The sequence below is a fragment of the Melospiza melodia genome, chromosome 26 (genome assembly GCF_035770615.1).
Source record: "Melospiza melodia melodia isolate bMelMel2 chromosome 26, bMelMel2.pri, whole genome shotgun sequence".
Lineage (NCBI taxonomy): Eukaryota > Metazoa > Chordata > Aves > Passeriformes > Passerellidae > Melospiza > Melospiza melodia.
The window spans coordinates 8,683,256-8,753,306 of record NC_086219.1 but is presented as its reverse complement, the minus strand read 5'-3'; the positions used below and the strand labels follow the sequence as shown (position 1 = coordinate 8,753,306).

The following is a 70,051-nucleotide window of genomic DNA, read 5'->3' as shown; positions in this document are numbered from 1 at the left end:
CAGATGTTGGAGAAGATGTCATACTTAGACATCACCATTCTGACAGGTCAATTTCCAGGATGTTTATTAACATAGCTTGGAATGTCACAGAAAGGTTTGTCAGATAAACTAGCCAACTGAAGTTCTTACATGAGACTTCCTTGGTTTTGTTGAGGTGCTTTGAACTCTTCATTCAATCTCTCAATAATTCATCTCATTCAGGCCTTTCTGGAAGAGCCTCTGCAAGGTCTGTGGCTGGGGGATCAGGCCCTGCCTGCTCCCTGTGTGTCTGGGTGTGGAATCCTTTGAATCCCTCAGGGCAATCCCCAGGGCTGTGCCCTGGAAGAATATGCTATAGAGTCTCCACCTAGGCTGAAAGGGAAAACTTCCCCATGGAGCCTTGCACAACACTATGAACCACCCCAGTTCCTTTCCCCATATGTCCCAAACTCTGGTAGTTTCTCCTTTTCCTGTTCCCTCATTGGTTGTGGTATCCCTGGTGCTGGCTCTGTGTCTCCCCTGTAGGGCAGTGCCCTTTGCCCTGCCCTTTGTGCCACCCCAGTGCCTTTGGACCATTGGCCACTGACCCCTAATTAACCCTGTGCACACCACATGGCCAGCTCTTTTGTCTCTGATTCCCCTTTGGCCTGCTGGAATAAACCTTTGCAGGAATTTATCATACAAAAAGCCCTTCTTGCCTCTCATGGCTGAACTGGCCATGGTGAGTGTGGTGTATGGACTTGGCTGCTCTCCCTGAAGTTCACCCAAGCAGCTTTTCCACAGGAGATGCTTATTGGGAAATAGGCAGCAGCACCCACCATCTAAACCCCTGTGTTGCTCCATCTGGGTGCCCTGGGAGGCAGAAGGAAGCAGCAGTGCCAATTGTTTGCTCATGCTGTAAGGACAGAACTCCTCTCTGAGGGTTTCCACTGCAACCCCAGGAAGAGAAGGACATCTCTGTCCTTGTCAGCCCTCTGGGCAATGATCAGACAGAACAGTGATGAAACCAGGCTGGCAGCACCAGGGCTGGTCACTCGCAGGCAGAGGCAGCCCAGCTCCTCCAGCCCGAGCTGGGCAGCGCCTGGGAGAGGTGGCACCGTGGCACTGGGCATGGTGCATCACCCCAGGGGTTCCTGCTGCATCCCATCCCCTGCAGAGCCCCTGCTGTCCCTGGTTACCTGAGCAGTGGAGAGGCAGTGCCCAGGCTGGTGCTGCTCTGAGGAGATGCTGCACTCAGCAGGCAGCTCTGGCTCCCCAGCAGTACCGTGGGAGGAGGAGCTGCCCAGGGAGTGCATTTGTAAAGCATTTCTTCCCCAGGAAGAGGAGTTTGTCACAGGAGTATGTACTTGGGATGTGCACACAGGTGTCTGAGCTTCCTCCCTGCCTGAGGTGGGGAATGCTGGGAGTGCTGGGGCAGCTGCTGGGGGAGCTTCCAGGCCTGGTGCTGTGAAACCTCTCCACCATCTATCAGGAGGAGGTGACACAGAGCATATTAGTGACATTTTCCAGTGGCACTTAATTGGGAGGAGCAGTGAGTGTCAGACTGTGAACTAATGCAAAAGGCTATAGCTGAGTGAAGAAGGGAAAGAAAAAGAAAGGAAAGAAAGAAAAGATAGGAAAGAAAGGGAAGAAAGGAAGAAAGGAAGAAAGAGAAAGAAAGAGAGAGAGAAAGAAAGAGAGAAAGAGAGAAAGAGAGAAAGAGAGAGAGAAAGAGAGAAAGAGAGAAAGAGAGAAAGAGAGAAAGAGAGAAAGAGAGAAAGAAAGAAAGAAAGAAAGAAAGAAAGAAAGAAAGAAAGAAAGAAAGAAAGAAAGAAAGAAAGAAAGAAAGAAAGAAAGAAAGAAAGAAAGAAAGAAAGAAAGAAAGAAAGAAAGAAAGAAAGAAAGAAAGAAAGAAAGAAAGAAAGAAAGAAAGAAAGAAAGAAAGAAAGAAAGAAAGAAAGAAAAGTGTCCTGGTTTAGGACAAATTAGGGGAAATCTCCAAAAGGGAGCCCCCCAAAACAAAACAACCCTCCAACCACCCCTCCCCCAACACCGGGTTCGGGAAGGAATTTCTCGGAGGAGCAAAGTGGAAAACAAAACCTATTTATTTACAAGTAACAAAAGAACACTCCCCAACACAAGAAAAGGAAAGAAACAGACTGTGTATGGTGAGGGCTTCAAGCTTCTCTTGCAAGCTCCAGGTGTCCTGGACGTCTCAGGTCAGGTCCGGAACCGGTCCAGTATCTTCAGGGGAGGGTAAGAAAGAGGGAACAAAAGAAAAGAAAAAAAAACAGCGCAAAAAGCAGAAAGCAAGCAAGCAAAGCGGCTAGCCAAGCCAAGCAGCAAAAAGCCAAAAGCCAAAAAGGCCTGGTCAAACACTCCCCCCCTCTCTTCCCCGCCCCGCCACAGCAAGACGGCCGGGGGGGGGGAAGAGAGAAAAGGCACAGCTGCCAGACACAACACACGATATTGGGATAAAGGCTGTCAACCCACGACACTCCACCCCTTATTCCATATCGTGAATATACAATAAAACTTTCATTTCACTTACTCACACCTTTGACACTTACGCATTCCTCTCATCTTACTTGCTCAGACCTTTGACACTTACAGTTTCCTTCTGTCTCACATTCAACAAACAATGACATTCATATATGAGTCTCATCCCACAATCAGGTCTCCCTGAGGTACACACCGTGTTGTTCCATCTTTCTGCATTATCCACCATGTATAACCTGGTCCTTGAGCAAAGACAATCCCACGGATGGGTTTGTCTGTACTCGAGGCAGGGTTGATCCATACTGTCTTTCCCAACAAACCTCTGACATGGGCCACTGGGGCTTTATCCCCATCTACTATATTAAGGAGCTCAGACTGAGCAGGACCTGCTCGGTTGGTGGAACCTCGAGTGTTAACTAACCAGGTAGCCTTTGCTAAATGCTGCTCCCAGTTTTTAAAAGACCCCCCACCCAATGCTTTTAAGGTGGTTTTTAACAATCCATTATACCTTTCCACCTTCCCTGCAGCTGGTGCATGATAGGGGATATGGTATATCCACTCGATGCCATGTTCCCTAGCCCAAGTATTAATAAGATTGTTTTTAAAATGAGTCCCATTATCCGACTCAATTCTCTCGGGAGTACCGTGCCTCCAAAGGACCTGCTTTTCAAGGCCCAAGATAGTGTTACGGGCTGTGGCATGAGACACAGGGTAGGTTTCCAACCATCCCGTGGTGGCTTCTACCATGGTCAGTACATAGCGCTTGCCCTGGCGGGTTTGAGGCAGTGTGATGTAATCAATCTGCCAGGCCTCCCCGTATTTGTACTTAGACCACCGCCCCCCATACCAGAGGGGCTTCACCCGCTTGGCCTGCTTAATGGCAGCACACGTCTCACAGTCACGAATAACCTGAGAGATACTGTCCATGGTTAGATCCACCCCTCGGTCTCGTGCCCACTTATAGGTGGCATCTCTACCCTGTTGGCCTGAGGCATCATGGGCCCATCGTGCTAAGAATAACTCTCCCTTATGCTCCCAGTCGAGATCTATCTTCAACTCCCCTATCTTTGCAGCCTGATGTACTTGCTGGTTGTTTTGCTGCTCTTCATTAGCTCTACTTCTGGGGACATGGGCATCTACATGGCGAACCTTCACAGGTAACTTCTCTAACCAGTAGCGATATCTTTCCACTCTTCCGCAGCCCAAATTGGTTTTCCTCTGCGCTGCCAGTTCGCCTCTTTCCATCTCTTCAGCCATCCCCATAGAGCGTTGGCTACCATCCAAGAATCGGTATACAAATAGAGCCTTGGCCACTTCTCTCTCTCTGCAATACCTAGGGCCAGTTGAATAGCTTTGATTTCAGCAAATTGACTGGATTCGCCTTCTCCTTCAGTAGCCTCTGCAACCCGTCGAGTGGGACTCCATACAGCTGCTTTCCACCTCCGTTTCATCCCTATGACGCGACAAGAACCATCGGTGAATAGAGCGTAACGCGTTTCTTCTGCTGGTAACTGATTGTATGGCGGAGCTTCCTCAACCCAGGTCACTGGCTCTTGTTCCTCATCCGCGACACTAAAGCTTTCACCTTTGGGCCAATTTGTAATTATTTCCAGGATCCCAGGGTGATTTAACTTCCCAATTCGAGCGCGCTGCGTAATGAGGGCAATCCACTTACTCCAAGTAGCATTGGTGGCATGGTGGGTAGAGGGAACCTTTCCTCTGAACATCCATCCCAGCACCGGTAGTCGGGGTGCCAGAAGGAGTTGTGCCTCTGTACCAATCACCTCTGAGGCGGCTTGGACTCCTTCATAGGCGGCCAAGATTTCCTTTTCTGTTGGAGTATAGTTATCTTCAGACCCCCTGTAGCTCCGACTCCAAAATCCCAATGGTCGGCCTCGGGTCTCGCCAGGCACCTTCTGCCAAAGGCTCCAGGACAGACCATGGCTCCCGGCTGCAGAGTAGAGCACGTTCTTCACATCTGGTCCCGTCCTGACTGGACCAAGGGCTACAGCATGAGCGATCTCCTGCTTGATCTGGATGAAAGCTTGCTGCTGCTCAGGGCCCCAATGGAAGTTGTTCTTCTTGCGGGTAACCAGATAAAGGGGTCTCACAATCTGACTATACTCAGGGATGTGCATCCTCCAGAAACCTATAGCACCTAAGAAAGCTTGTGTTTCCTTCTTATCAGTTGGTGGGGACATAGCAGTGATTTTGTTAATAACATCTGCAGGAATCTGACGCCGTCCATCTTGCCACTTCACTCCCAAAAACTGAATTTCTCGGGCAGGTCCCTTGACTTTGCTCTTCTTAATGGCAAATCCGGCTTCCAAGAGAATATGAATTATCTTCTCTCCTTTCTCGAACACTTCTATTGCCGTGTTCCCCCAAACAATGATATCATCAATATATTGTAAATGTTCTGGAGCCTCACCCTCTTCTAGTGCAGCCTGGATCAGTCCATGACAGATGGTAGGACTGTGTTTCCACCCCTGGGACAGTCGGTTCCAGGTATACTGCACTCCCCTCCATGTAAAAGCAAACTGGGGCCTGCATTCTGCTGCCAGAGGGATGGAGAAAAACGCGTTAGCAATATCGATGGTCGCATACCACTTTGCTGCCTTGGACTCCAGCTCGTACTGCAGTTCCAGTATGTCCGGTACAGCCGCACTCAGTGGTGGAGTCACTTCATTCAAGGCACGATAGTCCACAGTCAATCTCCATTCTCCATCAGATTTTCGCACGGGCCAGATAGGGCTGTTGAAGGGTGAGTGGGTTTTACTGACCACCCCTTGGCTCTCCAGCTCTCGGATCATTTTGTGGATGGGGATCACGGCATCTCGATTCGTCCGGTACTGCCTGCGGTGCACTGTTGAGGTGGCAATTGGCACTCGTTGCTCCTCTACCTTCAAGAGTCCTACTGCAGATGGGTTCTCTGATAGTCCAGACAAGGTATTCAATTGTTTAATACCCTCTATCTCCACTGCAGCTATTCCAAAAGCCCACCTGAATCCCTTAGGATCTTTGTAATAGCCATTCCGGAGGAAGTCTATGCCCAAAATACACGGAGCCTCTGGACCAGTCACAATCGGATGTTCCTGCCACTCCTTCCCAGTCAAGCTCACCTCAGCTTCCAACAAAGTCAACTGTTGTGATCCCCCTGTCACTCCAGCAATGGAAACAGGTTCTGTCTCCACGTGTTCCGATGGCATTAAGGTACACTGTGATCCAGTGTCAACCAATGCTTCATAGTCTTGTGGCTCTGATGTGCCAGGCCATCTGATCCACACCTTCCAGAAAACCCGGTTCTCCCGTGCCTCTTCCTGGCTGGAGGCAGGGCCCCTCTAAGCCAGATTGTCCTTCTTTCCTTGGGCATATGCCTTAGAAGTTCCTTCAAGGGGATCGGACATGTCATCGTCATCAGCATACTTAACATCTCGGCTACGAGCGACCGGAGCTGCTATCCTTTTGGTGATACTTTCTCTTTTCTTCAAATCATGCACCCGTTGTGCCAAAGCAGCGGTGGGTTTTCTGTCCCATCTCCTCATGTCTTCTCCAGACTCACGCAGAAAAGCCCATAACTCAGCCCGTGGGATGTACCTTCTCTCCCCATCAAAGGAGCGCCAGCGTTGGATACCAGGGCCTCTAATTTGTACAGCTGAGATTTGAATAAGGTCCTCCTTAATCTCTTCCCGGAGTTTCCTATGATTCTCCTCTATTTTGTCCTCTAGTTTCTGCAGTCGGGTTTCCACTGCTGCAATTCTGGCATGAGTTGGGCCATGCACAGCATCTGCATAAGCTCGAAGCTTCTTTGCCATATCGAGCACAGTCTCATATGTATCATCCCGCTTCATTATTGCTAGGGCAGAAGCGTATTCAGGTGGCCCAAGTCGCACAAGTTTCCTCCACATTATAGGTGTGCATGGTACCAGGTCTGGATTCCTAGTTGTTGTATCATCTGAGAAAATGAGCTCTGCCACCGCCATCTCTCTCAGGCGTTGGATCCCCTGTTCTATGGTCTTCCACCGTGTCTGCTGCATATAGAGATCATCCGTACACAGGTATCGTTCTGCTACGCTTCTTAGGACCCGTTCCCAGAGGCTGTGAGGGTTAGCCCCCCTCATCATACCTTGATCAATGACAGGATCATGTGACAGGGATCCCAAATGCCTCGCTTCAGTACCATCCAAAATTGTAACCTCCCCTGCAGCATCCCAAAGGCGGACTAACCAACTAATTATAGATTCGTCAGGTTGTCGTCTGTAATCCTTTCTTAGGCCTCTGAGGTCCTTCAGAGAAAAGGAGTCAATATTAGCTCCAGATTCTGTGCCCCTTGATGTGGCCTCTGATTTTGGTGAGGGTCCTTCTCCTGCATCATCATCATCATCCTCCACCTTTCGATCAGTCTTGCCTTTACACTTTCCACCTCTTGTATTAGCTGCAACAGCCATGGGTTGGGGCCTATTGTCTGATTCAGCTGCTAGCCTGGAGCCTGGGATGTTAGCTGCAGCCTGGGTCACTGGGATAGTAACTAACTTATCTCCCTGTTCCCTTTCTGCTATCTGCTGCTCCACAGTATCTAGCAGAGTACGGTAAACAAACACCAAGGCCCAGCTCACTGCAGTAACCCTTTCCTCCTTAGTATTACCATGGCACTTCTCCCTCAAATACTTTTCCACCTCGACTGGATCCTGAATTTGATCAGATGGAAAGTCCCAATCTATAGGATCGGAAAATTCCTTTAAAGTCTGGCCCATGTCCTCCCATTTCCCACTCCAGTCAAGATTTTTCCTGCTTTGTTTTACTCCTAAGTCAGGAGTGTCTCTAATCCCTCTAGAAATCTCAGTCTTCATTTTATACACACTCCAGACAGTATAGAAAAGGCTTAATAAATTAAATGCCAGAAAGATGGTTTCTTTCAAACTCAGGGGAAATTCAGTATTTTCTAATAGAGATGTCAACAATTTGGACGACAAGAAGGAGGACAAAGGCTGAAAAGCCCCTTCCCCTTCTTCTCCCCAAACAAACTGAGTAAACAACCATAACAGCAACCCATACATTCCTGAAATAAAGTCCAGCATTTTTATCCGACACATCATCACACATAAGACCAGCACAATGACTATTCTGGTTAGTGCCCCCCGCTTACAAAAGCTACTTATTAGGGACAACATCAGAGCTATTTTTGGGTAAGGAAATAACCCCAGGGACCACAAAAGTATTAAAACTTCAAAAACCCCTAGGGACCAGAAATACCGGCAAGCTTCCACTCCAAATGACATTATGAATCACCAATATGCCCACCAAAATAGCCAAAACCAAAATATTATTGTTATAGGGTTTTTTTTCCACTGTTTTTTTTTTGGCCTCCGTTTCCCGGCCAACGCACCAAAAAGTATATTGTCCTGGTTTAGGACAAATTAGGGGAAATCTCCAAAAGGGAGCCCCCCAAAACAAAACAACCCTCCAACCACCCCTCCCCCAACACTGGGTTCGGGAAGGAATTTCTCGGAGGAGCAAAGTGGAAAACAAAACCTATTTATTTACAAGTAACAAAAGAACACTCCCCAACACAAGAAAAGGAAAGAAACAGACTGTGTATGGTGAGGGCTTCAAGCTTCTCTTGCAAGCTCCAGGTGTCCTGGACGTCTCAGGTCAGGTCCGGAACCGGTCCAGTATCTTCAGGGGAGGGTAAGAAAGAGGGAACAAAAGAAAATTAAAAAAACAGCGCAAAAAGCAGAAAGCAAGCAAGCAAAGCGGCTAGCCAAGCCAAGCAGCAGCAAAAAAAGCCAAAAGCAAAAAGGCCTGGTCAAACACTCCCCCCCTCTCTTCCCCGCCCCGCCACAGCAAGACGGCCGGGGGGGGGGGAAGAGAGAAAAGGCACAACTGCCAGACACAACACACGATATTGGGATAAAGGCTGTCAACCCACGAAAGAAAGAAAGAAAGAAAGAAAGAAAGAAAGAAAGAAAGAAAGAAAGAAAGAAAGAAAGAAAGAAAGAAAGAAAGAAAGAAAGAAAGAAAGAAAGAAAGAAAGAAAGAAAGAAAGAAAGAAAGAAAGAAAGAAAGAAAGAAAGAAAGAAAGAAAGAAAGAAAGAAAGAAAGAAAGAAAGAAAGAAAGAAAGAAAGAAAGAAAGAAAGAAAGAAAGAAAGAAAGAAAGAAAGAAAGAAAGAAAGAAAGAAGAATAAGATATAAATGAGATTCAGAGATTCAGGCTCTGGGCCTCTTCTTCCCATCAGTAATCCATCTCATCCTTACCTGTGTCTGTTACATGTCTTCCTTTTGTGTGTAAAAATGGTCTGTTTTGAAGTAACAAACAATCTGGAGAGTGGTAGATTTGCCTTTGTAGGAAAGAAAGGAAAGAAAAACGGAGGCAGGCTTTGCTGCTTCCTTGCTCAGCAGCTCTAACCAGAGTCTGGGGTCAGGGTGTGAACTGAGCCCCCAGACTGGGTCTGGCTCCTCTGCTTTCCTCTGAGCACGCTGGTGTGGGACATCCCATCCACCCAGGCACAGCTGGAGTCAGGCACAGTGTCCCCATGTGTCACCAGCACGGGATGCCCCAGCCTCAGCCGGGTCCCCAGCCCTGGCACTGGTGGCTCCTGGAGCGGGGGACGCAGCTGTGGGGAGCTCTGCTGCTCGCTGGGATTTGTCTCCTGGTGGTTTTTAATCATTATTTTATTAAGGGAGAAGGTGTGGTGCCATCAGATAACTTATTATGGATGCTCTGGCAGTGTGATTATTTCAGTACTGCGGCACTGCCGGTGTGTTTTGCTGGAACATTCACATATTGATTCCAGATTCCTTTGTTGCCTGTACTAGAAAGAAAGTCGCTTTTCCCTCACTCCCTGCGTGGAGAGAAAAAAAGAGTAAAGGAAGGTAGATGTTATCTGAGGCTTGCTCACACACCGAGGTAATTTTTGAGAGCTGCAGAGCCACTTACTGATTCATAACTGGGGCTTGTTTTCAAACCCTTGATAGATTTTGAATTCTCTTACAATGGCAAACACGGATGCTGACTTGGGGACTAGCCAGGGATCTGCCTCAGTGAGCTGGATCACCTTTGTTCTGCTTGCTCCAGCCTTCCCAGGGGACATTCCTGTGCCAAGGGGGCAGGGTGGTGCTGCAGGGGGAGAGTCTCCTGTCCTTGGGCTCCTCTTGATGGGCAGTCAGTGGCTGTCAGCTTTGTCCAAGGGGTGGGGATGGGATGGGATGGGATGGGATGGGATGGGATGGGATGGGATGGGATGGGATGGGATGGGATGGGATGGGATGGGATGGGATGGGATGGGATGGGATGGGATGGGATGGGATGGGATGGGGTGGGATGGGGTGGGATGGGATGGGATGGGGTGGGATGGGATGGGATGGGATGGGATGGGATGGGATGGGATGGGATGGGATGGGATGGGATGGGATGGGATGGGATGGGATGGGATGGGATGGGAAGCCACTCTCAGGAGTGCAGTGAGTTACTGCACAACCTTGGTGGGAGGTTTGCAGGTCAGTGTGTGATGTACCACTTGCCAGCCTGTAGCTGTGCAGTGAGTTGGGGCTCAGCCCTGTCCCCATGCTGGAACACATTCCACCTGTGGAATGTGGAATGATGTGCTGGAAAGGAGCCCAGGATGAGACCTTTCTCCTTTAGTGAGGAAACACAGCTGATCATTTGGTTGCTCTAGAAGAAGAGAGATGGGGTTCTTTGGTTATCACTGCGTGCTGCATATTCCACCAGCAGCCCTCTGCTTTTACTAATGTGGTGGACAACGTGCCTGATCCTCCCTCAGTTGTGAGCCTGTGGAAGCATGTCCTGTTTTCCATTTGTTTATTAATTTATCATCTTGTTTTTAGCCTCTGCAAAGCTTGATATTGGTATAGAGCCTGGGAAACGTGCACAGAGCAGAGTAACAGATAGTTGTGATTTGGTTACAAGGCAATAATTTAAGTGGACAGGTTTAGCTGATAACATAAAGCACATGAGAGAAATCGCTTTGGTTTATAAATACCAGCAGAGCCCCTGCGAGGGAGCTGCTGCCTGATGCTGCTGCTCCAGCCAGTATATTAGAGGGAGATATAAACAGATATCTGAAAAAATCTGGCTGACCGAGATTAAAAGAATGGGGCTATAAATTAAAGTCTTCCTCGGCGTCTCTTTAAGCATCTTTATGGACAGAGTGCATCCAAATGGAGGAGTGCCAGTGCTCAGAGGGACCTCCAGGTGCTTTGGGCTGCAGAGGCAGCACCCAGGGGTGGGGACAGCTCGTGGGGACAGCAGTGTCCGTCAGAGCTGGCATGGGAGACCAAAGTCTGTCCTGGTGCTTCTGCAGCTGATAAAGGGATTAAATCAGGAGTAGGAATAACACCTTCCCTGCAGTGTCGCCACAGGATCAGTGTCTCCTGCCTGGAAAATAAATGCTGTCGCTCTGCTTTGACATTTTTTTCCAAAAAAGACCTGTCATTTGTGCAGTGACAAGGGTTTTATCCTCTGGGAGTACTTTATCTGTTGGACACTGTCCTTTTGGCTGTGAGGCAGCTGAGTGACTGAGGGGCAGGTGGGTGGCACGTCCCCAGCAGCGGCATTGGGAGCTCTGCTCACACCCTGGGGCTTTCTCCTGATCCATCATCCCAAGGCAATGCAATAACACCTATTCCAACTGAGAGCAGGTTCAGACTGGATATTGGGGAGGAATTCTTCCCTGTGAGGGTGAGCAGGCCCTGGCACAGGGTGCCCAGAGCAGCTGTGGCTGCCCCTGGATCCCTGGCAGTGCCCAAGGCCAGGCTGGACATTGGGACAGTGGGAGGTGTCCCTGCCATGGCAGGGGATGGCACTGGATGAGCTTTAATGTTCCTTTCCACCCAAGCCATTCTGTGAGTCTGTGATCTTATTTTTAATTGATTTTAATTTATTTTAGTTGTGGTTAAAAAAATCCCAAGAGTGGGATATTTTTTAATTGGTAAGGGTTCCAAACCAATTGTGGGAGCAGGAATTTGCTGCTTCCCTCTCCACAGCTGGAACCCTTCTGGCAGGTTTGTGGAGGGGATTTCACAGCTATTTCTGCTCACTGGGTAGTTGATTTAGAGCTGGGAAATTAACTAGAATGGAAACTCTTCTTTCCCTTTATGAGGAGCAAGGGATGAGGTCTGGCAGCTGTAGGATTTGCAGCTCTCAGGGAAGAGTGACGATTCAGTAACACATCTATGCAGTGCCTACCTGTGGATACACATATTTTATTTGTCTGAGGTGTCAAGGAGAAAAAATGTTATGAAATGGCTTAAATGAAAGCGTGGTTTTGTATTTTTTAAATTGAGTTTCATTTCCCAAATGCAACTTAATGCAAACAATAAGTAAAAATTATTTTCTCTCAGGAAAAGCTATAAACAGAATGGTTCTGTTTTAGCAGCATGTGAAGCTGTGTAATTGCTTACACATGTATTGCTCCAGTGTGTGCTCCCAGTTGTTAAATAGCATCAAATTATAGGAATCAAAGAGAATCAACTATTTTTAAGAGAAATGTCTAGAAGCTACATACTGAAACATGATTAAAATTCAGTATTTCCAACTTACTTGTCTAAATCAGCAATTTTAATCACATTATTCAAGCCAACCCACCCTCAAACACACTTTTGACTTCAAAATGCCCCAAACTTAATAAGACAGAAGACCTTCTTTGAGCAGCTGTAACATTTTTATGTGTCAGTGTCAATCCTTTTGTTGAAAACAGAGATGTTTTTCATGGTTTCTTTATTAAAGCAGCGCATTTGTCCTGCTGTGCCATGAACCTGGGCTGCTGTGCTGGGTGGGGAGGGGAAATCTCTGGAGCACCAAGAGCTGCTTAAACACATCAGGGCTGTGAGTTTTGCTCTGGGGTTTGGATGCTCCTGGTTAAATCCCATTTAGTGTGCAAAGGAGGAGCAGGAAGGGTTTGTGCCTTGGCTGATGCAGCCTCGGGGATTTGGCTGTGCTGGGGGTGCAGCTCATGAGCACCAGGCCTGGGTTTGGTTTTGTTTTCTGCTTGCTGATGAGACAGATGAGTAATGCCATGGTTGACTCTCACAATTAAAAAGAAAATGTTCAGAGAAGTTTTATAGTTGTGTTTTACCCCCTTGTGTTGTTATCAGGGATGCCCTGGGTTTGGGACATTTGGGAGGGTCATTCATTCCTGTGGCATCACCTGAGCCCCACTCAAGGTGTCAGGAAGGGATCTCCATCCCTGGGCAGGGAAGGAGGAGTTGATGGACAGAACTTTGGGGAGCTAAAGGGTTAAAAGATGAAACCTCCCTGGTGTGGGTGAGCACATGGTGGGGAAATCCTCTGCTCCCAGCGCTGTAATCTTTTCTCTATTCCGTCTGCTGTTGTATTTCTGATAAGGTTTTAATAAACCTTTTAAATTTTTTGGAAGTGAGTAGCATTTCTCACACTGAGAACAGAAACAGGAGGGCTGGGCCCCCCAGCCCCCCACCCTTCTGGAGCCTGCTCCTGTGCTTTCCCTTTGGGTGATTCCCTTGATGGGATTCCATCCACCTCCTTCCCCTCCCTGGCAGGCTGCTGTGGCTGGATGCAGCTGGAGCTGTGCTGTGCTCCCTGTCAGGGGCCATTCCTGGCTGTGTGACAGCCCAGAGCTGCCACAGCCACTGCTGGGGCTGTGACCTGGCCTGCCCAGCGCTGGTGGCACGGTCAGGAACGCTTTGGGCTTTGGGGGGAGGCAGCCGGGCCCTGGCTGTGTCTGCGGAGGAGGGGATCGTCCTCCCGCCTCCCGTTCAGCCCGCGATGGCATTTCATCCTTCAGAGCCTGGCCTGGAAGGGACCTCACAGCTCACCTTGTTCCACCTCCCTGCCGTGGGCAGAGACGTCTCCCACTAGAGCAGGTTTGACATTGGCTGTGTTTTCCTTGCTGGCAGAGCCCTGTCCTGGTGTTGCCCGAGCCAGGGACAGGAGATGTGATGTTGGCCTTTTCATGGAGATCTACAAACTCCTTTCTGACCAGCACTCCACCGCCAGCAAGGGGCACACATTGGTAAGAGCACCAAATTCCTGCAGAGCCCGATTTCTCAGCCTGGAAGGATGCTCCCATAGATAGACAGAGATTAAAGGTCCTGTGTATCACAAATTTAAGGAGCAGGAGAAGGTTGGGATCTGTCCATGGAAAGCATTCCAAGTGTGGAGGAGGAACATGTAGCCTATCCTCCCCTAAAACGGGGAGATAATCACACCTGTCCTCTCACATATGCAACCAATGCAGCTTCCAGTGGACAGGACTGATGGAGAGAAAGAGAGTCTACCAGAAATACAAACCTTGTTTTAATAGGAAATCCTCCAAGGTGGATTTTCCTGCATTTTCTACAAGCATTTATACCTATTAAATGACTACAGACTTTGAAATGTTTCTGTCTGAATTGTGACAAACATCCCAGTCTTACACAGGAGGGACCAGGTCCTTTGATCAGGGAAATGTCTCTTTGGTCTTGAACAGGGAGAGATCAATCCAGTTGTTCCCAAGACCAGAGCTTTTTGTCTGTGAGTACATGCATTTATTCTACAAAATAATTACCCTTGCCTTCACTTCCCTTTGGTAGGAGATGCTCCCTGTCTCCTGCAAGCTGTTACTCTATCCCAGGTATCTTTTTAGGTAAAAGGAAGAGAGAAAGGAAAGGTTGAATAAGAAATCCTCCTCAGAAGGGGGAAGATGAGCAGCTTTGGTCTGTCTGTCCATCTGTGAGCAGCTCTGTGGCTGTTCACCTGCATCCTTGCTGTCCTGGGCAGGCAGAATTCCTGCATTAGGAGAAGAAGAAATGCCATCAAGAGGTAGCAACAAAATATTGCCTCCCCTTCACCCCAGTGCTGGGCTGGCCATTGAGATGTGTTTGTGATGAACTGATGAAAACCACTCTGGATTTTGTATCTTTTCTGCATTTAAAACCGAAGCTTAATGTATTCTGTGTATTTTTGTTGGCAGATAGTAGTGATCATAAATTCCTTTTAATACAGTATTTCTACACCAGCACAGCCTTGATGTGCAGAGTACCTGGCTGTACTCTGCGGGATGCTTTGATTTCCCTTTGGCAGCTGCATTTTATTCTGTCTGCCCCAATCAGACACAATTCCCCTTTCTCCATGTAGCCTCCAAATCCCTCCTGGTGTGGAGTTTTAGTGCTCCGCTAGGACCTGGGCTAGAAGGGAAGGAATCAGTGTCTGCTGGGCTCAGGGTTCCACCTCCACTGTGGATCAGAGCCAGCCTGGCAGCGGAGGGACACCTTGGGTGGCTCAGGGTGGCAATTCTGGGAGGGAAAAGCAGCACTTCAGGGGTGCTGCTGCATGGGAGGAGGTCAGTGGTAGATATCCCACTCCTCACTGTGGGATGGGGAGGAGCTGCTCCCAAGGAGGAGCACATGTCTTCAGTTCCCAGTTCCTCCCTAAGCTGGAGCAGTGCAGTGCTCTGAAATAACATGACCTTTGCTTGCAGGTCAGGCTGTTCCTGCAGAGTCACACGTGTGGCTGAACCTGCAGACAGGAGAGAGAGAAGCCAAACTCCCCGACAGAGAATATGGGGAAGGTGACACAGAGAAGAGAGAAGAAGAAAAAGGTACAGATATACAAGGCTTTGGGTTGGGTGGGCTGTGGGATTCATGCCTTTTATTAGAGGCCAGGTTCCCTGGTGAACAAAATTCCTGCATCTTCCTGAGACTCCATTGCTGGGTGAGGACCTCACCAGTGCTGAAAGCAGAGGTCTGTCCTTTGTGTTCCATTTGGGATGGCAGTGGAAGTGCCCTGAGTACACTTTCAGAGCACTTCATGGCTTCTCATGCCACGACATGAAAACAGCTTCCACACAGCCTGTAGAGTTCTGGCAAAGTCTTTGGGTAGTCCTTGATTTGCTGTGTTTGGAGTGTGATGGTTCTCCCTGCGCTTTTTAGGCCGAGCTAGTTCCAGGAGTCTGTCTTTTTGAATTTATCTGCTGCAATCTGAAAACCTTTCTCCTGTACTGCGGTGATGACATCTTGTACTGCAACATGCAAAATGATTTGAGCTTCTGCTCAAACTAATGTTGCCTTAGCTAGGCTGGCATCATGGTGTAAGGATATCCTAATGGTTCATGCTTCGGCCATTTGTGCAATGGTAGGTTTTGGGGAAAATGACATGAGAGATGAGAGAAAGAGGAAAAAGAGACAGGCAGGTCATTGGGTTAGATAGCCTGTGGAATTTATGCCATTTATTGGAGTCCAGAATCTTTGGAGCACATAATTCCTGCCTCTTCCTGAGATTTCATTGCTGGGTGAGGAGCTCAGCAGTGCTGAAAGGAGAGGCCTGTCCTTTGTGTTCCCTTTGGGATGGCAGTGGAAGTGCCCTGAGTGCACATTGAGAGGCACCTTCATGGCTGCTCATGCCATGACACCAAAACTAAATGTGCAAGGTGACTTCCTAGAAAGACATCAAGTCCTTTGAAATATCTGCAGGCAGTGGTCTGAAACTGCTTTCTGAGCCTGCTCCTTGGGATCAGCTGTGAGGGGCTGAGGGCTGGCCTGAGCCCGGTGCTGTGTCCCACTGGGAGCAGCCCCACAGGCTTAAGTGCAGAGCAGGCACTGCCAGACACCCTGGAGATCTCACCTGCTCTGCAGCCACCTTTGTCAAGGTGCAGTAAACATCAGTTGGTGCTGACTTTCCCCTTGGACCCTTTGGTTTAGTCACTATGGGGAATTTCTTTCCTGAATCCCGTGGTATTTCCCCCTGGCAGTTGTGATGAGGATGCTCGGGGAGTGTGGGGCTTGGGGGGCAGCTGCCCGGGCAGGGACTGAGCTCGGGGCCCTGTTGGGGCCATGACCCCCAGCAGCAGCAGCAGCAGCAGCAGCAGCAGCAGCAGCAGCAGCAGCAGCAGCCCCAGGGCCCAAAGCCCCGTGCCCCCTGCCCAGCACAGGCTGCCCTGTCCCTGCAGCTGTCACCCGAGTGGGGCCCAGGGCCCAGTGGCCGCTGGCAGCAGCAGGAATGCGGGCAGGGTGAGGATGCCCTGGCTTGGCTTTTGTCTCTGGAACAATGCGGGCTCAGGGCAGTGCAGAGCAGGCTGGGAAGCAGAGCCCAGGGCCTTTGGAGGCGCCAAGAGTTAAAGATCAGCCCCTGCAGTGGTCCAGATGCAGGTGGCCCAGTTGCCAAGGCTGTGGTAGCCTTGAGAGCGTGCAGGTGGATTTTGCATGGCTGTGGCCTGCTGGTGGCTCTGGGCCCAGAAATCCCTGTGGCTGCAGCAGGAAGGGTGGCTGAAGATTTGCGGGCTGCTTTGGTAGCATGGCTGCAGAGGCCAGTGCTGGGAGAGCCCCCTGTGTGAGAGCTGGTGAGAGCTGAGCTCTTGGGGACAGCGCTGTGCCCCAGGCCAGGAAGAGCAGCAGTGCCCAGTGCCAGGAGTGGTGTCAGTGGGAGCCCCTGTGCACAGGGACCCCCCGCCCTGGGGTGGCCGTGCCAGCAACCCCAGGGACCTCCAGCCCTGGCAACATGGAACAAGTGGAACCCACAAGTGTGCAAAGGCTGCCTTTGCCCAAAGGAAAGGCCAAGAGAAGTCAGGTTATAAAAAGAAACAGTATTTATTTGCTGAAGATCGGCAAATCTAGGATTTTCAGAACATTTGTCTTTATAACAATTGTTATAACAACAACAACAACAAGGTACAGAACATATTTACATGGGATCCGATGGACTAAGAATCTTCAAAACATATTTACATAAAACTTCGAACGAAGGGAACGTATTTACAGGAATCTTCTAAACTCTCAAACGTATTTACAAAGGCATCAGATCTGTGCCGTGACGTGCATGAGCCCTGGAAGAAAGGAAGCAGCAGAGCTGGGCTCAGCTGGCAGCACTGGGCCCTGCAGGGCTGGCAGCTGGGCCCCAGGGGAAGGGCCAGGGCTGGCAGGGCTGGCATGGCCCCAGGCAAGCGCAGGGCAGGCCGGGGCTGGTGCTTGTGGCAGCACAATCCAGGCCCCCTGCGGGCACCGTGTCCCAGAGCAGGGCCATCCAGCCCAGCCCCAGCCTGGCGTCAGGGGACCCAGTGTGTGTGTGGGCAAGGCGTGGGAAGCATCTGCCTGTCTTACTTGTGGGGCCCCATCTTCATCCAAGGACCATGGGCTCCTCCTCATCCTCCTCATCCACCTCCATCTCTTCGGTGTTGTCTTCCACCTCTACTTCCATGTCCTCAACAGGGGAGGACATGGAAGTGGAGGAGGAGTCCACCTCCATCATCTCTTCCTGATCCAGCGCCAGGTCCACTTCCATCTCCTCCACAGTGTCTCTGTCAGTCTGCAAGGGGCAGCACAATCTCCCAGTGGGCTTCCTGTCCCACACCATCCATTCCCATATGGCTGCAGCCTGCCCAATCCAGGTGCCCCCTTCCTGGCATGGCACTGTACCTCCATTGGCACAGCAGAGCACATCCTGCTGGGATTGGCGCGCCAGAGCAGGCAGCGGGAAAAGCCCAGGCAGCAGCAGCACCTCAGCGCTGAGGGTCAGAGCGCAGAGCGAGTGGCAACTGACCCTTGGAAGCCAGTGAAGTGTCTGCTGTGCTTGTTTCCAGGTCCTGGATGTTCCACCTGGAACCCTCTGGGAGCTGTGATGTCACTGAAGTTTCAGGGCTGCTGTGCAGTCAGAGATGGGGATGGCAGAATGATGAAATCCTTGAATGGTTTGGCTTGGGAGGAAACCTCAAGATGATCTGGTTCCAAGCTGAGCAACGTCTCAGGTTGCTGCGGCCCCTGTCCCACCTGGCCTTGGATGTTGCTGGGGATGGGACATCCACAGCCTCTCTGCCCTGGTCCCTGTGTCAGGGACAAGCACCCTGAGCGTAAAGAACTTCTTGCCATCATCAAATCTCCTCTACCTCTTGCAGTTTGATCCCATTCCCCCTTGTCCTGTCACTACAGTTTCTGACCAAGAGTCCTCTCCCACTTCCCTGTGTTTCAGGCTGTTCCTGCAGGGTCGCACGTGTGGCTGGACCTGCAGGCAGGACAGGGAAGCCAAGTTCCCAGTCAGAGAAAATGGGGAAAATGACACGTGAGATGAGAGAAGATGGAAAATGCAGAAAACTGCAAGGCATTGGTTGGGGTGGGCAACGGGATTCATGCCTTGTATTAGAGGCCATGTTCCCTTGTGCACTCAGTTTGTGTGTTTCAGCTTGCCCACACCCAGCCTCTGTGAGTGACCTGCACTCCTAGAGCTGGGAGCAGGCTTGCTTAAACTGCTGCTGAACGAGGTGAGAGAAGGATCTTTGTGTGGAACCGCAAACACTGTGGATTGCCCTGAAGAGGGTCTAGGAAGGTGACAAATTGGGGCTGGGCACACAGATGGAAAATGGGAGAAAAATCAGGGTAGCATTGCAGTGAGCCAGGACCAAAACAGTAGAAGAGGGGGGAGAACCTTCCAGGGGGTGTACATATAAGGAAAACACAGCAGTTCAAGTCGGTGATACGAACAAACGAGCTGTATCATCCGGAGCCTGCAAATGCCCATGGGCGGCACCATTGCATTCAGAGCGGTGTCTCTCTTTTTCCTTGGTCACTTAGCCCTGAGGTATTACAGTTCCAGCGGTAGGCCCCTGGGCCCTCACAACTCCCCCCTTTTTGTTGTCTATAAAGAAGGCTTCTGCCATAGAATTTTGCAGGCATTTAGCAAAATAGGACAAAATAACCAACGCAATGAATAAAATAAACAAAGTCCACACAAGAGTCTTAACTAAAGATGAAAGCCAGCCTTTCATCCCCCCTTTGTTTGGAAAGTCCAGTGAACCAGTCGTTGTTGCCTTCTATCTGGATCTTGTTTCCTTGATTTTTAGCAGCTGGATGCCCTGGTATACTGACTCCCTATGTGACAACAGGTAGAAAAAACACATGCCTTGTAGTGCCTGACAGGCATGGCCATGGACAAGAAATAGTGGCTTGTCTGTGGAAGCACCCAGCTGAAGGCATGCGGTTCAGTGAGGAGCATCCAGATTCCAGCTGCAGCAGCAACCAACGGCAGCATCCTCTAACTTTAGCTAATTTATTATCTGGAGGCTTTGGTGGCCGAAAATTAAACAGATAAAGAGATTAGATGATGAAACTTAATTTGTGGTCCCACTAAACTTTCTCTTCTGTACGCCAAGGGTGTGAACACAGCTTATTAGAAGAATCATGTATCAATGCTAAAATATAATTTTTACAAATGTTAAGACATAGATCCTGGTTAGTGGTGTCTGAGTTATCTTGGTCTTGGTGTGTGTGTTCAACGCTGCTTAGGAGATCTTCTTCTGTCCTTCTCCTTGTTCTTTCTCAGGCTGCTGCTCTCTCTCTTAAGCTTTCATTCTGTTCTTCTGATGGTGGTTTTGGTGTTTGCCTCACTGTTTCCAGAAAGAGTTTTTATGTATTTTGCTGGGATCGATCTTAGGAGTGTTGCTGTAAAGACAAGGGCATCTTTTCTTTCCCAAGTAATTAATGGGAAGGTGCCTACAATTTGTTTAGATTCGGGGTCTTTGCTCAACACAGGTTGCTGGTATTGTAATTGGGCTGCAGTTGAATTTGTAAAATTCCTGATGACTGAGGGAGTTGGCTCCATAAATGGGTTGTCCAAAAAGTTGAATACGTAAAAGGCCTTGGCCAGTGTTTCAATGGAAGATAATATCTGGACTCCCCAGCTCAGTTGATCAAGGATCCTTTTGATGGATCAGTGGGCCCTCTCGGCTATGGACTGTCCTATGGCGGAGTGTGGTATGCCTGTGACATGTTTTATACACCAGTGGTCGGAAACTTGTTTGAATCAGTGCAAGGTATAAGCAAGAGCATTATCAGTTTTAATTTCCTATGGAAGTGCTAAGGTGGAAAAAACTAAAAAGTAATGTTTTATAGCATCTTCTGATTTCTCAACAGCATGGGCAGAGGCGAAAACTACACAGTAAAAGGTGTCGATTGAGACGTGGATGTATTTTAGTCTGGCGAAAGGGGCTTAGTGTGTGATGTCTGATTGCCAGATGTGGAGACTCTCTAGAGCTCTTGGACTGACTCCTGCTCTGAATGAAGCAAGGGCATGCTCCTGACAATTTGGGCAGGTGGCTACAATGGACCTTGCCTGGTCTCAGGTAATTTTTAACATCCTGAGCAGCGCAGGAATGTTTTGATGGTAGAATTGATGGCTGATCGTAATATGTGTAAAAAAGATCTAAGGCGTATTGCAGTGGTTCATATGTTTGAAGTAGGCAGTTGAGGTGCTCTGGAGTGAGAAGTAAGTAAATATTCACAAGGTCTATTCCTGCAAGGGAGCACAGACGCTCTCTAGGTTTCCTGCAATAGTTCTGCAATAACTCTCTGTTGGGTTGTTATCATTTCAGTAGGTTGGTGTGCTCTGAAAACGCATTCAATTATTATCAGGATATGAGATACTATAGTCCCACTGAAACAATAATGCATGGAATTTTGGACTTACACCAAGGATTGCCAGGGAGAAAGGAAAATTAGGGTGGTATCTGTGTGCCTGTTTAGTTTGAATCACCCAGGATACCTTTTGTACAGCTACTTCGGCCTCCGGTGTCAGTGATCACAGGAATCGAGTCCTTCACTGCCTTTAAGGAGGAGCAGGAACAGTGGCATGAGATCTTCTGTTGAGATTCCCAGCAGTGAACGTACACAACTGATGCTTCCACAGAGCTGGTGGAGTCTCTGCAGAGTCTTTGGGTTGTCCTTGATGTGCAGTGTTTGGGGTGTGATGATTTTCTCCGTGCTTTTTAGGCCTTGCTACTTCCAGGGCGCTGTCTTTGGACTTTATCTGCTGTAATCTTAAAACCTTTCTCCTGTACCACCGTGATGACATCTTGTGCTGCAACATCCAAAACTATCTGAGCTTCTGCACAAACGACTGTATCGTCCATGTAATGAAAAATTATAGCATTAGGCTGTCTTTTCCAGCTGAGCAAGAGAATTTGGGCTCCGAGGTATTGATCAGTATTTGGCTTCTTCATTCTTTGAGGCAATACGGTCCACTGGTACCTCTGTAAAAGGTGCTTGTCAATTTACGGATGGAAAAGGCGAACAAGGGGCTTTCATTGGGGTGCAAGGGGATGTCAAAAAAGCAGTCATTTAGATGTATAACAACCATCTGCCAAACTCGCGGTAACATGGAGGCTGAGGGCAGGCCAGTCACAAGGGCACCCATGTCCTCAATGACCTCGTTCATTTTCCTGAGGTCCTGCAGTAGCTGTCTCTGGTCTTTGCCAGGCTTTCGTATGTCAAGCAAAGATGCACTGCAGGGGCTAGTAGATGGTACAATGTGGCCCACAGACAGCTGCTCCTGCACATGGGACTGCAGGGCCTTTAACTTTCTGCCTGGGAGGGGCCACTGATCCACCCATATGGGGTCGTTGGTCTTCCAAGTTGACTGAAGTGTGGCGCGCTACTCAGTGGCCCCGTCTAGAAATCCTGATGTGTTGATAGGATCTCTGGCCCTGTCCCCCTTTGGGACAAGAGGTCTTCTTCTCAAATTGTTATTGGTGCCCAGGTGACGAATGATCTTACTGTAGCAACTGTGCTCTCAGGACCTTCCATGCAGATGGTGCCTTGACTCCAGAAGCTGGTAGTGGCTCTCCCAATGGCTAAAATTACCCCAGCAGCTGGAACCAGGGGCCATTGTTTTAGCCAATCAGAGCAGGAAATTATGGTGGTGTCAGCTCTTGTATCTAATAGTCCTGAAAGACATCTCTTTCTCCCTTTACATGACAAATCACACTTTAGAACGGGTCTATTTCTGCATGTTGTCTGTGCCCACATCACCCTTGGAGGAGATGGTGTGGTGATCATGTCCAGTGGGAGGATGGCTCTGGCTGTAACTGTTCCTTTTGGAATGAAAAGTGGAGAGTCTAAGCATAGAGCCTGGACAGTTATCTCCTGCAAAGATTTGAAGGTGACTACCTCAGGTAGTAGAGTGAGTGTCTCCATCTCTTCCCTGCTGTTGGTTTAAATCAAAATATCTCTGGGCCGTTTTTCACGCCTGTATTTGCCTGTTGGTATATGGTGAACATAAATATCATGGATTGGAAATGAAAAGGCCCCTACTAGCTGCCTTTGGGTTTCAGGGCAGAACTGTCTTCTGTCGAGTTTTCTGCAGCAATCAAGCTGTCCTGCTGGATCTGAGAAGGTCTCTGTGCTGGTTCTTCATGATGTTGGGGAGAGTAGGGCGGAACAGCCTCACGTTTGGCGTCATGGCGCAGAGCCTTTCTGTGTCTGTGTGGGTTTTCCCGCAGGCCACCGGTTTTGCTGGTGTTGGAAAGCGTGTGGATGAGGGAGCCAGTGAGGACAGTGGCTGTGACAGCGAGAAGGTCCCTGGTAGTAGCCTTTATTTTTATAATTTTGTTGAAAATACCCCATCTCTCTACACTTAAAGCAAGGTCCTTTTTCATGTGTATGTCAGGGAGTAACTTGGGAGGCTACTAGCACCTCTACCACACCCTGACTGGTAGCCTTAGCTTGGCTGGCATCACAGCGTAAGGAAGCTCTAAGTGTGCATGCCTCGACCATTTGTGCAATGCTAGGCTTTGGGTTAAGGGGTAGCGAAGGAAAAATATCTTTACAGGTGTTGTTAGCATTTGTTTCAGCAAGTTCTGTAAGGAGTAACATCCTGGCTTTTGGATGTTCACCTTGCTTCTCTATTGCTTGTGGAAGGTGGTCAATAAATTTTAGAAAGCATTCCACAGGTCCCTGGAGAATGTCTGTGAAATCTAGAGTAGGTGTTTCTCCACTGGGTGTCTGCATGAGAGCTGTCTTTGCAGCACTTTTATCTCTTCTAACAGAGCTCAGGGAAGGTCTATTGAATGAGTCTAAGTGAAATCTTCCTCACTGGCTAGATGGACTAGTGTTAGGTGTGCGCACCTGTCTTCCCTAGTATAGTCTTTTAATAATTGTTTGACTAGTTTTTTCAAAATTCCTTCCCAGAGAATAACTTCAGTGGGAGAAAGTAGGATGTGCATAAAATGGAGCAGATCGTGAGGCACCATAACATGTGCAGTGAAGGTGGCATTTAACAAATTATTAAGGTACGGTGAGCCCCTCCCATAGTCTCTCGCTGCTTTACAAAGATCTTTCATCTCCCGTGTGGGACAGCTTCCCATCAGGGGTTAGCCCCACTCTGGTACTGCACCGGTGCTGCTTGTATTTTAGCTACTAATTCCCAATCCCCCTTTTCTGCTGCCAGCTTCTGCATTGTCATCCAAGAATCCTTAGGCTCATGCTGAAGGTGGGATGAACCTTCCCTCTCCTCTCCAGAAGAGGCAACTTGGTCTCTGGCAGAGGAGCGGGGCCTTGGGGTGACTGGCCAGGCCCGGTGTCGTGGGCCTTTGGTAGCCAAGATGGCGGCCTTCCAGTTACCGTCCCTCACACTTCCGGCTCCGACAGTGTGGGATCTGCAAGGGGCTGAGTTGGAGCGGGTAGGACAGAGGGAGTAGGCAAGGAAGCGCTGGATCCCAATGCAGAGGTGGTACCTGACACATAGCTGAGACCCAACACATGGGCATGACCCGATTAGAGAGCTGAGGGCGGGAGGGAATTTGACAGTGACGATCCCCTCCAGAGGAGGGACTCCATTTTGTGAGCTATCTGAGGTGGATCCAGTGAGGACAGGTACTGGAGAATGGGTTAGGGTAGAATCCAGGCCTGTGTGACCAGTACAGACCAGGGCAGGGGGTAGAGAAGATGTCAGGGAGATGTCAGACAGCAGGTGGCTTGTCTGTGCTATACAGCAGTTTCTGTCTCTCATCCTATTGGTGTCAGTGGGTTCAGGAATGCGGGGGGAAGGACTCAAAGTCTGGATTGAATATTAGAACTTTTAATCCTTGAGAAAACTCCATAAATCTTATGAAATTTTGGGAAAAAATTTTGCGACTCTTATCACTCCCTGAGTTTTCTAAAAATAGAGACTTTCTCTGACTCAGTCTCAGAATGCTATAAGACAAAAAGAATACACAGAAATGTCTGGGAACTTCGTAAACAGCCAATGAACAAATGACTTCCAACTTCCCTTAGTAAAAGTCTTCCACTCGGCTCGGAGAACCTCCCTAACTCCAACTTATATGTCCCTCTCAGCTTTGGATAATTTTTTACCCAGAGCTGCCCCTGATGTAAAGGGTGGCCCACCCACAGGACTAAAAAATCACCCAAGGATCCTGCACTGCAGGTGGCTGTCCCCCCATTCACTGCTCTGGTGGTAATACATGCAGATGTTTCAAAATATCCTCAGGGCTTCACCTGCTGAGCCGGACCTGTTGCTGCTTCAGGGTGCCAACGCTGCATTCAGTAAGCCCTGGTAAAACTGATAAAACGTTGCATTCCATGGGCTGCCTCACTTTATTGTAATTTCTCATTTTTGTCGTGCGGTATCATAAATCCTCTAATAGGCCCCTGGGCCTCCACAGCCTTGCATCCTATTGAGATATCATTGTAGTGAAGAGCTCAGCAGTGCTGAAAGGAGAGGCCTGTCTTTTTGTTCCCTTTGGGATGGCAGTGAGAGTGCCCTGATTGTACATTCAGAGACACCTTCATGGCTTCTCATGCCATGACACCAAAACTAAATGTGCAAGGTGACTTCCTTGAATGACATGTAGTCCATTGAAATATCTAAAGGAAGTGGTCTGGAAATGCTTTCTGAGCCTGCTCCTTGGGATCAGCTGTGAGGGGCTGAGGGCTGGCCTGAGCCCGGTGCTGTGTCCCACTGGGAGCAGCCCCACAGGCTTAAGTGCAGAGCAGGCACTGCCAGAGGCGTTGGAGATCTCACCTGCCCTGCAGCCACCATTGTCAAGGTGCTGTAAACATCAGCTGGTGTTGACTTTCCCCTTGGACCCTTGGGTTTAGTCACTATGGGGAATTTCTTTCCTGAATCCCGTGGTATTTCCCCCTGGCAGCCGTGATAGGAATGTTCGGGGAGTGTGGGGCTTTGGGGGCCACTGCCCAGGCAGGGGCTGAGCTCGGGGCCCTGTTGGGCCCTGGCCCCCAGCAGCAGCAGCAGCAGCAGCAGCAGCAGCAGCAGCAGCCCCAGGGCCCAAAGCCCCGTGCCCCCTGCCCAGCACAGGCTGCCCTGTCCCCGCAGCTGTCACCCGAGTGGGGCCCAGGGGCCAGTGGCCGCTGGCAGCAGCAGGAATGCGGGCAGGGTGAGGATGCCCTGGCTTGGCTTTTGTCTCTGGAACAATGCGGGCTCAGGGCAGTGCAGAGCAGGCTGGGAAGCAGAGCCCAGGGCCTTTGGAGGCGCCAAGAGTTAAAGATCAGCCCCTGCAGCAGCCCAGATGCAGGTGGCCCAAAAGCCAAGGCTGTGGTAGCCTTGAGAGCGTGCAGGTGGATTTTGCAGGGCTGTGGCCTGCTGGTGGCTCTGGGCCCAGGAGTCCCTGTGGCTGCAGCAGGAAGGGTGGCTGAAGGTTTGCTGGCTGCTTGGATGGCAAGGCTGCAGGGGCCAGTGCTGTGAGAGCCCCCTGTGTGAGAGCTGGTGAGAGCTGAGCTCTCGGGGACAGCGCTGTGCCCCAGGCCAGGAAGAGCAGCAGTGCCCAGTGCCAGAAGTGGTGTCAGTGGGAGCCCCTGTGCACAGGGAGCCCCAGCCCTGGGGTGGCCATGCCAGCACCCCCAGGAACCTCCAGCCCTGGCAACGTGTAAAAAGTGGAACCCACAAGTGTGCAAAGGCTGCCTGTGCCCAAAGGAAAGGCCAAGAGAACTCAGGTTTTAAAATGAAACAGGATTTATTTGCCGAAGTTTGGCAAATCTAGGATTTACAGAACATGTTTCTTTATAACAATCGTTATAACAACATCAACAGTAATATGCAGAACATATTTACATGGGATCTGAGGGGCTAACAATCTTCAAAACGTATTTACAGGAAACTACAAACGTAGTGAACGTATTTACAGAAATCTTCAAAACTTTCAAACGTATTTACAACGGCCTGGCATCTGTGCGATCATGTGCATGAGTCCTGGAAGAAAGGAAGCAGAAGAGCTGGGCTCAGCTGGCAGCACTGGGACCAGCAGGGCTGGGAGCTGGGCCCCAGGGGCAGGGCCAGGGCTGGCAGGGCTCGCGAGGCCCCAGGCAAGTGCAGGGCAGGCCGGGGCTGGTGCTTGTGGCAGCACAATCCAGGCCCCCTGCGGGCACCGTGTCCCTGAGCGGGGCCATCCAGCCCAGCCCCAGCCTGGCGTCAGGGGACCCAGTGTGTGTGTGGGCAAGGCGTGGGAAGCATCTGCCTCTCTTACCTGTGGGGCTGCATCTTTATCCAAGGACCATGGGCTCCTCCTCATCCTTCTCGTCAACTTCCATGTCCTCGATGTTGTCCTCGTCATCCACCTCCATCTCCTCGATGGTGTCCTTGTCATCTACTTCCATGTCCTCAACCGGGTTGGACATGGAAGTAGAGGAGGAGTCCACCTCCATCATCTCTTCCTGATCCAGCGCCAGGTCCACTTCCATCTCCTCCACGGTGTCTCTGTCAGTCTGCAAGGGGCAGCACATCTCCCAGTGGGCTTCCTGTCCCACACCATCCATTCCCATATGGCTGCAGCCTGCCCAATCCAGGTGCCCCCTGCCTGGCATGGCACTGTACCTCCATTGGCACAGCAGAGCACATCGTGCTGGGATTGGCGCGCCAGAGCAGGCAGCGGGAAAAGCCCAGGCAGCAGCAGCACCTCAGCGCTGAGGGTCAGAGCGCAGAGCGAGTGGCAACTGACCCTTGGAAGCCAGTGAAGTGTCTGCTGTGCTTGTTTCCAGGTCCTGGATGTTCCACCTGGAACCCTCTGGGAGCTGTGATGTCACTGAAGTTTCAGGGCTGCTGTGCAGTCAGAGATGGGGATGGCAGAATGATGAAATCCTTGAATGGTTTGGCTTGGGAGGAAACCTCAAGATGATCTGGTTCCAAGCTGAACAAAGTCTCAGGTTGCTGCGGCCCCTGTCCCACCTGGCCTTGGATGTTGCTGGGGATGGGGCATCCACAGCCTCTCTGCCCTGGTCCCTGTGTCAGGGACAAGCACCCTGAGAGTAAAGAACTTCTTCCCATCATCAAATCTCCTCTACCTCTTGCAGTTTGATCCCATTCCCCCTTGTCCTGTCACTATAGTTCCTGAACAAGAGTCCTCTCCCAGTTCCTTGTGGGTCAGGCTGTTCCTGCAGGGTCACACGTGTGGCTGGACCTGCAGACAGGAGAGGGAAGCCAAGTTCCCAGTAAGAGAAAATTGGGAAAGTGACACGAGAGATGAGAGAAGACGGGAAATGTAGAAAAATGCAAGGCATTGGTTGGGGTGGGCAACGGGATTCATGCCTTTTATTAAAGGCCAGGTTCTCTGGTGCACTCAGTTCCTGCATCTTCCTGAGATTTTTTTCCTGGGTCAGGAACACAGCAGTGGAGAAAGCAGAAGCCTGTCCTTTGTGTTCCCTTTGGGATGGCAGTGAGAGTGCCCTGATTGTACATTCAGAGACACCTTCATGGCTTCTCATGCCATGACACCAAAACTAAATGTGCAAGGTGACTTCCTTGAATGACATGTAGTCCATTGAAATATCTAAAGGAAGTGGTCTGGAAATGCTTTCTGAGCCTGCTCCTTGGGATCAGCTGTGAGGGGCTGAGGGCTGGCCTGAGCCCGGTGCTGTGTCCCACTGGGAGCAGCCCCACAGGCTTAAGTGCAGAGCAGGCACTGCCAGAGGCGTTGGAGATCTCACCTGCCCTGCAGCCACCATTGTCAAGGTGCTGTAAACATCAGCTGGTGTTGACTTTCCCCTTGGACCCTTGGGTTTAGTCACTATGGGGAATTTCTTTCCTGAATCCCGTGGTATTTCCCCCTGGCAGCCGTGATAGGAATGTTCGGGGAGTGTGGGGCTTTGGGGGCCACTGCCCAGGCAGGGGCTGAGCTCGGGGCCCTGTTGGGCCCTGGCCCCCAGCAGCAGCAGCAGCAGCAGCAGCAGCAGCAGCAGCAGCCCCAGGGCCCAAAGCCCCGTGCCCCCTGCCCAGCACAGGCTGCCCTGTCCCCGCAGCTGTCACCCGAGTGGGGCCCAGGGGCCAGTGGCCGCTGGCAGCAGCAGGAATGCGGGCAGGGTGAGGATGCCCTGGCTTGGCTTTTGTCTCTGGAACAATGCGGGCTCAGGGCAGTGCAGAGCAGGCTGGGAAGCAGAGCCCAGGGCCTTTGGAGGCGCCAAGAGTTAAAGATCAGCCCCTGCAGCAGCCCAGATGCAGGTGGCCCAAAAGCCAAGGCTGTGGTAGCCTTGAGAGCGTGCAGGTGGATTTTGCAGGGCTGTGGCCTGCTGGTGGCTCTGGGCCCAGGAGTCCCTGTGGCTGCAGCAGGAAGGGTGGCTGAAGGTTTGCTGGCTGCTTGGATGGCAAGGCTGCAGGGGCCAGTGCTGGGAGAGCCCCCTGTGTGAGAGCTGGTGAGAGCTGAGCTCTCGGGGACAGCGCTGTGCCCCAGGCCAGGAAGAGCAGCAGTGCCCAGTGCCAGAAGTGGTGTCAGTGGGAGCCCCTGTGCACAGGGAGCCCCAGCCCTGGGGTGGCCATGCCAGCACCCCCAGGAACCTCCAGCCCTGGCAACGTGTAAAAAGTGGAACCCACAAGTGTGCAAAGGCTGCCTGTGCCCAAAGGAAAGGCCAAGAGAACTCAGGTTTTAAAATGAAACAGGATTTATTTGCCGAAGTTTGGCAAATCTAGGATTTACAGAACATGTTTCTTTATAACAATCGTTATAACAACATCAACAGTAATATGCAGAACATATTTACATGGGATCTGAGGGGCTAACAATCTTCAAAACGTATTTACAGGAAACTACAAACGTAGTAAACGTATTTACAGAAATCTTCAAAACTTTCAAACGTTTTTACAACGGCCTGGCATCTGTGCGATCATGTGCATGAGTCCTGGAAGAAAGGAAGCAGAAGAGCTGGGCTCAGCTGGCAGCACTGGGACCAGCAGGGCTGGGAGCTGGGCCCCAGGGGCAGGGCCAGGGCTGGCAGGGCTCGCGAGGCCCCAGGCAAGTGCAGGGCAGGCCGGGGCTGGTGCTTGTGGCAGCACAATCCAGGCCCCCTGCGGGCACCGTGTCCCTGAGCGGGGCCATCCAGCCCAGCCCCAGCCTGGCGTCAGGGGACCCAGTGTGTGTGTGGGCAAGGCGTGGGAAGCATCTGCCTCTCTTACCTGTGGGGCTGCATCTTTATCCAAGGACCATGGGCTCCTCCTCATCCTTCTCGTCAACTTCCATGTCCTCGATGTTGTCCTCGTCATCCACCTCCATCTCCTCGATGGTGTCCTTGTCATCTACTTCCATGTCCTCAACCGGGTTGGACATGGAAGTAGAGGAGGAGTCCACCTCCATCATCTCTTCCTGATCCAGCGCCAGGTCCACTTCCATCTCCTCCACGGTGTCTCTGTCAGTCTGCAAGGGGCAGCACATCTCCCAGTGGGCTTCCTGTCCCACACCATCCATTCCCATATGGCTGCAGCCTGCCCAATCCAGGTGCCCCCTGCCTGGCATGGCACTGTACCTCCATTGGCACAGCAGAGCACATCGTGCTGGGATTGGCGCGCCAGAGCAGGCAGCGGGAAAAGCCCAGGCAGCAGCAGCACCTCAGCGCTGAGGGTCAGAGCGCAGAGCGAGTGGCAACTGACCCTTGGAAGCCAGTGAAGTGTCTGCTGTGCTTGTTTCCAGGTCCTGGATGTTCCACCTGGAACCGTCTGGGAGCTGTGATGTCACTGAAGTTTCAGGGCTGCTGTGCAGTCAGAGATGGGGATGGCAGAATGATGAAATCCTTGAATGGTTTGGCTTGGGAGGAAACCTCAAGATGATCTGGTTCCAAGCTGAACAAAGTCTCAGGTTGCTGCGGCCCCTGTCCCACCTGGCCTTGGATGTTGCTGGGGATGGGGCATCCACAGCCTCTCTGCCCTGGTCCCTGTGTCAGGGACAAGCACCCTGAGAGTAAAGAACTTCTTCCCATCATCAAATCTCCTCTACCTCTTGCAGTTTGATCCCATTCCCCCTTGTCCTGTCACTATAGTTCCTGAACAAGAGTCCTCTCCCAGTTCCTTGTGGGTCAGGCTGTTCCTGCAGGGTCACACGTGTGGCTGGACCTGCAGACAGGAGAGGGAAGCCAAGTTCCCAGTAAGAGAAAATTGGGAAAGTGACACGAGAGATGAGAGAAGACGGGAAATGTAGAAAAATGCAAGGCATTGGTTGGGGTGGGCAACGGGATTCATGCCTTTTATTAAAGGCCAGGTTCTCTGGTGCACTCAGTTCCTGCATCTTCCTGAGATTTTTTTCCTGGGTCAGGAACACAGCAGTGGAGAAAGCAGAAGCCTGTCCTTTGTGTTCCCTTTGGGATGGCAGTGAGAGTGCCCTGATTGTACATTCAGAGACACCTTCATGGCTTCTCATGCCATGACACCAAAACTAAATGTGCAAGGTGACTTCCTTGAATGACATGTAGTCCATTGAAATATCTAAAGGAAGTGGTCTGGAAATGCTTTCTGAGCCTGCTCCTTGGGATCAGCTGTGAGGGGCTGAGGGCTGGCCTGAGCCCGGTGCTGTGTCCCACTGGGAGCAGCCCCACAGGCTTAAGTGCAGAGCAGGCACTGCCAGAGGCCCTGGAGATCTCACCTGCCCTGCAGCCACCATTGTCAAGGTGCTGTAAACATCAGCTGGTGTTGACTTTCCCCTTGGACCCTTGGGTTTAGTCACTATGGGGAATTTCTTTCCTGAATCCCGTGGTATTTCCCCCTGGCAGCCGTGATAGGAATGTTCGGGGAGTGTGGGGCTTTGGGGGCCACTGCCCAGGCAGGGGCTGAGCTCGGGGCCCTGTTGGGCCCTGGCCCCCAGCAGCAGCAGCAGCAGCAGCAGCAGCAGCAGCCCCAGGGCCCAAAGCCCCGTGCCCCCTGCCCAGCACAGGCTGCCCTGTCCCCGCAGCTGTCACCCGAGTGGGGCCCAGGGGCCAGTGGCCGCTGGCAGCAGCAGGAATGCGGGCAGGGTGAGGATGCCCTGGCTTGGCTTTTGTCTCTGGAACAATGCGGGCTCAGGGCAGTGCAGAGCAGGCTGGGAAGCAGAGCCCAGGGCCTTTGGAGGCGCCAAGAGTTAAAGATCAGCCCCTGCAGCAGCCCAGATGCAGGTGGCCCAAAAGCCAAGGCTGTGGTAGCCTTGAGAGCGTGCAGGTGGATTTTGCAGGGCTGTGGCCTGCTGGTGGCTCTGGGCCCAGGAGTCCCTGTGGCTGCAGCAGGAAGGGTGGCTGAAGGTTTGCTGGCTGCTTGGATGGCAAGGCTGCAGGGGCCAGTGCTGTGAGAGCCCCCTGTGTGAGAGCTGGTGAGAGCTGAGCTCTCGGGGACAGCGCTGTGCCCCAGGCCAGGAAGAGCAGCAGTGCCCAGTGCCAGAAGTGGTGTCAGTGGGAGCCCCTGTGCACAGGGAGCCCCAGCCCTGGGGTGGCCATGCCAGCACCCCCAGGAACCTCCAGCCCTGGCAACGTGTAAAAAGTGGAACCCACAAGTGTGCAAAGGCTGCCTGTGCCCAAAGGAAAGGCCAAGAGAACTCAGGTTTTAAAATGAAACAGGATTTATTTGCCGAAGTTTGGCAAATCTAGGATTTACAGAACATGTTTCTTTATAACAATCGTTATAACAACATCAACAGTAATATGCAGAACATATTTACATGGGATCTGAGGGGCTAACAATCTTCAAAACGTATTTACAGGAAACTACAAACGTAGTGAACGTATTTACAGAAATCTTCAAAACTTTCAAACGTATTTACAACGGCCTGGCATCTGTGCGATCATGTGCATGAGTCCTGGAAGAAAGGAAGCAGAAGAGCTGGGCTCAGCTGGCAGCACTGGGACCAGCAGGGCTGGGAGCTGGGCCCCAGGGGCAGGGCCAGGGCTGGCAGGGCTCGCGAGGCCCCAGGCAAGTGCAGGGCAGGCCGGGGCTGGTGCTTGTGGCAGCACAATCCAGGCCCCCTGCGGGCACCGTGTCCCTGAGCGGAGCCATCCAGCCCAGCCCCAGCCTGGCGTCAGGGGACCCAGTGTGTGTGTGGGCAAGGCGTGGGAAGCATCTTCCTCTCTTACCTGTGGGGCTGCATCTTTATCCAAGGACCATGGGCTCCTCCTCATCCTTCTCGTCAACTTCCATGTCCTCGATGTTGTCCTCGTCATCCACCTCCATCTCCTCGATGGTGTCCTTGTCATCTACTTCCATGTCCTCAACCGGGTTGGACATGGAAGTAGAGGAGGAGTCCACCTCCATCATCTCTTCCTGATCCAGCGCCAGGTCCACTTCCATCTCCTCCACGGTGTCTCTGTCAGTCTGCAAGGGGCAGCACATCTCCCAGTGGGCTTCCTGTCCCACACCATCCATTCCCATATGGCTGCAGCCTGCCCAATCCAGGTGCCCCCTGCCTGGCATGGCACTGTACCTCCATTGGCACAGCAGAGCACATCGTGCTGGGATTGGCGCGCCAGAGCAGGCAGCGGGAAAAGCCCAGGCAGCAGCAGCACCTCAGCGCTGAGGGTCAGAGCGCAGAGCGAGTGGCAACTGACCCTTGGAAGCCAGTGAAGTGTCTGCTGTGCTTGTTTCCAGGTCCTGGATGTTCCACCTGGAACCCTCTGGGAGCTGTGATGTCACTGAAGTTTCAGGGCTGCTGTGCAGTCAGAGATGGGGATGGCAGAATGATGAAATCCTTGAATGGTTTGGCTTGGGAGGAAACCTCAAGATGATCTGGTTCCAAGCTGAACAAAGTCTCAGGTTGCTGCGGCCCCTGTCCCACCTGGCCTTGGATGTTGCTGGGGATGGGGCATCCACAGCCTCTCTGCCCTGGTCCCTGTGTCAGGGACAAGCACCCTGAGAGTAAAGAACTTCTTCCCATCATCAAATCTCCTCTACCTCTTGCAGTTTGATCCCATTCCCCCTTGTCCTGTCACTATAGTTCCTGAACAAGAGTCCTCTCCCAGTTCCTTGTGGGTCAGGCTGTTCCTGCAGGGTCACACGTGTGGCTGGACCTGCAGACAGGAGAGGGAAGCCAAGTTCCCAGTAAGAGAAAATTGGGAAAGTGACACGAGAGATGAGAGAAGACGGGAAATGTAGAAAAATGCAAGGCATTGGTTGGGGTGGGCAACGGGATTCATGCCTTTTATTAAAGGCCAGGTTCTCTGGTGCACTCAGTTCCTGCATCTTCCTGAGATTTTTTTCCTGGGTCAGGAACACAGCAGTGGAGAAAGCAGAAGCCTGTCCTTTGTGTTCCCTTTGGGATGGCAGTGAGAGTGCCCTGATTGTACATTCAGAGACACCTTCATGGCTTCTCATGCCATGACACCAAAACTAAATGTGCAAGGTGACTTCCTTGAATGACATGTAGTCCATTGAAATATCTAAAGGAAGTGGTCTGGAAATGCTTTCTGAGCCTGCTCCTTGGGATCAGCTGTGAGGGGCTGAGGGCTGGCCTGAGCCCGGTGCTGTGTCCCACTGGGAGCAGCCCCACAGGCTTAAGTGCAGAGCAGGCACTGCCAGAGGCGTTGGAGATCTCACCTGCCCTGCAGCCACCATTGTCAAGGTGCTGTAAACATCAGCTGGTGTTGACTTTCCCCTTGGACCCTTGGGTTTAGTCACTATGGGGAATTTCTTTCCTGAATCCCGTGGTATTTCCCCCTGGCAGCCGTGATAGGAATGTTCGGGGAGTGTGGGGCTTTGGGGGCCACTGCCCAGGCAGGGGCTGAGCTCGGGGCCCTGTTGGGCCCTGGCCCCCAGCAGCAGCAGCAGCAGCAGCAGCAGCAGCCCCAGGGCCCAAAGCCCCGTGCCCCCTGCCCAGCACAGGCTGCCCTGTCCCTGCAGCTGTCCCCCGAGTGGGGCCCAGGGGCCAGTGGCCGCTGGCAGCAGCAGGAATGCGGGCAGGGTGAGGATGCCCTGGCTTGGCTTTTGTCTCTGGAACAATGCGGGCTCAGGGCAGTGCAGAGCAGGCTGGGAAGCAGAGCCCAGGGCCTTTGGAGGCGCCAAGAGTTAAAGATCAGCCCCTGCAGCAGCCCAGATGCAGGTGGCCCAGTTGCCAAGGCTGTGGTAGCCTTGAGAGCGTGCAGGTGGATTTTGCAGGGCTGTGGCCTGCTGGTGGCTCTGGGCCCAGGAGTGCCAGTGGCTGCAGCAGGAAGGGTGGCTGAAGGTTTGCTGGCTGCTTGGATGGCAAGGCTGCAGGGGCCAGTGCTGGGAGAGCCCCCTGTGTGAGAGCTGGTGAGAGCTGAGCTCTCGGGGACAGCGCTGTGCCCCAGGCCAGGAAGAGCAGCAGTGCCCAGTGCCAGAAGTGGTGTCAGTGGGAGCCCCTGTGCACAGGGAGCCCCAGCCCTGGGGTGGCCATGCCAGCACCCCCAGGAACCTCCAGCCCTGGCAACGTGTAAAAAGTGGAACCCACAAGTGTGCAAAGGCTGCCTGTGCCCAAAGGAAAGGCCAAGAGAACTCAGGTTTTAAAATGAAACAGGATTTATTTGCCGAAGTTTGGCAAATCTAGGATTTACAGAACATGTTTCTTTATAACAATCGTTATAACAACATCAACAGTAATATGCAGAACATATTTACATGGGATCTGAGGGGCTAACAATCTTCAAAACGTATTTACAGGAAACTACAAACGTAGTGAACGTATTTACAGAAATCTTCAAAACTTTCAAACGTATTTACAACAGCCTGGCATCTGTGCGATCATGTGCATGAGTCCTGGAAGAAAGGAAGCAGAAGAGCTGGGCTCAGCTGGCAGCACTGGGACCAGCAGGGCTGGGAGCTGGGCCCCAGGGGCAGGGCCAGGGCTGGCAGGGCTCGCGAGGCCCCAGGCAAGTGCAGGGCAGGCCGGGGCTGGTGCTTGTGGCAGCACAATCCAGGCCCCCTGCGGGCACCGTGTCCCTGAGCGGAGCCATCCAGCCCAGCCCCAGCCTGGCGTCAGGGGACCCAGTGTGTGTGTGGGCAGGGCGTGGGAAGCATCCGCCTGTCTTACCTGTGGGGCTGCATCTTTATCCAAGGACCATGGGCTCCTCCTCATCCTTCTCGTCAACTTCCATGTCCTCGATGTTGTCCTCGTCATCCACCTCCATCTCCTCGATGGTGTCCTTGTCATCTACTTCCATGTCCTCAACCGGGTTGGACATGGAAGTAGAGGAGGAGTCCACCTCCATCATCTCTTCCTGATCCAGCGCCAGGTCCACTTCCATCTCCTCCACGGTGTCTCTGGCAGTCTGCAAGGGGCAGCACATCTCCCAGTGGGCTTCCTGTCCCACACCATCCATTCCCATATGGCTGCAGCCTGCCCAATCCAGGTGCCCCCTGCCTGGCATGGCACTGTACCTCCATTGGCACAGCAGAGCACATCGTGCTGGGATTGGCGCGCCAGAGCAGGCAGCGGGAAAAGCCCAGGCAGCAGCAGCACCTCAGCGCTGAGGGTCAGAGCGCAGAGCGAGTGGCAACTGACCCTTGGAAGCCAGTGAAGTGTCTGCTGTGCTTGTTTCCAGGTCCTGGATGTTCCACCTGGAACCCTCTGGGAGCTGTGATGTCACTGAAGTTTCAGGGCTGCTGTGCAGTCAGAGATGGGGATGGCAGAATGATGAAATCCTTGAATGGTTTGGCTTGGGAGGAAACCTCAAGATGATCTGGTTCCAAGCTGAGCAACGTCTCAGGTTGCTGCGGCCCCTGTCCCACCTGGCCTTGGATGTTGCTGGGGATGGGGCATCCACAGCCTCTCTGCCCTGGTCCCTGTGTCAGGGACAAGCACCCTGAGAGTAAAGAACTTCTTCCCATCATCAAATCTCCTCTACCTCTTGCAGTTTGATCCCATTCCCCCTTGTCCTGTCACTATAGTTCCTGAACAAGAGTCCTCTCCCAGTTCCTTGTGGGTCAGGCTGTTCCTGCAGGGTCACACGTGTGGCTGGACCTGCAGACAGGAGAGGGAAGCCAAGTTCCCAGTAAGAGAAAATTGGGAAAGTGACACGAGAGATGAGAGAAGACGGGAAATGTAGAAAAATGCAAGGCATTGGTTGGAGTGGGCAACGGGATTCATGCCTTTTATTAAAGGCCAGGTTCTCTGGTGCACTCAGTTCCTGCATCTTCCTGAGATTTTTTTCCTGGGTCAGGAACACAGCAGTGGAGAAAGCAGAAGCCTGTCCTTTGTGTTCCCTTTGGGATGGCAGTGAGAGTGCCCTGATTGTACATTCAGAGACACCTTCATGGCTTCTCATGCCATGACACCAAAACTAAATGTGCAAGGTGACTTCCTTGAATGACATGTAGTCCATTGAAATATCTAAAGGAAGTGGTCTGGAAATGCTTTCTGAGCCTGCTCCTTGGGATCAGCTGTGAGGGGCTGAGGGCTGGCCTGAGCCCGGTGCTGTGTCCCACTGGGAGCAGCCCCACAGGCTTAAGTGCAGAGCAGGCACTGCCAGAGGCGTTGGAGATCTCACCTGCCCTGCAGCCACCATTGTCAAGGTGCTGTAAACATCAGCTGGTGTTGACTTTCCCCTTGGACCCTTGGGTTTAGTCACTATGGGGAATTTCTTTCCTGAATCCCGTGGTATTTCCCCCTGGCAGCCGTGATAGGAATGTTCGGGGAGTGTGGGGCTTTGGGGGCCACTGCCCAGGCAGGGGCTGAGCTCGGGGCCCTGTTGGGCCCTGGCCCCCAGCAGCAGCAGCAGCAGCAGCAGCAGCAGCCCCAGGGCCCAAAGCCCCGTGCCCCCTGCCCAGCACAGGCTGCCCTGTCCCCGCAGCTGTCACCCGAGTGGGGCCCAGGGGCCAGTGGCCGCTGGCAGCAGCAGGAATGCGGGCAGGGTGAGGATGCCCTGGCTTGGCTTTTGTCTCTGGAACAATGCGGGCTCAGGGCAGTGCAGAGCAGGCTGGGAAGCAGAGCCCAGGGCCTTTGGAGGCGCCAAGAGTTAAAGATCAGCCCCTGCAGCAGCCCAGATGCAGGTGGCCCAGTTGCCAAGGCTGTGGTAGCCTTGAGAGCGTGCAGGTGGATTTTGCAGGGCTGTGGCCTGCTGGTGGCTCTGGGCCCAGGAGTCCCTGTGGCTGCAGCAGGAAGGGTGGCTGAAGGTTTGCTGGCTGCTTGGATGGCAAGGCTGCAGGGGCCAGTGCTGGGAGAGCCCCCTGTGTGAGAGCTGGTGAGAGCTGAGCTCTCGGGGACAGCGCTGTGCCCCAGGCCAGGAAGAGCAGCAGTGCCCAGTGCCAGAAGTGGTGTCAGTGGGAGCCCCTGTGCACAGGGAGCCCCAGCCCTGGGGTGGCCATGCCAGCACCCCCAGGAACCTCCAGCCCTGGCAACGTGTAAAAAGTGGAACCCACAAGTGTGCAAAGGCTGCCTGTGCCCAAAGGAAAGGCCAAGAGAACTCAGGTTTTAAAATGAAACAGGATTTATTTGCCGAAGTTTGGCAAATCTAGGATTTACAGAACATGTTTCTTTATAACAATCGTTATAACAACATCAACAGTAATATGCAGAACATATTTACATGGGATCTGAGGGGCTAACAATCTTCAAAACGTATTTACAGGAAACTACAAACGTAGTGAACGTATTTACAGAAATCTTCAAAACTTTCAAACGTATTTACAACAGCCTGGCATCTGTGCGATCATGTGCATGAGTCCTGGAAGAAAGGAAGCAGAAGAGCTGGGCTCAGCTGGCAGCACTGGGACCAGCAGGGCTGGGAGCTGGGCCCCAGGGGCAGGGCCAGGGCTGGCAGGGCTCGCGAGGCCCCAGGCAAGTGCAGGGCAGGCCGGGGCTGGTGCTTGTGGCAGCACAATCCAGGCCCCCTGCGGGCACCGTGTCCCTGAGCGGAGCCATCCAGCCCAGCCCCAGCCTGGCGTCAGGGGACCCAGTGTGTGTGTGGGCAGGGCGTGGGAAGCATCCGCCTGTCTTACCTGTGGGGCTGCATCTTTATCCAAGGACCATGGGCTCCTCCTCATCCTTCTCGTCAACTTCCATGTCCTCGATGTTGTCCTCGTCATCCACCTCCATCTCCTCGATGGTGTCCTTGTCATCTACTTCCATGTCCTCAACCGGGTTGGACATGGAAGTAGAGGAGGAGTCCACCTCCATCATCTCTTCCTGATCCAGCGCCAGGTCCACTTCCATCTCCTCCACGGTGTCTCTGGCAGTCTGCAAGGGGCAGCACATCTCCCAGTGGGCTTCCTGTCCCACACCATCCATTCCCATATGGCTGCAGCCTGCCCAATCCAGGTGCCCCCTGCCTGGCATGGCACTGTACCTCCATTGGCACAGCAGAGCACATCGTGCTGGGATTGGCGCGCCAGAGCAGGCAGCGGGAAAAGCCCAGGCAGCAGCAGCACCTCAGCGCTGAGGGTCAGAGCACAGAGCGAGTGGCAACTGACCCTTGGAAGCCAGTGAAGTGTCTGCTGTGCTTGTTTCCAGGTCCTGGATGTTCCACCTGGAACCCTCTGGGAGCTGTGATGTCACTGAAGTTTCAGGGCTGCTGTGCAGTCAGAGATGGGGATGGCAGAATGATGAAATCCTTGAATGGTTTGGCTTGGGAGGAAACCTCAAGATGATCTGGTTCCAAGCTGAGCAACGTCTCAGGTTGCTGCGGCCCCTGTCCCACCTGGCCTTGGATGTTGCTGGGGATGGGGCATCCACAGCCTCTCTGCCCTGGTCCCTGTGTCAGGGACAAGCACCCTGAGAGTAAAGAACTTCTTCCCATCATCAAATCTCCTCTACCTCTTGCAGTTTGATCCCATTCCCCCTTGTCCTGTCACTATAGTTCCTGAACAAGAGTCCTCTCCCAGTTCCTTGTGGGTCAGGCTGTTCCTGCAGGGTCACACGTGTGGCTGGACCTGCAGACAGGAGAGGGAAGCCAAGTTCCCAGTAAGAGAAAATTGGGAAAGTGACACGAGAGATGAGAGAAGACGGGAAATGTAGAAAAATGCAAGGCATTGGTTGGGGTGGGCAACGGGATTCATGCCTTTTATTAAAGGCCAGGTTCTCTGGTGCACTCAGTTCCTGCATCTTCCTGAGATTTTTTTCCTGGGTCAGGAACACAGCAGTGGAGAAAGCAGAAGCCTGTCCTTTGTGTTCCCTTTGGGATGGCAGTGAGAGTGCCCTGATTGTACATTCAGAGACACCTTCATGGCTTCTCATGCCATGACACCAAAACTAAATGTGCAAGGTGACTTCCTTGAATGACATGTAGTCCATTGAAATATCTAAAGGAAGTGGTCTGGAAATGCTTTCTGAGCCTGCTCCTTGGGATCAGCTGTGAGGGGCTGAGGGCTGGCCTGAGCCCGGTGCTGTGTCCCACTGGGAGCAGCCCCACAGGCTTAAGTGCAGAGCAGGCACTGCCAGAGGCCCTGGAGATCTCACCTGCCCTGCAGCCACCATTGTCAAGGTGCTGTAAACATCAGCTGGTGTTGACTTTCCCCTTGGACCCTTGGGTTTAGTCACTATGGGGAATTTCTTTCCTGAATCCCGTGGTATTTCCCCCTGGCAGCCGTGATAGGAATGTTCGGGGAGTGTGGGGCTTTGGGGGCCGCTGCCCAGGCAGGGGCTGAGCTCGGGGCCCTGTTGGGCCCTGGCCCCCAGCAGCAGCAGCAGCGGCAGCAGCAGCAGCCCCAGGGCCCAAAGCCCCGTGCCCCCTGCCCAGCACAGGCTGCCCTGTCCCCGCAGCTGTCACCCGAGTGGGGCCCAGGGGCCAGTGGCCGCTGGCAGCAGCAGGAATGCGGGCAGGGTGAGGATGCCCTGGCTTGGCTTTTGTCTCTGGAACAATGCGGGCTCAGGGCAGTGCAGAGCAGGCTGGGAAGCAGAGCCCAGGGCCTTTGGAGGCGCCAAGAGTTAAAGATCAGCCCCTGCAGCAGCCCAGATGCAGGTGGCCCAAAAGCCAAGGCTGTGGTAGCCTTGAGAGCGTGCAGGTGGATTTTGCAGGGCTGTGGCCTGCTGGTGGCTCTGGGCCCAGGAGTGCCAGTGGCTGCAGCAGGAAGGGTGGCTGAAGGTTTGCTGGCTGCTTGGATGGCAAGGCTGCAGGGGCCAGTGCTGTGAGAGCCCCCTGTGTGAGAGCTGGTGAGAGCTGAGCTCTCGGGGACAGCGCTGTGCCCCAGGCCAGGAAGAGCAGCAGTGCCCAGTGCCAGAAGTGGTGTCAGTGGGAGCCCCTGTGCACAGGGAGCCCCAGCCCTGGGGTGGCCATGCCAGCACCCCCAGGAACCTCCAGCCCTGGCAACGTGTAAAAAGTGGAACCCACAAGTGTGCAAAGGCTGCCTGTGCCCAAAGGAAAGGCCAAGAGAACTCAGGTTTTAAAATGAAACAGGATTTATTTGCCGAAGTTTGGCAAATCTAGGATTTACAGAACATGTTTCTTTATAACAATCGTTATAACAACATCAACATTAATATGCAGAACATATTTACATGGGATCTGAGGGGCTAACAATCTTCAAAACGTATTTACAGGAAACTACAAACGTAGTGAACGTATTTACAGAAATCTTCAAAACTTTCAAACGTATTTACAACGGCCTGGCATCTGTGCGATCATGTGCATGAGTCCTGGAAGAAAGGAAGCAGAAGAGCTGGGCTCAGCTGGCAGCACTGGGACCAGCAGGGCTGGGAGCTGGGCCCCAGGGGCAGGGCCAGGGCTGGCAGGGCTCGCGAGGCCCCAGGCAAGTGCAGGGCAGGCCGGGGCTGGTGCTTGTGGCAGCACAATCCAGGCCCCCTGCGGGCACCGTGTCCCTGAGCGGAGCCATCCAGCCCAGCCCCAGCCTGGCGTCAGGGGACCCAGTGTGTGTGTGGGCAAGGCGTGGGAAGCATCTGCCTGTCTTACCTGTGGGGCTCCATCTTCATCCAAGGACCATGGGCTCCTCCTCATCCTTCTCGTCAACTTCCATGTCCTCAATGTTGTCCTCGTCATCCACCTCCATCTCCTCGATGGTGTCCTTGTCATCTACTTCCATGTCCTCAACCGGGTTGGACATGGAAGTAGAGGAGGAGTCCACCTCCATCATCTCTTCCTGATCCAGCGCCAGGTCCACTTCCATCTCCTCCACGGTGTCTCTGTCAGTCTGCAAGGGGCAGCACATCTCCCAGTGGGCTTCCTGTCCCACACCATCCATTCCCATATGGCTGCAGCCTGCCCAATCCAGGTGCCCCCTGCCTGGCATGGCACTGTACCTCCATTGGCACAGCAGAGCACATCGTGCTGGGATTGGCGCGCCAGAGCAGGCAGCGGGAAAAGCCCAGGCAGCAGCAGCACCTCAGCGCTGAGGGTCAGAGCGCAGAGCGAGTGGCAACTGACCCTTGGAAGCCAGTGAAGTGTCTGCTGTGCTTGTTTCCAGGTCCTGGATGTTCCACCTGGAACCCTCTGGGAGCTGTGATGTCACTGAAGTTTCAGGGGTGCTGTGCAGTCAGAGATGGGGATGGCAGAATGATGAAATCCTTGAATGGTTTGGCTTGGGAGGAAACCTCAAGATGATCTGGTTCCAAGCTGAACAAAGTCTCAGGTTGCTGCGGCCCCTGTCCCACCTGGCCTTGGATGTTGCTGGGGATGGGACATCCACAGCCTCTCTGCCCTGGTCCCTGTGTCAGGGACAAGCACCCTGAGAGTAAAGAACTTCTTCCCATCATCAAATCTCCTCTACCTCTTGCAGTTTGATCCCATTCCCCCTTGTCCTGTCACTATAGTTCCTGAACAAGAGTCCTCTCCCAGTTCCTTGTGGGTCAGGCTGTTCCTGCAGGGTCACACATGTGGCTGGACCTGCAGACAGGAGAGGGAAGCCAAGTTCCCAGTAAGAGAAAATTGGGAAAGTGACACGAGAGATGAGAGAAGACGGGAAATGTAGAAAAATGCAAGGCATTGGTTGGGGTGGGCAACGGGATTCATGCCTTTTATTAAAGGCCAGGTTCTCTGGTGCACTCAGTTCCTGCATCTTCCTGAGATTTTTTTCCTGGGTCAGGAACACAGCAGTGGAGAAAGCAGAAGCCTGTCCTTTGTGTTCCCTTTGGGATGGCAGTGAGAGTGCCCTGATTGTACATTCAGAGACACCTTCATGGCTTCTCATGCCATGACACCAAAACTAAATGTGCAAGGTGACTTCCTTGAATGACATGTAGTCCTTTGAAATATCTAAAGGAAGTGGTCTGGAAATGCTTTCTGAGCCTGCTCCTTGGGATCAGCTGTGAGGGGCTGAGGGCTGGCCTGAGCCCGGTGCTGTGTCCCACTGGGAGCAGCCCCACAGGCTTAAGTGCAGAGCAGGCACTGCCAGAGGCCCTGGAGATCTCACCTGCCCTGCAGCCACCATTGTCAAGGTGCTGTAAACATCAGCTGGTGTTGACTTTCCCCTTGGACCCTTGGGTTTAGTCACTATGGGGAATTTCTTTCCTGAATCCCGTGGTATTTCCCCCTGGCAGCCGTGATAGGAATGTTCGGGGAGTGTGGGGCTTTGGGGGCCGCTGCCCAGGCAGGGGCTGAGCTCGGGGCCCTGTTGGGCCCTGGCCCCCAGCAGCAGCAGCAGCGGCAGCAGCAGCAGCAGCCCCAGGGCCCAAAGCCCCGTGCCCCCTGCCCAGCACAGGCTGCCCTGTCCCCGCAGCTGTCACCCGAGTGGGGCCCAGGGGCCAGTGGCCGCTGGCAGCAGCAGGAATGCGGGCAGGGTGAGGATGCCCTGGCTTGGCTTTTGTCTCTGGAACAATGCGGGCTCAGGGCAGTGCAGAGCAGGCTGGGAAGCAGAGCCCAGGGCCTTTGGAGGCGCCAAGAGTTAAAGATCAGCCCCTGCAGCAGCCCAGATGCAGGTGGCCCAGTTGCCAAGGCTGTGGTAGCCTTGAGAGCGTGCAGGTGGATTTTGCAGGGCTGTGGCCTGCTGGTGGCTCTGGGCCCAGGAGTCCCTGTGGCTGCAGCAGGAAGGGTGGCTGAAGGTTTGCTGGCTGCTTGGATGGCAAGGCTGCAGGGGCCAGTGCTGTGAGAGCCCCCTGTGTGAGAGCTGGTGAGAGCTGAGCTCTCGGGGACAGCGCTGTGCCCCAGGCCAGGAAGAGCAGCAGTGCCCAGTGCCAGAAGTGGTGTCAGTGGGAGCCCCTGTGCACAGGGAGCCCCAGCCCTGGGGTGGCCATGCCAGCACCCCCAGGAACCTCCAGCCCTGGCAACGTGTAAAAAGTGGAACCCACAAGTGTGCAAAGGCTGCCTGTGCCCAAAGGAAAGGCCAAGAGAACTCAGGTTTTAAAATGAAACAGGATTTATTTGCCGAAGTTTGGCAAATCTAGGATTTACAGAACATGTTTCTTTATAACAATCGTTATAACAACATCAACATTAATATGCAGAACATATTTACATGGGATCTGAGGGGCTAACAATCTTCAAAACGTATTTACAGGAAACTACAAATGTAGTGAACGTATTTACAGAAATCTTCAAAACTTTCAAACGTATTTACAACGGCCTGGCATCTGTGCGATCATGTGCATGAGTCCTGGAAGAAAGGAAGCAGAAGAGCTGGGCTCAGCTGGCAGCACTGGGACCAGCAGGGCTGGGAGCTGGGCCCCAGGGGCAGGGCCAGGGCTGGCAGGGCTCGCGAGGCCCCAGGCAAGTGCAGGGCAGGCCGGGGCTGGTGCTTGTGGCAGCACAATCCAGGCCCCCTGCGGGCACCGTGTCCCTGAGCGGAGCCATCCAGCCCAGCCCCAGCCTGGCGTCAGGGGACCCAGTGTGTGTGTGGGCAAGGCGTGGGAAGCATCTGCCTGTCTTACCTGTGGGGCTCCATCTTCATCCAAGGACCATGGGCTCCTCCTCATCCTTCTCGTCAACTTCCATGTCCTCGATGTTGTCCTCGTCATCCACCTCCATCTCCTCGATGGTGTCCTTGTCATCTACTTCCATGTCCTCAACCGGGTTGGACATGGAAGTAGAGGAGGAGTCCACCTCCATCATCTCTTCCTGATCCAGCGCCAGGTCCACTTCCATCTCCTCCACGGTGTCTCTGTCAGTCTGCAAGGGGCAGCACAATCTCCTAGTGGGCTTCCTGTCCCACACCATCCATTCCCATATGGCTGCAGCCTGCCCAATCCAGGTGCCCCCTTCCTGGCATGGCACTGTACCTCCATTGGCACAGCAGAGCACATCGTGCTGGGATTGGCGCGCCAGAGCAGGCAGCGGGAAAAGCCCAGGCAGCAGCAGCACCTCAGCGCTGAGGGTCAGAGCGCAGAGCGAGTGGCAACTGACCCTTGGAAGCCAGTGAAGTGTCTGCTGTGCTTGTTTCCAGGTCCTGGATGTTCCACCTGGAACCCTCTGGGAGCTGTGATGTCACTGAAGTTTCAGGGCTGCTGTGCAGTCAGAGATGGGGATGGCAGAATGATGAAATCCTTGAATGGTTTGGCTTGGGAGGAAACCTCAAGATGATCTGGTTCCAAGCTGAGCAACGTCTCAGGTTGCTGCGGCCCCTGTCCCACCTGGCCTTGGATGTTGCTGGGGATGGGACATCCACAGCCTCTCTGCCCTGGTCCCTGTGTCAGGGACAAGCACCCTGAGAGTAAAGAACTTCTTCCCATCATCAAATCTCCTCTACCTCTTGCAGTTTGATCCCATTCCCCCTTGTCCTGTCACTATAGTTCCTGAACAAGAGTCCTCTCCCAGTTCCTTGTGGGTCAGGCTGTTCCTGCAGGGTCACACATGTGGCTGGACCTGCAGACAGGAGAGGGAAGCCAAGTTCCCAGTAAGAGAAAATTGGGAAAGTGACACGAGAGATGAGAGAAGACGGGAAATGTAGAAAAATGCAAGGCATTGGTTGGGGTGGGCAACGGGATTCATGCCTTTTATTAAAGGCCAGGTTCTCTGGTGCACTCAGTTCCTGCATCTTCCTGAGATTTTTTTCCTGGGTCAGGAACACAGCAGTGGAGAAAGCAGAAGCCTGTCCTTTGTGTTCCCTTTGGGATGGCAGTGAGAGTGCCCTGATTGTACATTCAGAGACACCTTCATGGCTTCTCATGCCATGACACCAAAACTAAATGTGCAAGGTAACTTCCTTGAATGACATGTAGTCCATTGAAATATCTAAAGGAAGTGGTCTGGAAATGCTTTCTGAGCCTGCTCCTTGGGATCAGCTGTGAGGGGCTGAGGGCTGGCCTGAGCCCGGTGCTGTGTCCCACTGGGAGCAGCCCCACAGGCTCACGTGCAGAGCAGGCACTGCCAGAGGCGTTGGAGATCTCACCTGCCCTGCAGCCACCATTGTCAAGGTGCCGTAAACATCAGCTGGTGTTGACTTTCCCCTTGGACCCTTGGGTTTAGTCACTATGGGGAATTTCTTTCCTGAATCCCGTGGTATTTCCCCCTGGCAGCCGTGATAGGAATGTTCGGGGAGTGTGGGGCTTTGGGGGCCGCTGCCCAGGCAGGGGCTGAGCTCGGGGCCCTGTTGGGCCCATGGCCCCCAGCAGCAGCAGCAGCAGCAGCAGCCCCAGGGCCCAAAGCCCCGTGCCCCCTGCCCAGCACAGGCTGCCCTGTCCCCGCAGCTGTCACCCGAGTGGGGCCCAGGGGCCAGTGGCCGCTGGCAGCAGCAGGAATGCGGGCAGGGTGAGGATGCCCTGGCTTGGCTTTTGTCTCTGGAACAATGCGGGCTCAGGGCAGTGCAGAGCAGGCTGGGAAGCAGAGCCCAGGGCCTTTGGAGGCGCCAAGAGTTAAAGATCAGCCCCTGCAGCAGCCCAGATGCAGGTGGCCCAGTTGCCAAGGCTGTGGTAGCCTTGAGAGCGTGCAGGTGGATTTTGCAGGGCTGTGGCCTGCTGGTGGCTCTGGGCCCAGGAGTCCCTGTGGCTGCAGCAGGAAGGGTGGCTGAAGGTTTGCTGGCTGCTTGGATGGCAAGGCTGCAGGGGCCAGTGCTGGGAGAGCCCCCTGTGTGAGAGCTGGTGAGAGCTGAGCTCTCGGGGACAGCGCTGTGCCCCAGGCCAGGAAGAGCAGCAGTGCCCAGTGCCAGAAGTGGTGTCAGTGGGAGCCCCTGTGCACAGGGACCCCCAGCCCCGGGGTGGCCATGCCAGCACCCCCAGGAACCTCCAGCCCTGGCAACGTGTAAAAAGTGGAACCCACAAGTGTGCAAAGGCTGCCTGTGCCCAAAGGAAAGGCCAAGAGAACTCAGGTTTTAAAATGAAACAGGATTTATTTGCCGAAGTTTGGCAAATCAAGGATTTACAGAACATGTTTCTTTATAACAATCGTTATAACAACATCAACATTAATATGCAGAACATATTTACATGGGATCTGAGGGGCTAACAATCTTCAAAACGTATTTACAGGAAACTACAAACGTAGTGAACGTATTTACAGAAATCTTCAAAACTTTCAAACGTATTTACAACGGCCTGGCATCTGTGCGATCATGTGCATGAGTCCTGGAAGAAAGGAAGCAGAAGAGCTGGGCTCAGCTGGCAGCACTGGGACCAGCAGGGCTGGGAGCTGGGCCCCAGGGGCAGGGCCAGGGCTGGCAGGGCTCGCGAGGCCCCAGGCAAGTGCAGGGCAGGCCGGGGCTGGTGCTTGTGGCAGCACAATCCAGGCCCCCTGCGGGCACCGTGTCCCTGAGCGGAGCCATCCAGCCCAGCCCCAGCCTGGCGTCAGGGGACCCAGTGTGTGTGTGGGCAGGGCGTGGGAAGCATCTGCCTCTCTTACCTATGGGGCTGCATCTTTATCCAAGGACCATGGGCTCCTCCTCATCCTTCTCGTCAACTTCCATGTCCTCGATGTTGTCCTCGTCATCCACCTCCATCTCCTCGATGGTGTCCTTGTCATCTACTTCCATGTCCTCAACCGGGTTGGACATGGAAGTAGAGGAGGAGTCCACCTCCATCATCTCTTCCTGATCCAGCGCCAGGTCCACTTCCATCTCCTCCACGGTGTCTCTGTCAGTCTGCAAGGGGCAGCACATCTCCCAGTGGGCTTCCTGTCCCACACCATCCATTCCCATATGGCTGCAGCCTGCCCAATCCAGGTGCCCCCTGCCTGGCATGGCACTGTACCTCCATTGGCACAGCAGAGCACATCGTGCTGGGATTGGCGCGCCAGAGCAGGCAGCGGGAAAAGCCCAGGCAGCAGCAGCACCTCAGCGCTGAGGGTCAGAGCGCAGAGCGAGTGGCAACTGACCCTTGGAAGCCAGTGAAGTGTCTGCTGTGCTTGTTTCCAGGTCCTGGATGTTCCACCTGGAACCCTCTGGGAGCTGTGATGTCACTGAAGTTTCAGGGCTGCTGTGCAGTCAGAGATGGGGATGGCAGAATGATGAAATCCTTGAATGGTTTGGCTTGGGAGGAAACCTCAAGATGATCTGGTTCCAAGCTGAGCAACGTCTCAGGTTGCTGCGGCCCCTGTCCCACCTGGCCTTGGATGTTGCTGGGGATGGGGCATCCACAGCCTCTCTGCCCTGGTCCCTGTGTCAGGGACAAGCACCCTGAGAGTAAAGAACTTCCCATCATCAAATCTGATCCACTTCCTTCAGTTTGATCCCCTTCCTCCATGTCCTCTCACTGCATATCCTGACAAAGGGTCCTCTCCCACTTCCCTGTGTGTCAGGCTGTTCCTGCGGCGTTACGCATGTAGCTCTACTTGCAGACAGGAGAGTAGCCACGTACCCAGTCAGAGAAAACGGGGAAAGTGGCTTGAGAACTGAGCGAAGACGGAAAAAGTAGAGACATGCAAGCATTGGTTTGGGTTGCATTGGCTGTGGGATTCATGCCTTTCATTGGAGGCCACGTTCCCTCGTGCACTCAGTTCTTGTGTTGCAGCCTGTCCACAGCCAGCCTGGGTGAGGGACCTGCACTCCCAGAGCTAGGAGCATGCTTGCTTAAACTGCTTGTTAACGAGGTGAGTGTGGGATTTTTTTGGAACTCTAACCACTGTGGATTGCAATTAAGCGGGTCCAGGGAGGGAGACCAAAATGGGGCTGGGCAGACAATATGGGGGTGAACAGTGCAGGATTATTACAGTAAGCCAGAATCAAATGGATACAAGAGGGTTGGAACATTCTGAGGGAGTACATATAAGGAATATGCAGCAGTTGAACTGGGTGATACGGACAAAACGTGCTGCGTCAACATGAGCCTGCAAATGCCCATTGACGAGACCATTGCATTCAGAGCGGTGTCTCTCTTTTCCCTTGGTCACTTTGCCCTGAGGCATTACAGTTCCAATGGTAGGTCCCTGGGCCCTCACATCCCCCCCTTTTTGTTATCTAGAAAGAAGGCTTCTGCCATAGAGTTTTGCAGGCATTTAGCAAAAAAGGATAATATAACCAACACAATGAATACAAAAAACAAAGCCCACACAACAGTCTTAACTAACAATGAAAGCCAGCCTCGCAAACCCCTGTGTTTGGAAAGTCCAGTGAACCAGTCGTTGTTGCCTTCTATCTGGATCTTGTTTCCTTGATTTTTAGCAGCTGGATGCCCTGGTATACTGACTCCCCATGTGACAACAGGTAGAAAAAACACATGCCTTGTAGTGCCTGACAGGCGCCTTGTAGTGCCTGACAGGCATGGCCATGGACAAGAAATTGTGGCTTGTCTGGGGAAGCGCCCAGCTGAAGGCATGCGGCTCAGTGAGGAGCATCCAGATTCCAGCTGCAGCAGCAACCAACGGCAGCATCCTCTGACGTTAGCTGATTTAGTATCTGGAGGCATGGGTGTCCTAAAAGTAAACAGATAAAGTGAGTAGAAGATGAATCTTAATTTGTGGTCCCACTAAACTTTCTCTTCTGTACGCCAAGGGTGTGAACACAGCTTATTAGAAGAATCATGTATCAATGCTACAACATAATTTTTACAAATGTTAAGACATAGATCCTGGTTAGTGGTGTCTGAGCTATCTTGGTCTTGGTGTGTGTGGTCAATGCTGCTTAGGAGATCTTCTTCTGTCCTTCTCCTTCTTCTTTTCCAGGCTGCTGCTCTCTCTCTAAGGCTTCAATTCTGTTCTTCTGATGGTGGCTCGGGTGTTTGCCTCACCATTCCCAGAAAGAGTTTTTATGTATTTTGCTGGGATCGATCTTAGGAGTGTTGCTGTAAAGACAAGGGCATCTTTTCTTTCCCAAGTAATTAATGGGAAGGTGCCTACAATTTGTTTAGATTCGGGGTCTTTGCTCAACACAGGTTGCTGGTATTGTAATTGGGCTGCAGTTGAATTTGTAAAATTCCTGATGACTGGGGGAGTTGGCTCCATAAATGGGTTGTCCAGAAAGTTGAATACGTAAAAGGCCTTGGCCAGTCTGTCAGTGGAAGATAATATCTGGATTACCCCTCTCAGTTGATCAAGGATCCTTTTGATGGATCAGTGGGCCCTCTCGGCTATGGACTGTCCTATGGCGGAGTTTGGTATGCCTGTGACATGTTTTATACACCAGTGGTCAGAAGCTTGTTGGAATCAGTGTAAGGTATAAGCAAGAGCACTATCAGTTTTAATTTCCTGTGGAATTGCTAAGGTGGAAAAAACTAAAAAGTAATGTTTTATAGCATCTTCTGATTTTTCAACAGCATGGGCAGAGGCAAGAACTGCACTGTAAAAGGTGTTGATTGAGACGTGGATGTATTTTAGTCTGGCGAAAGGGGCTTAGTGTGTGATGTCTGATTGCCAGATGTGGAGACTCTCTAGTCCTCTTAGACTGACTTCAGCCATGACAGAAGCAAGGGCATGCTCCTGACAGTTTGGACAGGTGGCTACAATGGACCTTGCCTGGTCTCAGGTAATTTTTAACATCCTGAGCAGCGCAGGAATGTTTTGATGGTAGAATTGATGGCTGATCGTAATATGTGTAAAAAAGATCTAAGGCGTATTGCAGTGGTTCATATGTTTGAAGTAGGCAGTTGAGGTGCTCTGGAGTGAGAAGTAAGTAAATATTCACAAGGTCTATTCCTGCAAGGGAGCACAGACGCTCTCTAGGTTTCCTGCAATAGTTCTGCAATAACTCTCTGTTGGGTTGTTATCGTTTTAGTAGGTTGGTGTGCTCTGAAAACGCATTCAGTTTCTATGTGGGGATCTGAGAAAGCTGAATCCCACTGAAACAATAATGCATGGAATTTTGGACTTACACCAAGGATTGCCAGGGAGAAAGGAAAATTAGGGTGGTATCTGTGTGCCTGTTTAGTTTGAATCACCCAGGATACCTTTTGTACAGTTGCTTCTGCCTCTGTGTCAGTGATCACAGGAATCGAGTCCTTCACTGCCTTTAAGAAGCAGCAGGAACAGTGGCGTGAGATCTTTTGTGGTGGATCCCAGCAGTGAACGTACCCAACTGATGCTTCCACTAAGTGTTTGGAGTTCTGGCAGAGTCTTTGGGTTCTCTTGATGTGCAGTGTTTGTGGTGTGATGGTTCTCTCTGGAGGTTTTAGGCCGAGACACTTCCAAGGGACTGTCCTTTGAACTTTATCTGCTGCAATCTTAAAACCTTTCTCCTGTACCACAGTGATGACATCTTGTACTGCAACATCCAAAATGAATTGAGCTTCTGCACAAACGACTGTATCGTCCATGTAATGAAAAATTATAGCATTAGGCTGTCTTTTCCAGCTGAGCAAGAGAATTTGGGCTCCAAGGCATTGACCAGTATTTGACTTCTTCTTCATTCTTTGAGGCAATACGGTCCACTGGTACCTCTGTAAAAGGTGCTTGTCAATTTACGGATGGAAAAGGCGAACAAGGGGCTTTCATTGGGGTGCAAGGGGATGTCAAAAAAGCAGTCATTTAGATGTATAACAACCATCTGCCAAACTCGCGGTAACATGGAGGCTGAGGGCAGGCCAGTCACAAGGGCACCCATGTCCTCAATGACCTCGTTCATTTTCCTGAGGTCCTGCAGTAGCTGTCTCTGGTCTTTGCCTGGCTTTCGTATGTCAAGCAAAGATGCACTGCAGGGGCTAGTAGATGGTACAATGTGGCCCACAGACAGCTGCTCCTGCACATGGGACTGCAGGGCCTTTAACTTTCTGCCTGGGAGGGGCCACTGATCCACCCATATGGGGTTGTTGAACTTCCAGGTTGACTGAAGTGTGGCACACTACTCAGTGGCCCTGTCTAGAAATCCTGATGTGTTGATAGGATCTCTAGCCTTGTCCCTCATTGGGACAAGAGGTCTCTTCCCCAAAGTGTTATTGGTGCCCGGGTGACGAATGATCTTACTGTAGCAACTGTGCCCTCAAGACCTTCCATGCAGAGTGTACCTTGACTCCAGAAGCTGGTAGTGGCTCCCCTGGTAGCTAATATTTGCCCCAGCAGCTGGGTCCAGGAGCCATTATTTTAGCCAATCAGAGCAGGAAATTATGGTGGTGTCAGCTCCTGTATCTAATAATCCTGAAAGACATCTCTTTCTCGCTTTAAATGATGAAGCACACTTTAGAACGGGTCTATTTCTGCATGTTGTCTGTGCCCACATCACCATTGGATCAGCTGGTGTGTTGATCATGTAAACTAGGAGGTTGGCTCTGGCTATAACTGTTCCTTTTGGAATGAAAAGGGGAGAGTCTAAGTATAGAGCCTGGACAGTTATCTCCTGCAAAGATGTCAAGGCGAGTACCTCAGGTAGTAGAGTGAGTGTCTCCATCCCTCCCTGCTGTTGGTTTAAATCAAAATGTTTTTGGGCCACCCTTCAGGCCTGTATTTGCCTGTTGGTATATGGTGAACATAAATACCGTGGATTGGAATAGAAAAGGCGTTTACCAGCTGCCTTTCGGTTCTATGGCGGAGCTGTCTTCTGTCGAGTTTTCCGCAGTGATCGAGCTGTCCCGCTGGGTCTGAGAAGGTCGCTGTGATGGTTCTCCACGGTGTTGGGGAGGGTAGGGCAGAACGGCCTTGCATTTGGTGTCATTGCGGGGGGCCTTTCTGTGTCCGTGTGGGGTTTCCCGTAAGCCACCGGTATTGCTGGTGTTGGAAAGCATGTGAACGAGGCGGGCAGTGAGGACAGTGGCTGTGACACCTTGAAGGTCCCAGGTAATAGTCTGTATTTTTACAATTCTATTGAGAATGCCTCATCTCCCCAGATTTAAAGCAAGATCCTTTTTCGTGTGTATGCCAGGGAATAACCTGGGAGGCTACTAGCACCTCTACTACACCATGACAGGAAGCATTATCTCGGCTAGCATCACAGTATAAGGATGCCCTAATGGTGCCTGCCTCGACCATTTGTGCAATGGTAGGCTTTCTGTAGAGGGGTAGAGAAGGTAAAATGTCTTTAAAGGTGTTGTTAGCAGTTGTTTCAGCAAGTTTAGTAAGCAGTACCTTCCTGGCTTTTGGATGTTCACCTTTCTTCTCTATTGCTTGTGTAAGGTGATCAATAAATTTTAGAAGGGATTTCCCAGCTCCCTGCAGGTCTCTTCTAACTGAGCTCAGGGAAGGTCTATTGAATTAGGTTTAGTGAAATCTTCCTCACTGGCTAGATGGTCTAGTGTTAGGTGGGCCCGCATGTCTTCTCTAGCATAGTCTTTTAATAGTTGTTGTAGTAGTTTTTTCCCCATTCCTTCCCACAGAATAATTTCAGTGGGAGAAAGTAGGTTGCGCATAAAATGGCACAAATTGTGGGGCACCAACACTTGTATTGGATAGATTTTATTTAACAAATGATTAATATAGGGCAAGCCCCTCCCATGGTCTTGCGCTGCTTTATAAATGTCTTTCATCTGCTATGTATGAGAGCTTCCAATTGGGGCTTTGGCCCCCTCTGCTACTGCACCGGTGCTTCTTGTATTTTAGCTACCAATTCCCAGTCCCCCTCTACCGCCAGCTTCCACATCCTCATCCAAGAATCCTCAGGCTCATGCTGAATGTGGGATGAACCTTCCCTCTCCTCTCCAGAAGAGGCAACTTGGTCTCTGGCAGAGGAGCGGGGCCTTGGGGTGACTGGCCAGGCCCGGTGGTGTGGGCCTTTGGTAGCCAAGATGGCGGCCTTCCAGTTACCGCCCCTCACACTTCCGGCTCCGACAGTGTGGAATCTGCAAGGGGCTGAGTTGGAGGGGGTAGGGCAGCGGGATTAGGCAAGGAAGCGCTGGATCCCAATGCAGAGGTGGTACCTGACACAGGGGTGAGATCCAACACATGGGGAAGATTTAATGAGAGATCTGGGGGTGGGAGGGAGTTTGACATTGACAACCCCCTCCAGAGGAGGGACTCCATTTTGTGAGCTCTCTGAGGGGGATCCAGGGAGGAGAGGTACTGGAGAATAAGTTAGAGTAGAATCCAGGCTGGTATGATCAGTAAAGACCTGGGCAGGGGGTAGAGAAGGTGGGGAGATGTCAGACAGCAGGTGGCTTGTCTGTGCTTTACAGCAGTTTCTGTCTCTCATCCTAATGGTGTCAGTGGGTTCAGGAATGCTGGGGGCAGAACAGAAAGTCTGGGTTGAATATTAGAACTTTGAACCCTTGAGAAAACTCCATAACACATGTGAAAAATTGTGGAAAAAGTTGCGACTCTTATCATTCCTGAATTTGCAAAAGATAGTCTTTCCCTAACTCAGTCCCAAAATGCTACATGATGAACTGAATCAATAGAAGTGTCTGGGAACTCCGTAAACAGCCAATGAACAAACGACTTCACACTTCCCTTAGTAAAAGTCTTCCATTCTGAAAAGAGAACCTCCCTAACTCGAACATATATGTCCCTCTCATCTTTGGATAATTTGTTACCCAGAGCTGCCCCTGATGTAAAGGGTGGCCCACCCACAGGACTAAAAGATGACCCAAGGATCCTGCACTGCTGGTGGCTGGTCCCCAGCTCACTGCTCTGGTGGCTCTGGATGCAGGTGTTTCAAAATATCCCGTGGGCTTTGTCCATCGAGTCGGCCCTCTTGCTACTGGAGGGTAGCCTTCAGCAAGCCCTGATAAAATTCAGGTCTCACTCCAGGGCGCAGGCTGACCCAAGGCCTCTTCTGTCCCGTGACTGTGGAACAGTCAAATTGTCACTGGAATCGCTCTCAGGAATTCTCAAAGAAGGTCCCTGTTTGGGCACCCCTTGTGGCATGTCCACAGCCAGCCTCTGTGAGAGACATGCACTCCCAGAGCTGGTAGCAGGCTTGCTTGAATGGATGATGGATGAGGCAAGAGAGGAGCGTTTTTGTGGAACTCCAAACAGAGTGGTTTGTGCGGGAGAGGGTCCAGGGAGAGAGACAAAATGAGGCTGGGCACACAAGGTTTTATATGGGGGGAAAAAAGGACCATGTATGCAGTAACTTAGGACCAATAGAGGATAAGAAAGGGGAGAACACGTAGGGGAGTACATATAAGGAAAGAAAAAACTTCATGAAATCATGAAAATTACCTGAATCCCCATGACCCAACAAAAGCGAATGGGCAAGATCATTGCTTTAGAGGGGTGCCGCAACTTACTTAAGTTTGTCATAGTACTAATGACGTATTAGAGTTGCAGTGGTAGGCGCCTGGACCTCCAAAAACTACTGCTTCCTGAGACTTCATTTGTGACTTCATTGAGGAGCTCAGCAGTGCTGAAAGCAGAAGCCTGTCATTTGTGTTCCCTTTAGGATGGCAGTGGAAGTGTCCTGAGTGCACATTCAGAGGCACCTTCATGGCTTCTCATGCCATGACACCAAAACTAACTGTGCAAGGTGGCTTCCTTGAATGACATTTAGTCCCTTGAAATATCTACAGGAAGTGGTCTGGAAATGCTTTCTGAGCCTGCTCCTTGGGATCAGCTGTGAGGGGCTGAGGGCTGGCCTGAGCCCGGTGCTGTGTCCCACTGGGAGCAGCCCCACAGCCTCACGTGCAGAGCAGGCACTGCCAGACGCCCTGGAGATCTCACCTGCCCTGCAGCCACCTTTGTAAAGGTGAGTAAACATCAGCTGGTGCTGACTTTCCCCTTGGACCCTTTGGTTTAGTCACTATGGGGAATTTCTTTCCTGAATCCCGTGGTATTTCCCCCTGGCGGGTGTGATGGGGATGCTTAGGGAGTGTGGGGCTTTAGACTGTAGCTGCCCGGGCAGGGACTGAGCTCGGGGCCCTGTTGGGCCCATGGCCCCCAGCTGCAGCAGCAGCAGCCCCAGGGCCCAAAGCCCCGTGCTCCTGCCCAGCACAGGTTGCCCTGTCCCTGCAGCTGTCACCCGAGTGGGGCCCAGGGGCCAGTGGCCGCTGGCAGCAGCAGGAATGCGGGCAGGGTGAGGATGCCCTGGCTTGGTTTTTGTCTCTGGAACAATGCGGGCTCAGGGCAGTGCAGAGCAGGCTGGGAAGCAGAGCCCAGGGCCTATGCAGGCACCACGGCCTAAAGATCAGCCCCTGAAGCAGCCCAGATGCAGGTGGCCCAAAAGCCAAGGCTGTGGTGGCCTTGAGAGCGTGCAGGTGGATTTTGCAGGGCTGTGGCCAGCTGGTGGCTCTGGGCCCAGGAGTGCCTGTGGCTGCAGCAGGAAGGGTGGCTGAAGGTTTGCTGGCTGCTTGGATGGCAAGGCTGCAGGGGCCAGTGCTGTGAGAGCCCCCTGTGTGAGAGCTGGTGAGAGCTGAGCTCTTGGGGACAGCGCTGTGCCCCAGGCCTGGAAGAGCAGCAGTGCCCAGTGCCAGAAGTGGTGTCAGTGGGAGCCCCTGTGCACTGGGACCCCCAGCCCTGGGGTGGCCATGCCAGCACCCCCAGGGACCTCCAGCCCCAGGAACGCGGAACAAGTGGGGAACCCACAAGTGTGCAAAGGCTGCCTGTGCCCAGAGGAATGACCAACAGAAGTCAGGTTTTAAAAAGAATCAGTATTTATTTACCAAATATCGGCAAATCTAGGATTTAGAGAATATGTATCATTATAACAATCGTTATAACAACAACAACAAAAACGTACAGAACATATTGACATGGTATCCGATGGGCTAACAATCTTCAAAACGTATTTACAAAAAACTTCCAACGTAGTAAACATATTTACAAGAAACTTCTAAATTTCAAACGTATTTACAAAGGTGTGATATCTGTGCCGTGATGTGCTTGAGTCCTGAAAGAAAGGAAGCAGAAGAGCTGGACTCAGATGGCAGCACTGGGACCAGCAGGGCTGGGAGCTGGGCCCCAGGGGCAGGGCCAGGGCTGGCAGGGCTCGCGAGGCCCCAGGCAAGTGCAGGGCAGGCCGGGGCTGGTGCTTGTGGCAGCACAATCCAGGCCCCCTGCGGGCACCGTGTCCCTGAGCGGAGCCATCCAGCCCAGCCCCAGCCTGGCGTCAGGGGACCCAGTGTGTGTGTGGGCAGGGCGTGGGAAGCATCTGCCTGTCTTACCTATGGGGCTGCATCTTTATCATGGGCTCCTCCTCATCCTTCTCGTCCACTTCCATCTCCTCGGTGTCATCCTCCTCATCAACCTCCATCTCCTCAATGGTCTCCTCCTCGCCTACTTCCATGTCCTCAACAGGGGACGACATGCAAGTAGATGAGGAGTCCACCTCCATCATTTCATCCTCATCCAGGCCAAGGTCCACATCCATCTCCTCCACAATATCTCTGGCAGTCTGCAAGGGCCAGCACAATCTCCCAGTGGGCATCCTGTCCCACACCATCCATTCCCACATGGCTGCAGCCTGCCCAAGCCGGGTGCCCGCTGCCTGGCATGGCACTGTACCTCCATGGGCACAGCAGTGCACATCGTGCTGGGATTGGCACGCCAGAGCAGGCGGCAGGAAAAGCCCAGGCAGCAGCAGCAGCTCTGTGCTGAGGGTCAGAGCGCAGAGCGAGTGGCAACTGACCCTTGGAAGCCAGTGAAGTGTCTGCTGTGCTTGTTTCCAGGTCCTGGATGTTCCACCTGGAACCCTCTGGGAGATGTGATGTCACTGAAGTTTCGGGGCCGCTGCTCAGTGGGAGATGGCAATGGCAGAATGATCCAATCCTTGAATGGTTTGGCTTGGATGGGACCCTAAAGATGATGTGGTTCCAAGCTGAGCAAGCTCCGAGCAGAGCAGTTTGCTGCGGCCCCTGTCCCACCTGGCCTTGGATGTTGCTGGGGATGGGGCATCCACAGCCTCTCTGCACTGGTCCCTGTGTCAGAGACAAGCACCCTGAGAGTAAAGAACTTCTTCCCATCATCAAATCTCTTCCACCTCTTGCAGTTTGATCCCATTCCTCCTTGTCCCGTCACTAAAGTTCCTGACCAGGGGTCCTCTCCCACTTCTCTGTAGTCCCTTCCCTCATTGGAAATTTGCTGAGGTCTCCTGTGACTCTCTGTACAATGTTCATAAGCTGAAATCTGCAAGTTGAAGCTTGTAGGCCCTCTGCAGTTATATAGTGGCGCTGGGGTGGTTCCTCAATTGCAACACGAAATTCTGAGGTATCAATTCATCAGCTGTTTTTATTGTGGTGGGATCTGAGAATTTGGGTCAGCAGAGCCCTATATTGTCAGGGGGAGGTGTCTGTGAGCCTGACACAGAACCCAGCACTCAGACTAATCTTTTCTTGAGTATGGTAGGTTTTTTCATTCCTTTCCTCCTGCCCTTAGCCATTGCTAGAATGTCACAGTGAAAATAGAATTGAGGCCGTTTTTCACTCATTACATGTTCTTGTTTGTTTTGTTTCTTCTGCAAGGCTGGGCAAGGTTGATCTCGATGCAAATTCATTCACATCTGAGGAGCTTAAAAAGGCCTTGGCTAAAATGAAGGAAAGTGAGAAGGCAGAAAGGAAGGTGAGTTTCCCATTTCTAAAGCAATGCACATTGCAGGGATCTGAAAACACCCTGTTACACTCTGCTGAAACACAATGGTTAAAATGATTGCTTGGAAAACACTGTGCAAACTAATTTTGTGGTGAATATGGACCTGAAATACCTTTATTAACCTGTTAGTGATATTGTTCCCTGACTTTTCTGTATGACTCGAAGATTCTGTGAGTGGTTTGGGTTGAGTAGGACCTTAAAGCTGATCCAGTCCCACCCCTGCCATGGGCAGGGACACCTTCCACTATCTCAGGTTGCTCCAAGCCCCATTCAAGCTGGCCTTCGACATTTCCAGGGATCCAGGGGCAGCCACAGCTGCTCTGAACAATGTAATTTATCTGTTTCACTGCAGCTCAATCCACAAAAATGTCTGCAGACCCCAAAGGGAACTGGATTGCAGCTGACGGTATTTACAGAGGGTATTTCCCTTTACTCTCCTTGCTCTGGGTTTCCAACCTTGTGCTCTGGATAGCAAAACCCAAGTGGCCATGGTGAAGCAGGGGCTGACGTTTCCTTACACAAGCTCCAAGTTGTCCATTTAGTTACAAAACAACCCACAACCCGAAGTAAATAGGTGGGAAGATGTGTGACTCATCAGGTACATCAGAGCCTCTTTCCCTTTTCCCCCTCAGCAGTATTTCTTTAACCCTCACTCCTCCTGCTGCCTTGGTCTTGGCTCACTCAAACAAAAACTGAAAGAAGAGTCAAGGCTCTAAAGTTCTGGTGTCACAGAAAGGCTTTTTCTTCCCTTATGTCGCAGCACAGCATGATTTCATTTGCTGGAGATTATTTCCATAGCAGCATTGCTGATTGATTGCAGGACTGCTGAAAAGGGCTGCTGGAAATGAGGATCATTGAAATGCAAAAATTAGTGATACTCTATTAGGTGAAAATGAACCATATTTTAAAACCCCTTGTTAGAATAGCTTTTGTCCCAGCAACTGGGTTAAAGCAGCTACATCTAATGGACCTAAAGTATTCCATTTGCAGTCACTCCTGCAGAGAGCAAATCCATCCCTGAAGGCTCAGTGTCAGAGGAAATGGAGTTACACCGAGCCTCTCTGTGCTCCGGCAGAGGCAGCTTGGGGAGGGATGGGTTGGGCGTGGTACCTCTGGTAATTTATCATTCCATTGACACAGCTTTCACATCCATTGCTCACTTGGTTTTCCTCCAGCCCTCTCTGATCCTTCACGGGGAGCAGGACAGTGCAAACCCTCCAGCTGAGGCTCATTCCGCATACAAACACATCTTGGCATTTGTGACAAATGCCTTCCAAAAGGGGCTTTCTGCCTTTCTCCTGTCCTTGGGGCAGCCCAGCTCCAGCATGGCCTGTCTGCTGCTTCTGTCCCCTGCAGCAGCAGGCTCTGTTCCCAGTGCCACCAGTGCTGATTTTCCTGCACCTCTGGGGCTCTCTGAGATCTCTGACAGAGCCTTTCCTCCTCACCACATGTTTTGTGTCAGCTCTCTGTTCAGGGCAGCCCTTGGGGTGCTGTTACTGCGAGGGAGATGAGCTCAGGACAGGCTGTGTGCTGGCCAAGCCCCATGGCACAGCACGTCAGCTGCCCCCAGCTTATCACTGCTCCTTCTGCCTCCCTTTCTGACAGCTTCTGTCCTCACACCTCTCCCTAGGAGATAGACCCTTCCCGGAATTTGCTCAATGCTTGGAAAGGCAAAAGCATCTTTGTCTGTATCTGAGAAGTCGTTGGAGTCACTGTGCACTTTGGGCTGGATGGGACCTCTGGAGCTCTCCAGCCTCATGTCCAGTTCTAGAGAGGTTCAGCTGTAAGATCAGGGAGGTGCCTCAGGGCTTTTTGCAGCCAGGTTTTGAGAAGATCCACTTGCAGGCAAGCAGAGAACAGCAGTACTGCTGCCTGTGCGCTTGATGTTGAATTGGATGGAAATGGGATGTAGAAATAGTGCACAAATGCTGTAGAGATGTAGAAGTGGTGCACAGAGCTCTACTGTTCACTCATATTGTGGGTATATCACAGCTAACTGGGTTCCTGGGCTTCTCAGAAGGACCCTGCCCCTGCACCTCTGATGTAGAGCAATAAATCCATTGGCACAGACAGCCAGGTTCCCTTTGTGAATTTTGGGGCTGGCATTCCTTTCTGTGTCTGTCTTGTCTCTCTTCATCTCCTGTCTTGTTATCTCACATCTGATTTTTCCTCCTTTTGTTTCCAAGGCCCGAGAGGAAGAGGTGAGGAAGAAGTTCCGGCCCATAGAGCAGCTGAAGGAGGAGTTTGAAAAGCTGAACATGAAGATAGAAACAGATTATGAAATTATGGTTAAATTAATCAGCAAATTCAACAGCTCTGCCTCCACGCTGGATGAGAAAGTCACGGCGCTTTATGATCTCGAATATTATGTTCACCAGGTAACAAGAATGCCTCAGTAACTACCGTGTAAAATCCAGGGGATACGGTGTCATAACGGGGCTTTATTTTTCTTATCTGTATCAGGTAATACAAATTGCTTAATTACCATAATCCTGGGACAATAACAGACAGCAGAGGACTAGTGCAGGCTTATTTTATATCCAGGTTGGAATTAATCATCGCTTGTGCCAGGAGCCAGCAGTATCCTGGTGGTTGCCTGATTTGTTGTCTGTTCTCAGGCTGGTTTTCTTATCCTCTCTTTTTCCTTTTTTATCTCCTTAATGTTACAAAATGGGGTTTTAGCTGCCATTTTTGGGTAAGTAGAGTGGTGGTTGCTCAGAAAATAATTATTTTCTCTCTGCTTCCATGGAAAGCTGCCGTGGTTGATGGTAGGTGCCTTTATATCAGTTCACAGAGAACATCTTTGTACCAGGAAAGGTGACAGCCACCCAAACCCCTCTATTTTGTCTTGGTGTGAGTAAGCAGTAGCAAGCAGAGCCTCGCTGTGCTAATTAGCTCTTTGTGAGGGTGAACATATTTCCTGGCATCTCACTTCCTCAGGTTTGTGCTCACACTTTTCCCCCCTCTCTCTGATCTCTCTTGCTCTGCTTTCAGCTCACACATTCCTACCTCCCCTTGGATGCAGCTGCAGGCACAGAGCTCTGCTCCCCTGGGCTTGGTGCCTGCCTTGGTGCCACCCCTGGGAGGGTGTCTGGGCATCCAGCCTCTGCTCTGCTGTGTGGGAAGGGACTTGGCTTCTCCCTCCCCAGGGACTGGGGAGAGTCTGGAGTGCACTGGGAGAGTTTCCAATGGCACTTTGTCATTTCAGAGGGTGAATAGAACAATTCTTGGGAGGTGCCAGTGCAAGCCCTTTCACTGGAACAGCACTTGTTGAACCAAATGTGGTATTTGGAGGCAGGTAGCTGAAGTGTTGCTGCTGTGAGAGAGAGAGTCCATGTGCCAGCTGATACAAGTGTTATTTCCAGGGCTCTTTGTCTTGAATTTCCACTCTGAATTGTCATTGTGGGCATGCAGAGGCTTCCTTGCTGTTTGTTCTCCCTGCTTTTGTGTCACTGACGGCATCTGTGTGACTCAGAGAATAACTGTGAACAATGGGCACCCAAAGAGCTTCATATTTGTACTCAGGGCTAATCTTGCCTGATTAAGGGTGCCAGAGCATCAGGCCATTGTGCTAAAAAGCAACGCCCAAATGCCCTGGCATGCCTTGAATTCCAGCATAGCGATCTGGACTATTCCAGCAGAAAATCCCTGCAGCACAGGATGGGGCAAACAATTTCAGAATGGCAGAGGAGCAGGGACTGGAGCATCAAAGGGAAGCACATGCAGCATCAAAGGGGTCAGAGAGGGGGAATGGCAGGAGGCTGGCAGGAGCACAGGGGCTCCTTTGTGCGCCGATCACAGCGCTGCTCTGTGCCTGTGCTGTCAGGGCAGATGGCTGGGCAGCACCTTCTCGTCAGGCAGGAAGCTGATAAGAAATATGACCTGTCTCTAAGCCAGCATGGCTTTTCCTCCTCTTTCTTCTTCCAGTCAGTTGAATGCGTCCAGAGCATTATCTCTGCTTGGGACTGACTTTAGCAGCAGTGGCTTAATGTAATTACTGAACAGCAGCCAAAGGACGCTGGTGCCACATAACCCTGGAAGGGCTGAACTGCCAGGACTCCTCTGCAGCGAGTCACAGCCCGGCTGTGGGAGCAGGGGATCCTTGCAGGTGTGGGTGGCCAAGGACTTGTGTAGGGCCACTTTGCAAGTCCCACCTTCCCCAGCCTCCATCAGAGCAGTACCATGCCGTGCCGTGGCTTTTCAGAACTGTTCAGCTCCCGGCCATCCTGCTGCTGTCTCCGGGACACGGGATGCCCTGTGGAGTGGAAAATGCCATGCCCTGGAGGGCGTGCAAGCAAAGGCTGCTCCCTGCTCTGTGCCATGGTCACCCTGGAGCAGTGGGTGCGGGGCAGCTCGTGCCTCGGAGCGTGCCGTGGGAGCCATGGCTGGTGCCCAGCCCGGGGAGATGCTCTCTCCTGCCTTTGAAGAGTCAGCCCAAGGGCTCTCTCTGCCTTTGCTCAGCTTTTGGTTGCCAGCTCTGGTTTGCTTCTCCTCAGCCACGATTCAGCTTGGCATGTTCGGGAGCCTGTCTTGGAGAAGGAGTAGGAAGGTTTGGCTTGCTGGGTTATCTGTAATGCATAAAACCCAAATGCAAATGTGAAGAGGGCAGAGCGTAACTCATAAACAGCATTCAAGGTGCTTGCACAGCAGTGTGTGGAGCCAAGACCCGTTCTCAGGCATTGCAGGCTCTTTCTCTCAATTTTTTACTCTGCTTATCTTCCCCTCTCCTCTGCTCTGACATGCTACACCATCTCTCTCTGCTAATTTCCTCTCCATCGTGTGCAGTTGACATGCTGCTTTCCCTCGCTCTTGTTTTCTAACATTTTCTCTCTCACCTTCCCTCCCTATTTTCTTTCTCCTCCAATTCAAACCTGCTCCCTGAATAACTGCTGTCATATTTGCTCTTCTCCCATCCCTCCCCTCGCCTGCTTTGCCTGTGTACTTTACTCAAGAGCTCTTTTGATCTTTGGTTTTTCTTCTGTGCTGATTTCAGTGGACTGAAGTGAGGTAGAAGCTGCTGCCTTGCAGCATACACTGCTCCCCAGAGAGGTTAATACCTTCAAGTTGTTAAGTTTGAGGATTTTGTTAGTTTTAGAACTGGAGCTCTCACAACAGACTCTGGTTAAAAAAGATAAACACATCTTCAGAATAAGCTTTATAGCACAACAGCACAATTTACATTCTGCTTTGTGGTGTCTCACTGACGCTGGGGCAGCACAAAGGACTCTGGTGCTGCTGAGGTTACAGCAGGGGATGGTTTTACCACTCCAGCTGCTGGATGCAAATTGTCCATATATTCCCTCTCATGCAGAAGTCAATGTCTGATTCCAGCACTAAACCAGTTTTTACAGAGGCTGAGTAATAAAAGGACCCACTGGCAGCTGAAATTGGGTTGCTGCATAGATTTCTTTGTAGATAAAGATGGGTCTGCAGAAAAGTGAGAGCTCTGGCAGGCCTGGTTTATAGGGACAGTTAAAAGAACAGCATCTGAAAGGATACAAAAGCTGCTGCAAATCCTGAATCAGCCCCATGAAGGTACATGGTTGAGATAAATATAACACTGAGCATGAAATCATTGACTAGAAGAGGGTCCCACATGCCCTGCATGGCTTGTGGTCCTGTTCCACCTCATCAGGTGGTCGGCTTGCCCTGCTGATAACTCATTTTTATATTCTGTTTCCATCAGCCAACAATTGCTGTTGTGTCCCTGTCTTTCAGAGAGATATGTCAAATTTCTAAACCTGATTTTTCTGTGCAGGCAGAAACTGATTTTTCTGTGCAGGCAGTTCTGAGCATTCATCAGATCCTCTTTTAAACTGAAAAAAAAAAAAAATCATCGAATACCAAAATGCATTGATTTGACTTTGGACTGAATTTTGTACTTGAAGTAGTTTGTGCTGTTTCTCTAAATTTTGTCTGTGAGCACTCAGAGCCTTTTCTGATCTCCTCTCCAAGAGCAGATGCCCGCTGGGACTGTGCCTGGCTAGCCCCTGATCCACTTAGAGCCAGAGGCTGATGAATTCCCACTAATGTGCAAACTTTTCCCTACTGGCAGTTAATCCATTATTGTTTGCTTAGAAAAGTCATTGTGGGGCTGCTCCCTGGGGAAGCTCCTGGATGACCCCTCCAAGCTGGGACTGGCTTTTTCCTTCCTTGTCCATGGGAAGTTGTTGATGGAACTCATGGAGAACTCCCAGAACTGCCCATGCTACTCGCTCCCATGCCCCCTTTGCACCCTGTTGGTGCTGACAGGCTCCTAAACATCCCTGACTCCTGGTGCTACAATTACAGCATCAATTAATTAACTTCATTCGCAAAACATGCAATTCCCTGGATCCCTAGTAAAGGCTTGCTCAGGGGAGAGCAAAGAGCTGGAGTTTTTTGACATCAGCAGATATATTGAGTTTTGACACCACCTGATTTGCCAAAATACATGTCAAGAGCAGTTTTGATAGCTGTAATCAAAGTATTTGAGTTTCCAGTGATGCCTTCTGAGTGTGACAATGTCCTCCCACAAGGACACTGTGCCTGGGCAGCTGTGACATCTCTGCTCGTGGGCAGGGCTGTGCTAAGCTCAGCCACAGCCATTCCCTCGGAATTTTTAATTCCTTGTAAAACTCCCTGCTGGTCAGAGCAGGAGGGAAGGGATGCTGTGGGTGTGAAGGGAGGTGTTCTCCAGGGGCTGGGGCTTTGTGCTGATGGAAGCTGCTCTCTCCCAGGTGGACAATGCCAAGGATTTCCTGTCCATGGGTAGGCTCCGGCTGGTGATCGAGGGGCTGAACAGCAGCGAGGCCTTGCTGAAGGAACACGCTGCCTTTGTCCTGGGAGCTGCCCTGTCCAGGTGAGACCTGCCCTCACCTGTGCTCTGTGCCTCTCTCCACCTCCCTCGGTTTATTTCTGATAGCAGAGACCAAAAGCTGTGTTGTGACACACCACAAAACTGTCTTGTCCCCTTCCTCGCCCTTGCAACATCTGTTTCCCCTTCTCCTCAGTGTGTCCTTATCTTGCTCATTGGACACATCCAGAAGTAATGTGGTGTCAAATCTATGATTGGTTCTTGGTTTCCCTGGGCTCCCTGTTTCTGCAAAGTCCAAGGAAGGAGTAATTCTCCATCTGTCCCACTGACAGCTCTCTCTGGGGGAAGATGTAACAGAGGGTACAGTTACAAGCACCCCAGTGAGCACCTTTGTCCTTCCTCATCCTTGCTCCTGGGCTGCCTCAGGATGGCAAGGTGCTGATTTGAGCAGCTCCCGTGGTCTTTAGAGAGAGATTTGGGCCCCATGAACACGTGCCTCTGACATCAAAGGCATGTTGATTAGATGTGGGGTCAGGAATAAGGGTCAGCAGCCAGAATCCAGAGGAGACTGACCTGCAGAATGTTTGAGGTTCAGGGGAAGGAGCCTGCTCTTCCTTATGCTGGGGCATCCTGTGTAGTGCTGGCTGCAGGAGGTATCCTGTGGGCTCCATGGGTTTTCCTGGTGCCCCTTTTTTGATTTATGGGTTTTGGGGCTTTGCAGGGGATGTGTTGCTCATTCAGAGGTGCAGAGGCTTTAGAAATGCATTGGAGGGACTCAAATTCAGGATCAGAAGTGCAGAGTGAAAATTGAAGGTCAGGACTGTTTTATCTGCATATTTCTACACCTAAAAATACAGTCACCTTCTCCAGCATCATAAATTATTTATGGCCTAGTCTAACACATGGTGCATGCACAGACCTGCATTTACTTGGCAATCTCATATGCAATGCAGTTGGCCCTCAGCGTGTGTGGAGTGATGGGCCTCGTGGACAGGAGCAGGTACCCAGGTTTATACCAGGGAAGGATCCAGCTTCTAGTCTGAAACTGAGCCTGATTTAGGGATGACAGGAAGATACATGAGAAACAAAACCTGCTCTTGATATTCTGGTGTATCTTTGTCTCTGAAACAATACCAGAGTGGTTTGCTCAGGTTCTTTATGTAGACTCTTTCTGCATACCGAGAAGATCATGCAGAGGATCTGGAAACATTTGCAGGTAACTTATGAAATGACAGGGGCTGCTAAAGAGCTTCTTTCCAGATGTACCTGCCATGACATGGCCAGGACTCCAAAAATTCATTGTCTCATGGTACCTGACAGTGTAGCAGTGGCCACGAGAGTCACACTTTTGTGTAGTGTTTCTTACTCAAGTGCAAAAATCTTCTTTGGAGAGAGCCTCTCATCTGATATGACAACATTAAACTGCTGCTTTGCAAACTTGTGCACTTTTTTCTTTGAAGGACATTCTGGCAGATGGTAATTTGGAGTGGTTTGGATGATACATGGTCTGAGAGCTCTGCTCCAAAATGTGAGGGATATTATGCCTTGGTTTGAGTTTGCTTTTTCTCCCCTTGCTGTGCTTAAGCTTTCTCAGTAGACACCTACATGCCAACTTGTCTGCTGTGTGCTCACTTGTTTAATTCGTTTGTTCATACATTTTCTCAGCTTACTCCATGCTCTAGTTAAACTGTTGGGGGCATTTCAGGTACTTCACACAGCATTTTGTGTTTTTCTGAGGGCTTGTTTTTTATTTCCTTCCCTCATGGTTGTTCCTGAGAGCCTTAGAGAGGTGGTAGGGCTTTCCAGTAAATTCCCAGAGGTGTCACAGCTCTCTGGGCTGCAGGGACACGATCTGCTCTGTGCTTGTGTGCCTGGGGCTGGTGTCAGATCCTCTGCTGGATGCTGAGCCTGGGAAGAGGCAATGGTCTGCTGCTCACCAAATGGGTCTGTGGCCACCTCCCAGGTCTCTTCAGCCAGGCTGGCTCAGGCCAGTGGTTTCAAGCCAGGCAAACATTCCCAGAGGGAAATCTGGGCATGATGAGAGCAGCTCCAGAGCCTGGCACAGGAGGTCAGTAACTCCTGGCACAGCTCAGTCTGGAAGAGGGAGTTTGGCCTTGTCTGTAGACAAGTGTTTAACACAGGAGGAAACCACTGGACACAGAGTGATTCCAGACATGCCTGGGACACATCCAGAACTTTTCAGCTCTCAGAAATACCCAGATCTTCTCCAGATTTGCACTGTCCTTAACTCTGCTCAGGTAGTCAAGCAGGTAAGGGATGGAACAAACAGCTGCAGCCCCCAGGTCCTGCCTGCACATGGCCCTGCCAGGACCTGGCTCAGAGCTCTGGCTGTGCCGGAAGCCCATTGGAACAAAAAGGTTTTCCAGGGGATCAGCATCTTGAGCCAACAGGCCAGGGGGCTGGCCAAGACTTGGATCAGCAAAGGCAGCAGGAGGAGAAGGCACAACAGGGCCAGCTCAGGATTTCCCCTTCCTGATATTATCGCTTCTATTTATTTGGCTTAAAGCAGACTTGAAAAGCAGCCATAGCACAACATGACTGGGACCTCGGGGCACAGGGTCCCAGGTCCAGCTGCCAGGGTCTGACCTCCTGGCATCCATCTGCCTCTGGGAGCCTCTGCCATAGGAGAGGCAGATATCTTCACTTGACAGGGAGGAAATCAAGGCTTCATCTCATGTTTCTCTTATATGTCCTTCACTTCAGGCATTTGGAATTTAATTGCTGAGTCTGTGACCAAATCAAACATCATTCCATCTGGTGGAGTCCTCTGAGCAATGCCCTCGTTGCAAGTCTAAAACCTCATCACACTCTTACTGTTTTTAAGCCTTTAACAAAATGTTTTTCCATTCAGCAGTTTGCAAAAGTAAACTTCATTTGAACAATCCTCAAGTGCTCTGATTGCAAATAAAAGTTAAATGCACTAACAAAAATAATTGCTAGGCATGTGGGGTTGTACGTTTAGGTATCCATAATTCACTAACAGTATATGCCAATACACAGCATTATCTGGATTTCCACTGATTGCATTAGCATAAAAGCATGTTAGAATTTATCCTGTGGTACTAACATTTAAATATATATAAGTATGAAATATTAAGATCTAGCATTTTGGAGGCAAGTGAAACTACTGTCTGTAAAATGTTCCTGCATATTTTGAAGGTACACTCCAGTATCTTCGCATGACAATCAGCATTCGCACCATTGGATCCAAACATTACAAAAATGTCGATGTTTTATGCAAAGGAGCTATACTAAGCTAAAAAAAATTGCTGATGAGAGAAGTGTCTTCTGATGTCCTCTGAGCTATTTACAGGCAGCATCTCCTTTTGTTCGTGGCACAGCCAGGCCTCTGTGCAATCTGTATCTCCATGTTTCACAAGAGTGGAAATGTTAGCCAGAAAGGACTATGTGTGCAATTAAAACCTCCATTTTTGAAAATTTTACCTACAGGAAACATTTTTCCACACCAATAATTTGAACATTTTAGTATTTTGTAATAAAAGGATTTTTGTAATCTGTTTAGAAGGGGAATAATAATTTATGTTGAATGACTTCTTGAAGCTTTATCCCAAACGCTCCCTGTATACTTAGGGATGAGTTGGAGGTGAGGATGGAGAGAAGTTAAGCTGTAGGACCTTCAAGGCAAAGGGAAGCAGTTTGTATTTCATGGGGACAAGGCAGAAGGCTCAGAAGGTGAGATTTTGGCCTGGCCAGAGTGGGGAACTGGGAGGGCAGCCACTTGTGCAGCTGCAGTGAGAGACTCGTGGCATTTTGGCCAGACTTCCAAAGCCCACCCTGTGGGGTGGCCAGGGACAAGGATGTCCCACTGATGGTCCAAGCTGACATCTAGCATGTGTCCTAGAAGGGCACAGGACAGTCCCAGCACAGCCTCTGCCCACAAGCCCAGCACTGCTGGGCTCTCACTGCTCCCTTTTGGCCCTGAGTGCTAAAATAATGTCACAGGGCTTGGTAAAGGCTTGGGAGTAAACTCATCACTGGTGAGAATTGAAGCGTGATCCTGTAGCCACACACAAGAGTTTTCCATGGATTGTCTTAGCTGTTTCCCAGAGATTAAACCCCTTAAGGGATGATCATGTGCATCCTGAATAGCCCATTTACTATTATTTGTATCACCAACTGTGAGGCTCGTTCAGAGCTTGCCCCACTCTGGTAAAGCCAAGAGAGGCACAAAACATGTGTTTACTTCTCAAGAGAAACCTCAGAGGAGCTCCTAGAGTGATGGGCTCTGATTCCTGCTGTTGTGCCGGGGTGTCCAACAGAGCTCAGCATCATGGGGTCCACCTGGTTTTGCTTCTGCTTTTCCATTGTTTTTTCTGAGGGAAGAGGGATGTGGCAATGCTGTCTCCTTGCTCTATCCAGCAATCCCCTGGTGGTGCCCATTTTCCCAGAGCACAAGACTTCCCTGCTCTGTTGGAGAAGCAGCAGCCCCTCCAGGATGCCTCTGACAAGAGGAAAGAGCTTCCACCAAATTTAAGGGGTTTGAGTTTGGTCCAGCTGTGCACTGAAACTGGTTGGTGCTTGCTTAAATAACACAGAGGCCCAAGCAATAAACCCAGGAAAAGTAAAATTAAAGACCTTGCTTCAATGCTGTCTTATAAGGACATAATAATTTCTGTGCAGAGAAATAAATCTGGTTAGCTTAACAAGCACTGTCCCTACCCATTTATTTCCAATCCATCTTCATCCCTTCCTCCTCCAGCTTTTCCTTTTACATCCTGCAGTATTTGCCCATCTCTTTATCCACTTTCCCTGATTTTTTCAGTGGCCCTGTTTGCCCACACCATGTGTTTGCCATCTCCCAGTTGCAGTAATTCCAGCTCCACTCTTTGACTGCTTATAATTTCTTGCTTTGTAGATTGTCTCCTCTATTTTCATTTGAACTCCTGACTTGTGTGAAGTTATCAGCCTCACTGCACTTAATTTCAAATTAATTTGATTGGGTCACCTCAATTTTTTTTCTGTAATGATAATGAACTCAACCTATTTAGCCTTTTCCCATTATGAATAACCTTAACAAAAACTGCAATGCAGTATAAATGGGTGTTTCATCATTGTGGTTAATTACACAGAAGAATAAATCCCTAAACATTTTTCAGCCTCTGAAATCTAACAAGGAAGTGTAATTAACAGTTAGAGAGTAAACTGCCATCCTTGTGCTCTCAGGAAGACAAGGAGGGAAAAGTCTAGAATCCAAGGTTTGCTCCTGGGTTTTT

The 70,051-nt window shown here is 51.6% G+C and overlaps 1 protein-coding gene across 1 annotated transcript; it reads left to right on the top strand.

Annotated features, from left to right (window-relative positions):
• Positions 1–14,910: 14,910 nt before the first annotated feature.
• LOC134429522 (nucleotide exchange factor SIL1-like) lies at positions 14,911–64,845 on the top strand. Its single transcript, XM_063176721.1, has 4 exons — positions 14,911–15,033; positions 57,874–57,970; positions 60,187–60,378; positions 64,720–64,845. The coding sequence occupies exons 2-4, from the start codon at positions 57,941–57,943 to the stop codon at positions 64,843–64,845; spliced, it is 348 nt and encodes a 115-aa protein (XP_063032791.1). The 5' UTR covers positions 14,911–15,033; positions 57,874–57,940.
• The last annotated feature ends 5,206 nt before the right edge of the window (positions 64,846–70,051 follow it).

Coding starts and splice junctions, on each gene's coding strand:
- LOC134429522 (XM_063176721.1), top strand. CDS start 57,941: ATGAAGGAAAGTGAGAAGGCAGAAAGGAAG. Junction 57,971..60,186: donor GTGAGAAGGCAGAAAGGAAG/GTGAGTTTCCCA, acceptor TTTGTTTCCAAG/GCCCGAGAGGAAGAGGTGAG. Junction 60,379..64,719: donor TCGAATATTATGTTCACCAG/GTAACAAGAATG, acceptor GCTCTCTCCCAG/GTGGACAATGCCAAGGATTT.